General features: G+C 45.7%; 4 protein-coding genes across 8 annotated transcripts in view; 1 reads left to right on the top strand and 3 right to left on the bottom strand.

Moving 5' to 3' along the window:
• The window catches only part of NAA60 (N-alpha-acetyltransferase 60, NatF catalytic subunit), a 15,742-nt gene extending 3,984 nt beyond the window's left edge, over positions 1–11,758 (bottom strand). The window contains exons 1-8 of one of the 4 annotated variants that reach the window (XM_040441871.1): positions 11,604–11,750; positions 5,970–6,053; positions 4,606–4,816; positions 4,389–4,504; positions 4,153–4,282; positions 3,973–4,069; positions 3,571–3,805; positions 1,398–1,560 (exon numbers count right to left, since the gene is read on the bottom strand). In XM_040441871.1, coding sequence (XP_040297805.1) covers positions 1,404–1,560; positions 3,571–3,805; positions 3,973–4,069; positions 4,153–4,282; positions 4,389–4,498 — 729 coding nt within the window. In that variant the 5' untranslated portion in view covers positions 4,499–4,504; positions 4,606–4,816; positions 5,970–6,053; positions 11,604–11,750 and the 3' untranslated portion in view covers positions 1,398–1,403. The other 3 variants (XM_040441870.1, XM_040441872.1, XM_040441873.1) reach the window with 3 other exon arrangements.
• A 3,540-nt stretch (positions 11,759–15,298) lies between these two features.
• Positions 15,299–24,986, bottom strand: C7H7orf26 (chromosome 7 C7orf26 homolog). The gene is given in 8 exon segments (XM_040440012.1): positions 15,299–16,147; positions 17,094–17,133; positions 19,122–19,414; positions 19,416–19,608; positions 19,693–19,858; positions 21,117–21,338; positions 24,395–24,592; positions 24,927–24,986. Coding segments are annotated over 7 exon segments (1,452 nt in total). The 5' UTR covers positions 24,587–24,592; positions 24,927–24,986; the 3' UTR covers positions 15,299–15,801.
• A 10,862-nt stretch (positions 24,987–35,848) lies between these two features.
• Positions 35,849–62,727, top strand: LOC121008216 (deoxyribonuclease-1-like). 2 transcript variants are annotated; one of them, XM_040440637.1, is made up of 9 exons: positions 35,849–35,908; positions 46,179–46,312; positions 47,935–48,023; positions 48,503–48,589; positions 55,844–55,959; positions 56,102–56,214; positions 57,419–57,573; positions 61,024–61,120; positions 61,273–62,727. In XM_040440637.1, exons 2-9 carry the CDS (start codon positions 46,181–46,183, stop codon positions 61,324–61,326), a joined length of 843 nt encoding a protein of 280 aa, XP_040296571.1. In that variant the 5' UTR covers positions 35,849–35,908; positions 46,179–46,180; the 3' UTR covers positions 61,327–62,727. The 2 variants fall into 2 exon arrangements, with proteins under 2 accessions (XP_040296571.1, XP_040296572.1); XM_040440638.1 differs by lacking the exon at positions 35,849–35,908 and adding an exon at positions 39,820–39,843.
• Positions 62,728–71,559: 8,832 nt separating this feature from the next.
• The window catches only part of ECI1 (enoyl-CoA delta isomerase 1), a 10,802-nt gene continuing 10,546 nt past the window's right edge, over positions 71,560–71,815 (bottom strand). The window contains exon 7 of the mRNA XM_040440781.1: positions 71,560–71,815. This exon is cut by the window's right edge and continues 18 nt beyond it. Coding sequence (XP_040296715.1) covers positions 71,670–71,815 — 146 coding nt within the window. The 3' untranslated portion in view covers positions 71,560–71,669.

Raw genomic sequence — 71,815 nt, 5'->3', positions numbered from 1 at the left:
CAAAGGCAATTGGAGGCACAGTATATGACCAGGGTGCTGTATTACCGATCCAAATCTATTCTAAGAAGGATAGGTCCCTTGTTTCAATGGAGAGAGAGCGCAATCTATGGGGTTATGTCAACCTAGGAGGGAGTCCAGCTTGTCACTCCTGATTAATGGGCCTCTATCAGATCAGATTTGCACCTATGAAGTTGGCTGACCTGTTACATGTGCACTTGGCAGCTGAAGGCATCTGTGTTGGTCCCATGTTCATATGTGTCCGCATTGCTGAGAAAAAGGATGTTTTAATATATGCAAATGAGCCTTGAGGAGCAACGGGGGCGTTACCATTACACCTAGAGGCTCTGCTCTCTCTGCAACCGCCGCGCCCTCTGCACTTTGATAGGGCCAGGCAGCGTAAACATCATCCCACCTGGTCCTGTCAAAGTGGAGGGGGCTCGGCAGATGTAGCGAGAGCAGAGCCTCTAGGAGTAACGGCAACGCCCTCATTGCTCCAGAGGCTCATTTGCATATAATAAAAACATTTTTCTCAGCAGTGCGGGCACATAGGAACATGGGACCAACACAGATGCCTTCAGCTGTCAAGCGCACATGTAACAGGTCAGCCAGTGTCATAGGTACAAAACTGCTGACAGATTCCCTTTAAAGGGGTTTTTCCACGACATTAATAGGCCTCCTTTAGGATCGACCACCAATGTCAGACCAGTGTGAGCCGATTCCCAGCAACCCCAACAATCAGCTGACCAATGGGGCTGTGACACGTCCGTGAGCGCCATCATCCTTTAGGCCTCCTGCACACGACCGTATGGCTTTTTCAGTATTTTGCGGTCTGTTTTTCCGTTTCCTTAGTGTTTCCGATTCCGTTGCATGTTTGAACGGAACGGAAACGGAAGGCACATGGAGTACCTTCCGTTTTTTTGCAAATCCATTGAAATGAATGGTTCTGTATACAGTCCGTATATGGAAAGCAAAAAACGGAACGAAAAATAAATAAAAACGTTTGTGTGCAGGAGGCCTTATTGTTTACTAAGCACAGCGCCATAGATGTAGCAGTGAACCGGCCAGGTATTGCTCAGTCCTCATCATTTGAATGGGTCTGAGCAGCAATGAGCTGTAACCCCAGGCACAGCCGCTGCTAAATGTACGGAGCCTGGTGAACGCTGAACTCCTTCGCTTCACTGATTGGTGGGGGGTATCCCGGATAACCCTTGTAACAGGTCGGCATGGCCAGGTCTACGACAGTCACACACCCACAGAGAAGCGCTATGTCAACTCCTATCTTGCACTGTCAATATTGATCCATCCCAGAAAATGGCTGCCACCTCCTCTTCAAGCACGCGACGAGAAATCTAACTGCTATGTAAATGGCAGCACTCGCCACCGTCGGTGTGACATACCTGTTGTCACATGGTGCGACTGTATTCAATGCCACTCTTGGCCGAGATGCCAGACCAGGGGAGTAAACTACGCAGCAGAGTGTGAGCCTGGCGGTAGATCCTCTGCGGGAGCGAGCACGGGCTGAGACCGGCCAGAGCAGAACCCAGGTGCTGCAGATAGTCAGTGAAGAAACGTTAAGGAAAGTGGAAGAAAATATGGCTGATAGGTGACAGCATGAGACTGATGGATACTGCCCCTCCTCCCCGCCAGGCAGTCGACAGGATCCTCCAACTATTATCCAACTTTACGTCTTACTCTACAGCTGGTCATACACATTAGGCCGACAGCTCTCTCTCCTGACCCTGCCATACACATACATACTCAGCATGGCCGAGCGTGCATGGGTTTTCAATAGGGAGAGGGGAATAAGCTGCTGCCAGACACAAGAACGAAGGATCATGTTGGAATCCAACATACCCAACAGCTGCCATCGAGGGAGAATTGGGACGCCCCCACAAACATAGATAGTCCAGCTGAAATCAACGGGTTCGGCTTACATTCTTCTAATGTGTATGGCCACCCTTATGGAAATTAAGAAAATACCATGACATTAAAGAAGTTTTCTGGCTTCAGGAAGAAAACAAGGAACCTCCGGGATCCACCTGAGGTAAGTACTTAATTGACAGATCTCACATTGCCGCTGTTCTCCTGGCCGCAGCAGTAACATCAAGTCGATAACATGGGACTGCTGCAGCCAGCACCTGGGTTCATCAGAGGCCAGCGAGTGGCTGCAGCTGCCATGTGTTGTCGATGTGACATTATCACTGCAGCTGGATAGACATCGCTTATCTGGACTTTGGTAAGGCTTTTGATACTGTCCCCCATAGAAGGCTTATCAATAAATTGCAGTCTTTGGGCTTGGACTCCCATATTGTTGAATGGATTAGGCAGTGGCTGAGGGACAGACAACAGAGGGTTGTAGTCAATGGGGTATATTCAGACCATGGTCTTGTTACCAGTGGGGTACCTCAGGGATCTGTTCTGGGACCCATATTGTTTAATATCTTTATCAGCGAAATTGCAGAAGGCCTCGATGGTAAGGTGGGTCTTTTTGCTGATGACACAAAGATTTGTAACAGGGTTGATGTTCCTGGAGGGATACACCAAATGGAAAAAGATTTAGGAAAACTAGAGAAATGGTAAAAAATCTGGCAACTAAAATTTAAATGTTGATAAGTGCAAGATAATGCACCTGGGGCGTAAAAACCCAAGAGCAGAATATACAATCAGTGATACAGTCCTAACCTCAGTATCTGAGGAAAGGGATTTAGGGGTCATTATTTCAGAAGACTTAAAGGTAGGCAGACCATGTCATAGAGCAGCAGGAGATGCTAGCAGAATGCTTGGGTGTATAGGGAGAGGCATTACCAGTAGACAGAGGGGGGCGCTCATGCCGCTCTACAGAGCACTAGTGAGACCTCATGTGGAGTATTGTGCGCAGTACTGGAGACCATATCTCCAGAAGGATATCGATACTTTGGAGAGAGTTCAGAGAAGAGCTACTAAACTAGTACATGGATTGCAGGATAAAACTTACCAGGAAAGATTACAGGACCTTAACATGTACAGCTTGGGAGAAAGAAGAGACAGAGGGGATATGAGAGAAACTGCTAAATACATAAAGGGAATCAACTCGGTAAAAGAGGAGAGAATATTTAAAAGAAGAAAAACTGCTACAAGAGGACATAGATTTAAATTAGAGGGGAAAAGGTTTAAAAGTAATATCAGGAAGTATTACTTTACTGAGAGAGTAGTGGATGCAGGGAATAGCCTTCCTGCAGAAGTGGTAGCTGCAAATACAGTGAAGGAGTTTAAGCATGCATGGGATAGGCATAAGGCCATCCTTCATATAAGATAAGGGCCAGGGGCTATCCATAGTACTCAGTATATTGGGCAGACTAGATGGGTCAAATGGTTCTTATCTGCCGACACTTTCTATGTTTCTACAAACACAGCCTGGGCTAGAGAACCGGAGCAGCCCCTGAGATCTGTCAAGTAACTACTTACCTGCTCCTTATTTCAGGCAGATCCTTTAAAAGATCTGTTTTGTGCCCTGGCCATAAGTCCCCATGGCATGAAAACCCCCTGGATAATCTGAGAAGACAGCCGCGAGGGGTGCCCTTTGAAGGATATATCACAGTCCAGGGTGGGTGCCCTCCGTTGAGATATAGCACGTATGTGTAGGCATCTTGCAGCACCCCACGGATGGAGTAGTAGTACGGCAGATAGTGATGCTGATGGAAGTGTCGGTTCTCGTAAAAGCAGATGGCGTTGCTGTTGGTGGTCAGCACATGCAGGTACAGAGCTTTGCACAGGTCTTGGGCTGTGCTGGAGATGTGGCTCTTCAAGCTTTCCAGCAGCAGGGAACCTGATAAAAAAAAAAAAAAAGTCTGTTAACTAGCGAGTAACCAGAAGTCAAGACAACGACACCTTCCCCTTCTGCAGTGCTTTATATTTAGGCAGATTGGCCTAAAAAAAAAAAGACGGGTGACCGCCCCCTTCCCCGTGAATCTCAGACCACGCAAGACGTCTCACCAATTCCCTGTTTCCTGAAATCCTTCACCACGCCCAGACTCAGTATGTACGCCACTTGTGTGTCGCTGGAGAAGCTGGACGCCAAGATGTCCCCATCCTAGAAGCACAGAAGTCAAGGGTTACGCTACAGGATAACACCAAGAGGGGTAAGATAAAATGGCGGCGATCCATCAAACCCACCTCTTTGTGCACTTTGGTCCTGCTCTTTATTTCCGCTACAATCATGCCCACTATATGCCCATTGCAGGTGGCTGCCAGGGAGAAGAATTTCTTGTTTGATGTGATGTCTCTGTACCAGGAATCCGGGTACCTGTGGGTGAACACGGAAAGGTAAGACTTCAATATGGTTTCGAGTTTGGCATGTCGTATCGTTACCCCCCATTCCCCACCCCCCCCCTTACAAGGAACATACTTACTCGATGGGGAACCAGTCGGCACATAGTTCCTTCACTGAGTCTATGTCATCATGGCACAGGAAGCGCAGGACCGTGTCAGCGAGAGCAGCGGGGGAGCCCTCCTCGCTCATTCACACCTGGCAAAGAGGGCAGAAAAGATCCCATTGAAAGAGCAGCTCTGACCCAAATTTCACAACTTCGAGGCCATCTTTAGCTTACACATTGATCGGGCACATACCTCCACTGCACATGGACATCCACCACCCGGGCAGGCGGCGCTGCCTGGCAGTGAGACAAGCGAATACTTTAACCTGCCCTTGCGCATCACCTGGACTTCCAGGAAACCAGCGCGTGCGCTGTGCGTTTCAATGGAAGCTGCTGATGGTTGCACTGTGTCACATGACCCTCAGCGGTCTGCCATTTTCACGTGGGAGCGGGAGGAGACGAGGCTGCACGGTGCAATAAACAGACGCCTATTAGTAAGTCGGCCAACCCCTTAAGACCACACTCTCACAACCATATGGCTACCGTGCCCAGGTTGCGGACAGCAAACAGGAAGTCTGCAAAACATGGGCACCGGCCGTGTAAAGTCCCTAACTCCCTATCGTGGGGCAGACCCATTGACTTGAATGGGTCAGCGATCTGCAACATATGGCAAAAGAAAGGAGGCACGGATCGGAAGACCACGGAAAAACAAGGAAGCCCTTCCGTGGGATTCCGATTCGTGCCTCCGCCGCACCGCAAGATACTCAATGGGTCTGCACTGGGATACGGAGTTCACACGGCTGGTGCCCCTGTTTGCAGTCTGCAACACAGGCACGGTGGCCATAGAGTCGTGTGAACGGGGCCTTATGGCCGTGTGCCAGACAACTGATTGAGCTTAAATGCGACAACCACTTTTCTGGACCAGAAATGCGCTCAATGCAGTTGTCGCTGCCTTTACCCACTCCTATCGGCATGCGTTTACAAAGTACAATGAACAGCAGGGGGCGACAGCCTAAAGAATCGGTGCTGTATCCTGAGGCATGATGGGAATGCTGCTCCAGAAGAAGAATCTACTCCTCTGTATTAACTCATACAACGCCAACTGCCCCCAGTGCACCGTATCCTGCGCCCTAATATATTAGTCAGACCTGCAAAACCTTATGAGTCTTCCTCGGGTGCATTAAAATACATGAAAAATCTAAAAGGAAGTGAAATAGAGAGGAACGCTCCCGTACCCATCCCCCAAGCAGACGCTGCCATCTCCGGCCCGCCGCTGAGACACGCTGACTGGGTTATGCTTCCCGATATATCCTTTATCAGACCATTGTAACCCAAGAGCAGCCTCCTGTATCAGGTACCCAAACACTGCCAGTCACTGCAATCGCCCGCACGCCGTGCCAACGAGAGACGGCCGCCTTTGTCTACCCAGACACTAAATCTTTGAAGGGTGTACCCAGATACTGTGTGGACAGCTGTGATTGCCGAAGCTTGTGCCCTGGCACGTATGTGGCACAGCTAAGGTTACAAATACGCCCCCCGCCAGAAAGAGGACGGACTATCGTACCCACAGCGCAGACATGGCGGATTAGAGGTTGGCAGGAAAGCAAACAGCCTCACCTTGTTTCTGGAGCAGCGTGGCCTCAGATCGGCGTCTCCCGTCTGAGCCCTGAGCTCCTCCGCTAATTACAGAGACTCCATGATCTAAAAGGTGGAAAGGAGACAACAGTGCAGGATTATATTCAGAGGTCGCCAACCTGGATACCCACACCCGGTGTTGTAGCTTTTCTCAGAGTGCTCCTTTAAAAGGGGTTAAGTACTCAGGATAGATCACCGATATGAGATCGGTGGGGATCCGACTCCCAGATCAGCTGCCTGAATCGGTATATCATTGTATATCGAGGACAGCGCCATGCATGGTGCAGTGGCGGTGCTTGGTATTGCAGCTCAATCCCATTCATCTGAACTGGGTTGCAAAAAAGCCATCTGACCGATAAAGCATGAGGAGGAGAAGGCCGCAGCACTCAGCTGAGCACCACAGCCCCTTCCAACAGCTTCCTGGCACTCTCTCTACTCGCTGCAGAAGATGTAATCGAGAAAGACCCATAGACGTCCATCTCGGCTAGAAGGAGAGAGTGTGCCATATGTGGGCGCTTTTCTCTCCTTGTTCTAGTGATCAGTGGGGGTCTCAGCACAGAAAGCTAGAACGGGGAGAGAGAGAGAGAAGCACACTCATATGTCACTCTCCTCGCTGCAAGAGACAGACTCCTGTGAGCGTCGCGGCCTTCTCATTGCTCACCAATCACAGCGCCGTACATTGTACAGTGGCTGTGCTTGGTATCACAGCTCAGACCCATTTACTTAGGTCATGTGACCGATAAACGTGTGCCCGCTGCATTCTCAAACAGCTGATGTGTCGGACACCCCACCGATCAGATACTGAGGACCTATCCAGAGGAAAGGTCATCAGTAGTAAAATCTTAGAAAACCCCCTTTAAAGGGGTTTTCCCATTGAAAAAACACTCATCTCCTATTCACAGGATAAATGTCTGATCAGCGGGGGTCCAACCACTGGGGCCATCACCGATCACCATTATGGGGGTCTCCTAGTTCCCACATTTGAATGAAACGGACGTCACAAATGATCTCGCTTTCTCCGCTACTCCCAAAGAGTTTTGTGGAGCAACACAACTCCTATGGGACAACCTCTTTAACATAGTTTTTTTTTTTTTTTTTAATGTTTTAAAGGGGTCATCCCACACACACACACACACACACACACACACACACATATATATATATATTTATATATATTTTTTTTATTGTGGGGACTCGCTCTGGTAGACAGGATAAGCGGATGCCGTATAGAGGCAACAAGTTCTTTGGATCAAACAGTTCAGTGTTTTATTCACAATTTAGGCAAGTGACAAAATCATAAGCAAAAAGTCACCTTGTGGTGATGGTGGTAATTCACACCATGCGGCAATTCTGCCTCAGAGTCCTTGCTGATAGCAGCACCAACCTGTTTTCACATCAAACAGGTAGCAAGCCTTCATCCAGACACAAGGCTCCCAGATCCCAACACAGAGACCTGGCTTCTGAGCCCAGCTGCCTATTTAAGGACAGCCAGGTGCTGCCAAAACCCGGACCGACATTAAAAATTTGGTCCGGTATTTGACCTCACCTGGCTGTAAATAAGCCCAGCAGCACATGCTGGGAGGAAAATACCTGTTTTTCCAGACCAAACCTCTCACTGTGTCACATACCCCCCACCTTTGTTCAACCCTGAGGGGGTGAACACACGCCAGACAGTGTACCCGGGACAGGGCATCTGCGTTTCCCTGTAACTGGCCTGCCCTGTGTTTCACCGAAAACTTAGTTTTGTAGCGAGAGAAACCATCGGATGACCCGGGCATTTCTGTCCTTGGCCTGGCTCATCCACTTGAGAGGGGAGTGGTCGGTCACCAGGCGGAATTTTCTCCCCAATAAATAATAGCGGATAGATTCTAGTGCCCACTTGATAGCCAGGTACTCTCTCTCCACTATACTATACCGGGTCTCGGCTGTGGCGAGCTTACGGCTGAGGAAAACAATGGGATGTTCCTCCCGATGACTTCCTGAGACAGTACAGCACCCAGGCCTACTTTGGAGGCTTCGGTCTGTACTATAAACTCCCTTCCGCCCGATCATCCCAGCGAACCATCACGGACTTGTGTCCCTTCAAGAGTCCTGTCAAGGGCACGGCTAGAGTAGCAAAGTGGGGAACAAACCTCATGTAATAGCCCACCATTCCCAGGAATGACTTTATTTGCCTAGTGGTGACCGGTTGGGGCCAATTCCGTATCGTCTCTATTTTGTTCACTTGGGGTTTGATGACTCAATGACATACCCCAGGTACTTAGTCTCTTCTAACCCTATCGCACATTTTTTGGGGTTAGCGGTTAGGCCAGCTTTCCGAAGGGAGTCCACTACAGCCTGCACTCTGGGTAGGTGACTTTCCCAGTGGTACTGTGGATGAGATTATCGTCCAGGTAAGCCGAAGCGTACCGACGATGTGGACGAAGCACAATGTCCATTAGTCACTGAAAAGTGGTGGCGGCGCCATGCAGACCAAAGGGTAAGACCTTATATTGATAGAGCCCCTCCCTCAGGTGTGATGAAGGCAGTTTTCTCTTTGTCAGCCTCTGTTAAGGGCACCTGCCAGTACCCTTTTGTGAGGTCCAAAACAGAAAAATACCGGGCTTGTCCTAACCTCTCGATACGCACGCATTGAATTTGGAACCCTCGTTAAGTTTTCGAAAATCGTTACAAAACTGCAACGTCTCGTCCGGATTGAGTATCAATACTATAGGACTGGCTCACTCACTTTTGGACTCCTCAATGACGTCTAGCTGCAACATTAGCTGCACCTCCTCCGATATGGCTTGTCGCCGAGCCTCGGGTACCCGGTATGGTTTTAACCAGACTTTTGCCTGAGGCCCAGTGACAATGTCATGCTGGATTATGGAAGTGCGTCCAGGGAGGTCCGAGAACACATCCGTGTTCTGACTAATGAACTCCCTGGCCTCCTGAGTCTGTTTAGAGGAGAGGCTGTCAGCAACTTTTACAGCGGCAACCGCTTCCCTTGCATCAGACAGAAGGGCCGGTACCTCTTCCCCTAGAAAACCGGGACGCGGGCTGTCTTCCGTAGAGGTCTCCCTATCCTTCCATGGCTTAAGTAAATTAACATGGTAGATCTGTTCCGGCTTTCGCCGCCCTGGCTGGTGTACATTGTAGTTCACATCTCCAACTTTCTCGAGTACCTCGTAGGGCCCCTGCCATCTAGCCAGGAACTTACTGTCCATGGTCGGTACCAAAACCAAAACCCGATCACCCGGGTTAAAGATCCGGACCCGAGCCTGCCGATTATAGACCCGACTCTGCTCCCTAACAAGAGGCAACACTGTCTCCATCCGATCTTGCATCTGGGTAACGTACTCAATGACACTTTTATGTGGAGTGGGTTGTTGTTCCCACGCCTCTTTGGCCACATCCAAGAGACCTCGAGGGTGTCTGCCATATAGCAGTTCGAAGGGCGAGAACCCAGTAGAGGCCTGGAGCACCTCTCGCACTGCGAACACGAGATAGGGCAGAACGAGGTCCCAGTTCTATAGACACTACCTTTATCAACATATTTTTTAATGTTTGGTTAAACCGTTCTACCAGACCGTCTGTTTGCGGATGGTAAACGGACGTCCGTAACTGTTTTATGTAAACATCTCCATTAACTCCTTAGCTATGAGTTTGGCCGAGGTATGTCGCAGTGGCACCGCCTCCGGGTACCGAGTGGCGTGGTCTAGAATGACTAAGATGTGTTGATGCCCTCTGGCGGACTTCGGTACTGGGCCTAGGAGGTCCATAGCTATTCGGTCAAACGGTACTTCGATAATTGGGAGAGGTACTAGGGGACTACGGAAATGTGGCCAGGGAAACACTGACTGCCCCAGGTTGTTGTGGTTCATCATCTACTATTAACACATTTTCTCAGGCGCAGGATAGGGTTGGGTCCCGACGTTGGGCGGTACCAAAATTATCCCCGGAGACATTGAGTTCTGCCAATTCAGGAGCCTACGGTAAGTCCCCCACCACCTAGCGGGGTTGTCCCAGTGGCCTCACCCCTACAGCTGGCCCTTCGTTCTTAAGTTTCCAGGGTTCTGGTCTCCCCCCTGAGCCGGGCCACTCTGCTAGGGTTACTCCTGTCTCATGGGTATCTGTCACTCTCATAGCAGGCCACAGTGCCGGGAAGTCTCTCCCTATTATGAGTTCATAATGTAGATTTGTGGTGACAGCCACCTCGAGGGTCCATCTACCGGCCACCGTGGTTAGAGACACCAGCGCGGTGGGGTAGTCTTTTAAGTCTCCATGGATGCACATCACCCCGACTTTCCGGCCAGTATATTCAGTAGACCGCACCAGGTTAGCCCTTACTAGGGTCACCAGACTCCCTGAGTCCAGCCTCCACCGGAGTGTCTCCCACTTCCACCTGGCACAAGTGATCTAGAGACTCTGGGGTACCTGTTGCACAAAGCCACCTGGCATATAGCGACTGACAGTAGCCATAGTTAGTGTCCATGGGCTACCCGATAGGGACAGTCAGCCCTTATATGGCCAGGCTCCTGACACCACCAGCAGACTATTGGAGCCAGGTCCGCCGTGGGAACATCCCGGGCGGGTTTTATCGGCTCAAACCTCTGAGCCTGGGGTGGAGATTTCCGGGGTTGCTCCTGCTGTCTGCAAAGCCATCGCGTGCTGTAGCAGCAACTGGTTAGTCTCCTGCTGCTTATTAGCCTCGCGTTGCTGCAGGTTTGTCTCTAGCTGCTGCAGATTAGCCTCCATGAGGGCCTTCACAACAGCCTCCATTTTGTTGTGGGGCACTGGTTGTAATACAGCTGGTTTAATGTAAGACATATAACCGTGCCTGAAAAATGCAGAAACCTAAAATATCAGCGTTCACGCCAGCCTCACTGCTCTTGCCCGCATCCTCCACCAATTGTGGGGACTCGCTCTGGTAGACAGGATTAGCGGACGCAGTATAGAGGCAACAACAAGTTCTTTGGATCAAACAGTTCAGTGTTTTATTCACACTTTAGGCAAGTGACAAAACAAGCAAAAAGTCACCTTGCGGTGTTGGTGGTAAATCACACCATGCGGCAATTCTGCCCCAAAGAGTCCTTGACCATAGCAGCACCAACCTGTTTTCACGCCAAACAGGTAGCAAGCCTTCATCCAGACACACAGACTCCCAGATCCCAACACAGAGACCTGGCTTCTGAGCCCAGCTGCCTATTTAAGGACAGCCAGGTGCTGCCAAAATCCGGTCCGGTATTTGACCTCACCTGGCTGTAAATCAGCCCAGCAGGACATGCTGGGAGGAAAATACCTGTTTTCCCAGACCAAACCTCTCACTGTGTCACTATATATATATATATATCTACACACACACACACAATCCCTTTAAAGGGATATCCTGATGCAGGGGTCTCTAGTATTACTTAGATTTAGTCCAGAGCTCTATAAAGGCACAGTACAGACAATCTATGGGAACCGACCTGTAGCTATGTCTGCTAGTGATCCCTTTAATTTAGGAGTAGCCCTTTAAATAAGGCTGAGCTATGACTCATGATATAGCAGGTAATGGAGCAGATTATATAATGCAGGACTACTCTGCAGTCCGGGGCCCCTCACGTCCCGTGCCCTCCATATCAGCGTCTGTACCCGTGTACGCTCCTCGTCGTGCCGTCTCCGCCGCCCTGGGCTCCCCTTCCTCCCGGTACTTCCGGCGCCGCTTCTCCTCCAGTTGTTTTTTTTTTTTTTTTTTGCTGTCACCAGTACAGGAACAGGAAGGCGATTTCCTTGTCGCGGGCGCGAGCGTTCCAACTCCTGGGCGCGTCCACGCCGCGATCTCCATAGCAACAACGGCCTGTGCGCGGCTCCTCCGCGCATGCGCGACTGTGTCACCGTGCGCCGCTCTCTAGCCCGCCAGCTCTGAGCGTGTGTCACGTACGAATAGACACGGCCTGTTTTTTTTTTATTTTTTGCTTCTTTCGAATTCACACCCCAACCAAATGATGTGGAATCTGTACGTGTGTTCAAATCACATGTAAACTCCACTTCGGAAAATGTTGTATCAGATAAAGAGGCCTATACTAGGACCTCACCACCTCGGGGTACACAGCTAACTATAACTGAGGATTACAGGCATCATACAAGAAAATCAGGGCTGCCAGCGCCACACCTGTCTACAGGTGGTGTGTGGAATTACAGCTCAGCCTCATTTACTTCAGTGGGGTGCAGTTGCAATACCTGCCACAACCTGTTGACAGGTGTGGCGCCATTTCTGGAAGTAAGCAGCTGTGTTTTGCTAACTCTAATGAGCGTATGTTGTGTGCGCTCACGTCCAGCACCCACGGTCAGGGCAGGAGGGAGTTCTTAAACCCCCCCCCCCCCCCCAATAAAAGGCTGAAAACCTCTTAGGCCTCACGCACACGTCCATATGTAATTTGCAGATACCATCCATGTTGCAGCTCTCATTTTTGCACACCCACTGAGTTCAATGGGTCCGCACAGACATATGGATGCGGATCATCAGTGTGCTTTCCGCATCCGTTATGCAAAAGGATAGAACATGTCTGCAAAAAATAAATAAATGCAGACGGCACACGGACCGCACGGGTCTGTGCATGAGGCCTAAGGCTGGTACTTGGTAGCACAGCCGTACAACAACTGAACTTGGATCACAATTGGGAAGGAGAGCAGAATACAGATGTTAAAGGGTATCTATCATTTTAAATTGGTGGTGGTTCAGGGGCAGAGACCCCCCCCCCCCTACCCTCTCCCTCCTATCACTAAAAAGAAGGGGCAGAAGCAGTCATCTGAGGGCTGTGCCCTTCCGTTTTTTGGTCAGGGCCAGTGTGCAGATTATAAGAAGGCGCGCTTGGATTTCTGAGTACAGCTGAGCAGGGGACAAGGGGAACCGCACTCATAGACTCCGCTCCTGGGGGGGGATCTCAGTGACAAGTCAGATGCTAGTATATATGATAGACACCCACTGCGCACAGCATCCGTGTTATGGTTGCAAGTTCCGGCTTGACCGTGGCTCTAATTACCCCCGACCATTAAGTCCCATTAGTTTGGGTAATAAAACACATGATGGAGGTGGTAGTCGTAATGTGTAGACCTTGCACTGTAGATGGATAACAGCCCGATCAGAAAGAGCCATGGCAGCAGCCAGGGAGGTCCTGTTCTGGGACACCTGATAAGTATAATTTTATTGCTTTACTAAAAAAAAAAACAAATGAACAGAAACTGTATCTTAAAGAACATCATTTATCCCAGCGACCACTTCATGGCTATGCTTTTTCCTAGGTCGGCTCCAACATAACTACCGAAAGCTGGATACAGAGGAAGATAACTCAAAAGTCCGATCCCATACGATGTTAAAAAAAAAAAAGTGGCTGCACCCAGACCGGGTACCGCTATAAGGGCTCATGCACACTAACATTTTCTTTCTGTGTCTGTTCCGTTTTTTTTTTTGTGGTCCTTATGCAGAACCATTCACTTCAACGGGTTGGCAAAGAAAAAAAGAAAAAGCAGAAATTAGTCCGTGTGCCTTGTTTCTGTATGTCCATTCCGCAAAAAAAAACTTTAAAACATGTCCTACTCTTGTCCATTTTGCAGACAAGAATAGGCATGGTTACAAAGGATCCACAAAAAAACCAAAAACAAATGCATGCGTACGTCATTCGTATTTTTTGGGGCGGATCCGTGTTTTGCAGATCGCAAAATGCATACGTTCATGTGCATGAGTCCTAAGGCTGGATTCAAACATAGGATTTCATGGCTTTTTTAAGCTCTTTTGCATTTTTAGTGGCATTTTTTTTGTGGTCGTTTTTGCCCAAAAAAACAAAACAGCTCCAGATATTAGCTGGAAGTCTATGTCACGGAAGATCAACCGGCAGCCCTCCAGCTGTTGTAAAACTACAACTCCCAGCATGCCTGGAAAACCTACAGCTATTAGGGAAGGCATCCTCAAACTGCGGCTCTCCAGGTGTTGTAAAACTACAACTCCCACAATGCCCTGCTGTAGGCTGATACCTGTAGGCTGTTCGGGCATGCTGGGAGTTGTAGTTTTGCAACAGCTGGAGGGCCGCAGTTTGAGGATGCCTGCATTAGGGCATGCTGGGAGTTTAGTTTTGCAACAGCTGGAGGGCCGCAGGTTGGGCATCCCTGGTCTATGGGAATTAGGAAATGCAAGACGTGCAAGTAATTTTTTGGGCTGGCGGCTTTTCTGGCATTTTTTGCACACAGCGGGGAGACATTTATTAAAGCTTTTACACCACTACTGTGGCGTTGTCACACTTTTGCCAATATTTGCGACTTTTTCAGCTTCCTGCGACTTTTCTGCACAGCCGAGAAAGGGTTAGGGCCTAGAAAGAGGGGGCACGGCTTCCCACCTCCAGCCTACCAGTAAATTAGGCGCATCTTACTCCAGTGCAGGGAGGAGGGGGGGGGGGGGGGGGGGTTCAACACTGGCGTATGGGAACACCAGTATGTCTTAGGCCTCATGCACACGACCGTGCCATTTTTTGCAGTCCGCAAAAAACTGAAGCCGCCCGTGTGCCTTCCGCAATTTGCGGAACGGGCGGCCCATTGTAGAAATGCCTATTCTTGTCCGCAAAACAGACAAGAATAGGACATGCTATATTTTTTGTCGGGGCCATGGAACGGAGCAAAGGATGCGGACAGCACACGGAGTACTGTCCTTGCAGCCCCATTGAAGTGAATGGCTCCGCCACCGAGCCGCAAAAATTGCGGCTCGGATGCGGACCCAAAAAGCAGTCGTGTGCATGAGGCCTTACCGCTACTTTTTCCTCATGGCATTTTTTTCCCCTATAGAGAAGGTGACTTGAAAACAAACTGCGTTAATGAAAAGAAGTAAAAAAGACGAGAAAAAAAAAAGACCACTTTTAAAATTAAAAAGCTTGTGCGTCCACAGGAAAAAAGCGTGAAGATAAAGCTAGTGGTAAGTCACACTGTGTAGAAAAAACGCCAGAATAACCACTAGCCAAAAACAAAACAAAAAAAAAAAAAACAGTCCAGCACTTCCTAATTCCCATAGGCCAGGGAGGGTCAACCTGTGGCTCTCCAGCTGTTGCAAAACTACAACTCCCAGCATGCCCAGACACCCTACAGCAGAGCATGGTGGGAATTGTAGTTTTACAACAGCTGCAGAGCCGCAGGTTGGCCAGCCTTGACATAGGCCAGGACTGGCCAACCTGCGGCTCTCCAGCTGTTGTAAAACTACAATTCCCACAATGCCCTGCTGTAGGCTGATAGCTGTAGACTGTCCGGGCATGATGGGAGTTGTAGTTTTGCAACATGTGGAGAGCCGCAGGTTGGCCATCCCTGCCATAGGCCTTCAGCCACTATCTGGAACTTGTGTTTTTACAGCAAAAAACAAAACAAAAAAAAGCCAGAAAAACACCAGCAAAAGCCTGTGTGTGAAAGCAGACTAACGTTATATTCTGGCGGTGTCTGTGTAAAGACGTGGCTGATGAAATAGCTGATGGAACAAATGCTTCTTTGAGAAACTGATTAGCAACCTGTGGCTCCACAGCAGTTGTAAAACTACAACTCTCAGCATGCCCTGGAAGGAGAGCTACCACTACTCTCCTCCTTTTCCCCTTGTATACAAAAATAAGAATATTGGCCCTGCCATTACAGTCCATACAGTGAGGATGTGAGCTATGCAGCGGTATCACGTCTGTCCCCGGCCTGATGTCACCAGGCAGCCGGGAGGTCCTCTGTGTGTGATGCTATCGTCCTGGAACATCTAAAAGGTTGCCTCATCCCTGAAGCATCGCCACGCGGGCCTGTGCTCTGTGAGTCCGTCTCCGGAATAGTGCAGAGGTAATCAACGCATTGGTCGAAAAGGAAAGGTCATGCCGGGCATGAATGTCTGCACAGGATGCCCTGGTAGTGCGGGGTGTGCTGGCAGGGCTGCGTGGGTGGGGAGCGCAGGGAGTGCTGTGTGAGCGGGCAACGCTGCATGAGCGGGTAGAGTAGTATGAGCAGGAAGGGCCGTGTGTGCGGGGAGAGCAGCATGAGCGGGCAATGCGGTGTGTGCTGGTAATGCTGCATGGGCGGGGAGCGTGGGGTAACCCAGAGGTGGTGTATGAATGTGAGGGTAGTAGGTAGGAGTCCGAGTCGGATGAGCAGGCTGCGGCTGCACTGGACCGGACACCACCAACTGCATTAAGCTGGAAAGGAAAGAAAAAAATTAAAAAGGTTAGATTACCGTTATACCGTTCCCTTAAAATACAGAATGAATATGAATATATATATATATAATTAGTAGGAACATATACAAATACGAGTGTGAGCCAGCTCCCTCCCTGCAGTACAAGGGTTATGGGTCCATTCTGACAGGCAGAATGGAACAGATCTGTATCAGAAATGGGCCTAATGATACACCGTATTTTTCGCTACATAAGACGCAAAATGTGTGTGTGTGGGGGGGGGGGGGGGATGTCAGTGCATTTTATAAAGCAAATACTAATGAGCACTTCCATTTTGGAAGCGCGAGCAGCTGCTAGTGTAGTGCTGGCTGTACTCGCCGCTCCCTGGTCTTCCTCCGGGCGCCGCACAGTTTTCTGACTGGATACAGCATCAGGACGTAGTGCAAATAGACACGTGCTATGACCTGACGCTGTGCTAAGTCAGGTCACTGTGCAGCGCTGAATCTGCGGCAGGAGAGGTAAGTTGTTGTTTTTTTTATTTACTTTGTTGTCCGATCTGGGGGCTGATGAAAGTCTGGGAAAGTCGGGTGACAGGCCATTATTGGTGGTCCCCCACCTTTCCCAGGGACAGATTGTCACTCTTATATTCACGTCTGAGAGTCTGATCTAAGGTGTGATGAAAAAAATATTTTTTTTTTTTTAATTAATTTTCCAAGGTGTGTCTTATAGAGCGAAAAATATGTTAATACCATATTCAATAGCCAACCTGACACTTTCATTAGTCACCCTACAGGAAACTGTCCATTTTAGTCTAAAACAACCCAACCTGTGGCTCTCCAGCTGTTGCAAAACTACAACCCCCAATGTGCCCTGCTGGCAGCAGCCTGAGATGGCATGCTGGACGTTGTAGTTTGGAGAGCCACAGGTTGGGATTGCTAGTCAACAAAGGACGCCCTGAAGTACTCACTTGTTATGGGGAAGTCTTGCGCAGAGGGTTCTCAGGTCATCTGCAAGGAAAAAGTAAAGTTAAGAACCAAGGTCGTATGTATAATCCTGTAGTCCCCTGTGCATACACTGGGTCACATCATATATTTCAAGTGTCTTATAACTTCCAGTGAGCAGGAAGGTCATGTTAAGCTCATACACCTAATAGAATTTGGCTGCTTGCCCCGATGGCGGAGTTTGGTAAAAGAGGAGCTGTCCCCTCTCCTGACATGTCTGGTTTAGTAACCAATTGCATTCTCTGTGTAATAACAATTCTGAAGCATCTATGCTTATGACTACCTTGTGCCTTTCCTCTATTATTCCTACTAGAAGTTTATGTATGAATTACCAGCAGTCTGCAATAAAGGTCCATTTGGATGTTACCAGCTGGGAGATGTCTCTGCACGGCCTGGCAGTGAGACAAGTCACCCCCAGGGCCGGTTCTAGGTGAAATGGGGCCCTGGGGCGGAAAACAATAAGGCCCCCCCCCCCCACAGGACACTTGCTGACTTTAACGTCCCGTATTGTAAACAAATGCGGGCTAGTACACTGGCACTGGGACGGGTGAGATGGTGCCTTGGATGGATCCGATTCAGTTTAATCAACCAACCTACCAGTAACTGGCCCCCTCTTCCCCCCCAAATGTACATTTCTCCAGTCCAACTGTCCAAACAGAACCAGGGCGGGCTAGTACACTGGCAAGGGTGAGATGGTGCCTGGGATGGACCCCGATCCAGTTTAATCAACCAACCAGTTACTGGTAGGTTGGTTGATTAAACTGGGTCGGATCCATCCCAGGCACCATCTCACCCGTCCCAGTGCCAGTATACTAGCCCGCCCTGGTTCTGTTTGGACAGTTGGACTGGAGAAATGTGCATTGGGGGGGGCAGTTACTGTTAGTACCAGTAACTGCCCCCCCCCCCCCCCCCCCCCGCCCCCCAAATGCACATTTCTCCAGTCCAACTGACTCCAAACACAAACAGAACCAGGGCCGCAGCCCGCAGGGCGGGCTAGTAGTACACTGGGACGGCCCGGACGGGTGAGATGGTGCCGGACTAAGTAAGTCATTGAGTGGGAAACACTGGGAATGGTATGGATGGATCATGGATCCGATCCAGTTTAATTAACAACAATACAATATAACCAATGAATTATGACCCTACCAGACAGTCAGTGGAAGTTTGGAACTTGGCTGTGGGCTGGCTGCCTTCTGTCTGTGGGCGGCGGGCCTTCCCTGGCGCTGCTGGCAGAGTCAGACTGGGCTCTGGGCTGTGGCTGTCTGGATGTGCCAAATGCCAATGGCGCTTGCTTGCTTAATTGCTGCTTGCTCCTTGCCTCAAATTTGCCTCCTTAAGTTCAATCCAGGGCGGGGGGGGGGGGGGCGGAGCCTGTGACAACGTACGTCAGCCAGACGCTAGACGTGCCTGCCTGTGTCGTGCATGCCGCTGCTCCAGTCTCGAATCTCTTAAAGAGACAAGCAGCGGCAGCGCAGCGCAGGCACAGTCAGGTGAGTCAGCGGCCGCCGGCGCCCGGCGGAGGGGCCCCTCCATTTGACTCCAGTCCAGACTCCGGACCAGCCCAGTTAGTTTTAATTTATTAATTACATTACTGCGGCGGCGCGGTGTCTCTCCAGACACAGGCACACAAATTCACTATAGAATTATTCAATTAGTAGTTGCGGCCGGGCCGGCGCTGGGGGCCCCTAAGGAGTCGGGGGCCCGGGGGCAATTGCCCCCCTTGCCTCTATGGTAGCGCCGGCCCTGGTCACCCCTTAGAACAAGGGCAGCTACAAACTGGTACTGAGCTAAGATTTCCTTTACAGAACCAGAGACCGCGTGGCTCGGCATTACTATCCGGCAGACCGCTGCAGCTTAGCACAAGATTCTATCGTTTTGGATGTGAATGCCACCTGGGCAGCTACATGGTGCCACCACTGCAGGGTCAGTTCCAACATTCCCTACCATGCAGTTCATGTCTCATTGGGCTCAGATATAGCTGTTCCAGAACGTACCCCGGGTGCAAAGTAGCGCTCCTGTCGCCACGGAGACTTGTAACGCTTGTGCCAGCCGATCCAACGCCAGTTCCATCTCTTGCTCCGCGTTCAGTGGGTTAAGCTCCTCGCAGAGTTGCCCCAGCTCCTCCACCAGAGGCACAAGCTGCTCAAACAGGATAAGCGCTAAGCGCCCATACAGACTCTTCTCCGTCAGGTGCGTCTGAAGGACCATGAGGCCTTGCAGCACACTCAAATGTAACTTGGAGTAAAGGTTCTGGTCTTCCACAATAGGCCCACCACCCGCCGCCTTTTTTTTTGCGTCTGTAGGCCAGAGGGGCTATCACACACCACCGCACCAAACCCATCAAGGGGGAGAATTCCAAGAATCCGATAGGCAGGTTGGCCGAAATAGGGGTGTTGAGGAAAGTGATCAGAATGAGACGAGGGTCCTCGAAAATCCAAGATACAATCATTTCCAGGAGGTCGTGAGGGGGGATGAGCTCCTCTGCAAAGACAATGGGGGGAGCAAGGTCTTAGTCATCGTTTTGGGTGAACTGTACACTCGCCCGCGTGGGATGCGTCCTCTTACCTGTGGACATATCATACAGGGCGGCAACTGCCGTGATGAACTGGCAACAGAAGCGCGGGCTGACGTTAAAGATCTGCTTAAGGGTCTGGATGGAGCCTGGAACTAGACCACAGTAGTCGCCCACCAGAGCCTTGGCCAGGCGTACGCAATACACGGCAGGGGTGCGCTGCGTTGGAAAGAAAAAACAGAACAGAATTGTAAGCTAAGGCAACTTTCTCTTCTCGCTGTTCCCATTCACTGCCAGCAAGCAGAGATATGGAAAACTAGGAGCTTTAGGCCTCTTTCACACGGGCGTTGCGGGAAAATATGCGGGTGCGTTGCGGGAACACCCGCGATTTTTCCGCACGAGTGCAAAACATTGTAATGCGTTTTGCACTCGCATGAGAAAAATCGCGCGTGTTTGGTACCCAAACCCGAACTTCTTCACAGAAGTTCGGGCTTTGGATCGGTGTTCTGTAGATTGTATTATTTTCACTTATAACATGGTTATAAGGGAAAATAATAGCATTCTGAATACAGAATACAGGATGCATAGTAAAACATCGCTGGAGGGGTTAAAAAAAAATTAAAAATAATTTAACTCCCCTTAGTCCACTTGATCGCGATGCCGGCATCTCCTTCTGGCTTCATCTGATCTCTGTGCAGCAACAGGACCTTTGGTGACGTCATTCCGGTCATCACATGATCCATCACCATGGTAAAAGATCATGTGATGATCGGAGTGACGTCACCAAAGGTCCTGTTCCTGTAATGAATGCTCACCACAGGTCCTGTTCAGCAAAGGAGACAGAAGGAGATGCCGAGCCGCGATCAAGTGGACTAAGGGGAGTTAAAACATTTTTTTATTTATTTTTAACCCCTCCAGCGATGTTTTACTATGCATTCTGTATTCAGAATGCTATTATTTTCCCTTTATAACCATGTTATAAGGGAAAATAATAATGATCGGGTCTCCATCCCGATCGTCTCCTAGCAACCGTGCGTGAAAATCGCACCGCATCCGCACTTGCTTGCGGATGCTTGCGATTTTCACGCAACCCCATTCATTTCTATGGGGCCTGCGTTACGTGAAAAACGCACAAAGAGGAGCATGCTGCGATTTTCACGCAACGCACAAGTGATGCGTGAAAATCACCGCTCAAGTGAACAGCCCCATAGAAATGAATGGGTCGGTATTCAGTGCGGGTGCAATGCGTTCACCTCCCGCATCACATCCGCGCGGAAAACTCGCTCGTGTGAAAGGGGCCTAAGACCTGGATGACCGCAAGTTTCTGCAATAGTTTTAAAGGCGTGTAACTTATTATACCCATTGTCACCGGAGAGAATATACTGCCTCTCTACAAAGACTATATGTTAAAGGGGAACTCTAGGCTAATAAGCTTTTCATTTATTTTTCACAAATAAAGCAAGTAGCTGATTTGTACCTGGAGCCACGAGGCAGCACATTCCAGCACTGGCACCCTGCATACTGCCACGGCCATGGAAGTCAGCTTCCCCAGGAGAGCCATACGCTGCTCGTCCGCTTTGTTACCCTGCGGGCTGAACAGCGAGGAGAAGATGACCTGGCGTACCGCCTCCTTGGTTTGGTCTTGGAAGTAGTTGCAAAGAATCTCCAGCAGCTGCAATTCTTGCATGGCAGTGAGACGCTGAGGAGAGGAAAAGCAGGGGGTCAAAGTCATTCATCCTATACGTTTTTGTTTTTTTTAATAGGTAGGTCATATGTATGCAGAATTGTAACATGTGATCTAGGGGGGACACAGGAGAGGCCCCCTATTTATACACAGATTACCCCAGGGCTGGAAAATTTTGTTTCTGACATCTAGCTTTTTAAAGGAGTTTCCGAACAGCTGATTGGTGGAGGTGCCAGCAATTTAACCTGAATACTGAGGGGGTGTGGCTTAACAGAGGCCCCAGTAAAATCAATGCTGCCTTTGGCGCCCCCTAGTATTTGCAAGGCCCCCCCATTAGTGGCCCCCAGTATTTGCAAGGCTCCCCCATTAGTGGCCCCCAGTATTTGCAAGGCTCCCCCATTAGTGGCCCCCAGTATTTGCAAGGCCCCCCATTAGTGGCCCCCAGTATTTGCAAGGCCCCCCCATTAGTGGCCCCCAGTATTTGCAAGGCCCCCCATTAGTGGCCCCCAGTATTTGCAAGGCCCCCCATTAGTGGCCCCCAGTATTTGCAAGGCCCCCCATTAGTGGCCCCCAGTATTTGCAAGGCCCCCCATTAGTGGCCCCCAGTATTTGCAAGGCCCCCATTATTAATGATGCAACATTAATGTCCCCCAGTATTAATAATGTCCCATTAGTGGCCCCCAGTAAAATTAATGCCCCCCATTAGTGCCCCCCTAGTAGTATTTTTCCTCCATTAGTGGCTCTCGGTATTAATAATGCAATATCCATTGGATTGCGCTGTGGGGGAACACTCGCTGCTCACTGGATGCGCAGGACAGCACCTGCGCCCCAGCGTGATGACGTTTCGCAGGTCCTGCTGCTTCCAGTCAAGCTGCAAAACGTTATCACTCTGGAGCGCAGGTCCTGTCCTATGCATCCAGTGAGCAGCGAGTGTTCCCCACGGTGCGATCAAATGAATAAGGTTTTTTTAAGGCTACTTTCACACTAGCGTTATTACTGGATCCGGCAGGGTTTAGCAAAAACGCTTCCGTTACTGATAATACAACCATCTGCGCATCAGTCTTGCTCCACATCCCAGGACTGAAAGAAAACCACAGCTTGCTGAGGTTTGCTCTCTGGTATGAGAACACAACCAAACGGAACATAATGCTTTTTGGAGCACTCCATTCTGTTCAGTTACTTTTTGTCCCCATTGACAATGAATGGGGACAAAACGGAAGCGTTTTTCTCCAGTATTGAGATCCTACCGTATGACGGATCTCAATAGCGGAAAATAGAAACACTAGTGTGAAGGTAGCCTTACACAAGCAGAAGAAAGAAGGGGCAAAGAGCTTCAGAATGGTAATTAGTAATAGTGCACAGGTGGCAACCCTATGCACGGCCCACACAGAGCTGTGTGCCCCCTCCGGCATGCGTGCCACAGGTACGCAAGCCATCACTTGTGAGGGAACGAACAAACTCTTAAAATCCCATTTGAATTGTTTTCTACAGAAGCTTCTTATTACCTGTCCACTAAGGGTAAAGCCTTACTAGCGTCTAATATGGGGCCAAAGACTGTGCCACACACTGATTGGGTCAGTTTTTAATTAAAGAGGTAAGACTGCTCTTCATCTGCCAAAAAAATAAAAATTAATAAAGCAGCCATTCTATTCATTTATGGCTGATGGTTGGCACAAAATCTGCCAGCATTGGGCAGCTCTGTGCCGATATTCCCTAAAAGGAGATAGCAGGGAGGAGGATGGGAGGGACTGTGGCCACTGCGCCACCAGCGATACTAATACTGGGGGGTGGGGGGCGCACTGCGCAACCAATGAATGTAATTAACACATTAATTTAAGTACAGGCAGTGGGTGCCGGAGGCGGTATCACAGACCCGGCCTCAATAACCGGGCACATCGATCCCGTGGTCTGTGATACCGCCGCCGGCACCCACTGCCTATACTTAAATTAATTACATTCATTGGTGGTGCAGTGCGCCCCCCACCCCCCAGTATTAGTATCGATGGTGGCGCAGTGGCACAGGCGCGCACACCCCATAATTTTTATATTTATTGGTGGGTCCTCTCCCCTCCTCTTCATTGGGGGCAGTTCCGATCAGAGCAGCAGCAGTGTAATAGCGGGCCTCCAATCGGTTACCATGGCAGCCAGGACGCTACTGAAGCCTTGGCTGCCATTGTAAGCTCCTTGCTGCTGTGTGTACTATGCACAGGGCAGCAGGGAGTGTGTGAAGTCCTACTCACTCTAATAGATCTTTATTAGGCCGTGTGCTGCCTGTGGGCCAGCCACATGCAGATCGCAACCCCATTTACTTGAATGGGGTCCGCGATCTGTCCGTTCTGCAAAAAGATAGGACAAGTTCATGGAACACCACAGAAGCACTCCGTAGTGCTTCCGTTCCATACCACATCCCCGGATTTGCAGAACCATTGAAGTGAACAGGTCCGCAACCGTGATGCGGAATGCACACGGCCGGTGTCCCGTGTATTGCGGATCCGTCGTACGGTCGTGTGCAAGAGGCCTTCGGGTGACTAGGACATAATAAAATAATAAAAGAAATACAAAATAATAATAAACAAATTAAAAAATAAAAAAAACACCAAAATACTAAAAGTTTAAATCGTCCCCTTTCCCAATTTTACATATAAAATTTACAAACAATAAAAAATAAACATATTACCACACCAGAAAGTGTGAACTATTAAAATATTTCCTATGCGGTGAACGCCGTAACAGAAAAAACAAAAAAAACACGCGATTTGCCATTTTTTGTCACCTTGTCCCGCCAAAACAGGATAGGACTGTTCTATTATGGGCCGGATGTTACATAAAATATGGAACACACGTCTTTTTCGGTGCTTTATTTTTTTCACGTAGTATCGAATATTGCAATACTTTTTTATGGTATAGAAATTGAATCTAAATTTTGGTATCGTGACACTAAGGGGGCAGCACTACAAGGACATAACTATGCTGCTGCTGCTATTGTCTCTCCTTGAGCCTTTCACAAATTGGGGGGTATGTTGTTGATAGATTGTGACCAACAGAACTAACAGAAACAAAGTTGCAGTCACCTTGTTGTGGGATCCTCGATCCTTGGGAACTTGGAAGATAAACTCTTCGAGTAACTCGATGGGCCCCTTCTCCACCATTGGCACGGGGGCACTCTGCAGCTGGCTGCTAAAATAGATATCTAGGTGGTAGAGCACCTCCTTGGCTGCACTCAGGGCATCGCGCCGCAGGAGAGAATGGCGTATGTCACTCATCGCGCCCTGCGGAGGAAAAAAAATAGACTTTCCCTTTAATAACTGCTTAGCAACAAGCCATGAGCTATTGTACTACAAGTCTCAACATACACTGCCAGGCAGCCTGATAGGCCTTGTAGTCCACAGCTGCTAATGTGTCCCAGGCTGCTCCCTCCCATATAATATGAAACATATGACACTATTTATCAGTGCAGACATATTATTACTACAGGCTTGCTCCTGGTCCTGACATGGCAACCACCTTGGAGTTAGGTTACCCACCCTCTGCACTCCGGTATATCTTTATATACGTCTCTTCAGTGACCCGCCCTGAAGCCTTTGCTAACCTCCCGCCGCTCACCACGCTCTGCTTTTTACCGTTTCCCTTACAGGAACCAAACGCGGATTGCAACGGGGGCCGCAAAGGCCCAAACCATAGCCTTCTCGGCTACCGTAGCTGAGCTGGGCGTGGCTAGAACCAAGCCTCGATTCAGCAGAGCCACCGAACAGCGTGTTTTTTTTCCTGATTCAATACAACGATAACTTTATTGAAACGTACACTTTGCTAAGCAGTGTGTCGTCGAGTGAATATTTAGATACGGTTTTCATCTGAATTAAATTCAAATGACACATTTTACAGCGGATTTCAGAGAATTCACCAATAAAATAAATATAGTCCAAGCTGTGCCATCCTTTATCCATTATTGTATGTGTTTCTGGGAAAGCTGGGTGGTTGTGCAGTATGAACACCTTGCTCCCCCAGGACAGGTCTCTTATATTTGGTTTCTCATATTTCTCATATATTTAGCAATTTGGTTAGAAATGCCATGCTGTATGCTTCCATAAGGCTTTGTTCATAGGTCCCTGTCCATGAATACATCCGTGACAAGATATCTGAGAAGGATCCGTGGTTTTCAGGGACGCAGTCTATAATGGGCCTGAGGGATCCGTAATCATGGACTAAGGGCTCATGTACACCAGCTTAATGGCGCACGGGCACTGGCTGTATGCACTCCATGATGCGGATCGGTTGACTTGAATGGGTCTGTGATCCGCAACATACGGGCAAAGATAGAACATGTTCTATCTTTTTGCGGTGCGGAGGCACGGACCCGAAATCCCACAGATGCGCTTTCCCGCCAAAGATAAGTGAAGTCCTATCTTCGGTCATATGTTGCAGATCGTGGACTTATTTAAGTCAATGGGTCGTTTACATTTACGGTCCGCAATACGGGAACTTAGCCCTTACATTCGTGGGTATGAGCCCTAAGGCCTCGTTCACATTTCCGTTTTTTACTGATGTGTGCTGTCCACATTTTCCACTGACAGCAAATGTACCCGTTTATCTCAATGTGTCACACATCAGTATTTTTTACTGACCGTGGATCAGTGAAAAAAATCACAGAGACATGCACAACTTTGGTCCGTATGCGGACCAGACACGTCCATTGAAGTCTATGGGTCTGTGAAAATCACAGACACAACACAGGGCAAATTTTTGGATGCCCACCACCACCATCATTATCACCGGGCAACGTCCCCACAACCACCCACGCTGACCATACAACCCCTACTACTGCGGGCACCAGAGCAGCCATTACAGCTAGGTAATTCCACCCCTGCACAGTGCTGTCTCCAGCAGTCCCAGCATAGAGATGAATGTGTCCATGCTTGACCATCTACAGGGGCATAGCTATAGGGGAAGTGGCTGCTTTGGGGCCCAAACTCAGAAGAGGCTAGGGTGGCCAGACGTCCGGTTTTAGGCCAGACAGTCCGGTTTTTAGACTCCTGGTCCTCCATCCAGCGACAGAAGTCCTCCTTTTTAAGGAGGCAGGGCCCGGCAGCATGTTTGGATCTGCGCGCTTACGTGATGGCCAGCGCGCGCTGCCTGGAGCTGCATTGGCCAATTCTGGTTTGTGCACTGTGGAGGCAGGAACTGGAACTTAAGTTGGGAACAGAGGAGCGGGACGGGACCCACGGGTCTGCTGCGGTCCTGCGGCGGTGCCAGTCACAGCAGCACTACTAGTCTGCCACTGCCCAATGCCCAGCTCTATACAGTGCCACTCTCAGGCTCACCCCATCGCCCTGCCTGAGTGCCAGTCACCTCGCTCTCTCTCTTCCAGCCAAGCCACTGAAGCCAATCACTAGCGCACCGCCCACAGCCAGTGAGCCCAGCCAGCCTCAGTCAGCGTTCAGGACAGGTTGTGTGCCAGACTGTGCCACACTGGCCCACACTGCCTTGCCAAGTCGATTCAGCAGCAGCAATCTCAGCCTGAGCCAGCCAGCGAGACAAGCCCACTAGGCCCAGGTACTAGTAGTTAACATCTGGCCTTAGAAACATTATTATATATGAGCTGGCCTGGTATAAGTTATACATCTTATTAAGATGTACAACTTATACCAGCTGTACATATATAATCATATAAGGAGATACCCAGGTTATAGTATGGCCCATATCACTATATACAGAAGATGTATAACTTACCAGCTGTACATTTATATATGTACATCTGGTCGAAGTTATATATCTTCTTGTATATAGTGTTATGGACCATGCCGATATAACCTAGGCATCTCCTGTATATAATTATATATGTACATCTGGTCGAAGTTATATATCTTCTTGTGTATAGTGATATGGAGCATGCTGGTATAACCTGGGCGTCTCCTGTATATAATTCTATATGTACATATTGTACATATATGGTATAAGTTATACATCTTCTGGTATATTATATACCAGCATGGTCCATCTCACTATATACAAGAAGATGTATAACATATACCAGCTGTACATATATAGTTATATACAGCCTCAGCTCCTCTCTCTCTCTCTCTCACATTGCAGCCACAGAGATGTCGCAGAAGGCCCTACATTCTAGTTGGCCAATCACAGAGCCGAGATCCTGCTTGTCCTCTCTTAATTCACAAACATATCCCCTGCTCCTCAGCTACTTGGTGTATCACAGGACAGCCATTGCTAAGGATACAACAAGTTTTGTGGACAAGAATAGGCATCTCTATAATGGGCCTCCTGTTCTGTTCCGCAAATTGCGGAAGGCACACGGGCGGCATCCGTTTTTTGCGGATACGCAAAAAAAGGCACGGTCGTGTGCATGAGCCCTTAGTCTGAGGTGCCCCTCATAAGTCTGAAGGTTGTCAGTGCTTATGTATTCTCCATCCCATGCAGAGCGTGTGTTTTCTATGATGTCTTCAGCGTGGAGAAATGAGAGAACCCGTCTGGAGGTGGACAGCGTAAAGGCAGAGCTTCAGATGTGTGTGAACCTTGTAGAAGAATGTACAGAAATGTATAGGAAATTCCTGGCCAATGGCAAACTCTTGGAGGCAGTGAGGAAAGGAGTGAAATATCGAAAGTAGAAGCTAGGTTTGGTGAGTACAACATTTCTTACTGATTTCTTGTTTTATTTAGCTGACACTGTAATATAGATTAATGTTTACACTCTGTTCATAGTAGTATCTGTATAATGTAGTATCTTGCATGGTGTAGTATTGAACTACTGTGCGTCACTGTCCCCGGTACGATGTCCTCCTTTTTGGGGTTCTGCAAGTGGCCACCCTAGAAGGGGCCAACCCAGGAGGCGAAATTAAAGATTGTATTGTCAGTATTGTACAGTGACATTATATACAGTGACATTATATACAGTGACATTATATACAGTGACATGACACAGGGATGCTCAACCTGCGGCCCTCCAGCTGTTGTAAAGCTACAACTTGTACCATGCCCTGCTGTAGGCTGATAGCTCTAGGTTGTCCGGGCATGCTGGGAGTTGTAGTTTTGCAACAGCTGGAAAGCCACAGGTTGGGCATCCCTGACGTAGAGTATATACCAGTAGGATACGGACAGGGCGGCTGCTGGGCCTCATCTGAGAGCGCGATCTTGACTAGCCACAGGAGTGGGTGTTTAAAAATTTGCTGTGGGGCCCAGTCATTTTTAGTTACACCACTGACCATCACGCTATTCATGTTTGGTGGAGGTCTTAGCAGTCGCAAACCTATAATAGGAAGGTGTCAGATCACACAGACCATCGCTATAGACTGGTTATAGCGTCCATGCTGATCCGTGTCCACCGCCAGATGCACCTACAACGAACGAACACATGAGCATCAGAACTGGACCACGAAGCAATGGAAGAAGGTGGCCATGAATCACACCCTATTTTACATAATGTGGATGGCCAGGTGCATACGGTAAGTGACACATATGGCACCAGGACTCAGAAGGTATGCCAGTGGAGGCATGATGTTCTGAGCAATGTTCTGCTGGCATCTTGTGAATGTGACACTTATCACCTTCTTAAATACAGTACAGACAAGTATGCTCTTGATGGCAGTGGTGCCCCCTAATGGCAGTGGCCTCTTTCGGCAGCATAATGCCCCAACGACTCTACAAGCTTTGTCCAGGAGTGGTCTGAGCCACATGACAAAGAGTTCAAGGTACACGTAGACCCACACGGGGTCAGACTACAGTACAGCCTGAAGAAGGGCACCCAAAAAGGGGCCGAAACATTGCACTAATGTACTAATCATATACCACTGGTGTTGAAATACAATGAATTAATAAAATAAGCATTTCCGAAAAACGTCGTTGGCGTGCTGTCTCAAATACTCCAGTAAAGAGTTTAAGGTAATCACTTATCTTCCAATTCACCAGATCCCAGTCTGATTGTCATCTGTGTCAGATCCACGGAGGCTGTACCGAGCCACTTACACCACAGGACACTTCAGAGGTCTCGTGGAGTCCATGGCCCAGATTTATCATAGCCTGGTGGTAAATGCCGGACTATGATAACCAGGCGCGCCTCATGAGGCATACGCCTCGTCATAAATGAAACGCAGCATCTGGCTGTCCTTGCGCCTGAACTGAAATCGACTCTGGCCCCAGTCTTCTTCTTTATGGCAAAAAACTGTTGTAGAAGATAAATAATGCGGCCCCTTCCTTTGCCATGACCCCTATTAGGAAAGTGGCGTGGTCGGCGGACTAACCGCACTTGCGCAACAATTTTTAAATTCGGCCCTTTGAGTTGATGGGTCAGAGCCGTTTCGGGAGCACGAGGGCGACCTACACACTATTAGGCGGGTGTTTTTTATGTGATATGTTATACAATATTATATTAACTATAGAAATCTACCAGATTCCTGAGCAGTCCCCTTTATCGATTCCACTTCTGTTGACATAGTGTGGAATTCATGTGACGTCAGTACCTGGAAAGTGTCTTCCCTGGAAAGCAAAATGCCGGTGAAAGGAGTGATCACCTACCCGTACATTCAGCGCTCTGATGGGTGAGTACCATGAAAAATGGATTTATGTCATATATCATAATATGCCCTTACAATACCACATCTTCAGCTATGTGTTTTTGTACAGGTTTTACAGATGGACCTTTCCCATCAGCCCAACTAGACTCTGCTGCCCATAGGCTCAAATATTCATACCTGTCACTTAGGAAAAATTAAAAACCCAGTATCCTGCGTCTCCTTCTCACACCAGGGGTCACAGCCTGAGGTCCACCCCGCTAAGTTCTTTATACGTGTTTTACATTGTTCAAAAAATAAAGACAAGTTCTACAGGGGAAACTCTGAAAAATTAGAATATCGTACAAAAGTCCATTTATTTCAGTAATGCAAACTAAAATGAAATTGCATTAAAGCAGCTTCAAATTAGAATTTTGTGAAAAGGTTGAATATTCTAGGCTCAAAGTGTCGCACTCTAGACAGCTAACTAATCCATACCCCCTGAGCAAAGGGGACCTCAAAATTGTGACTTTGGGGTTTCCTAAGCTGTAAGCCATAATCATCCAAATTATAACAAATAAAGGCTTGAAATATCTCACTTTGCCCGTAATGAGTCTCATGTGTTAGTTTCACCTTTTATGTTGCATTACTCAAATAAATTAACTTTGCACGATATTCAAATTTTTCGAGTTTCACCTGTATTCAAGTTGATTAGATTAACCTACCAGTGAATAATATACCTAGGTATCAGTTTTATCCAATGGCAGGGTGTTACACGAATTCCCTATATCTAAGGGTTGTATTACACCAACAGATTATCTGACAGATTTCTGACCAATCGCTGGTCAGATGGCCTATTACACACACAGATCTTTTGTTATACACATCAACTATTGGTCTGATTGGACAGATATTGGTCAGATAATCTGTTGGCGTGATACAGCCCTAAAGGGTTATTAGACAACCCGATCACACAGACCATTGTCTGCTTCCCTCCCGGCAATCGTCTTCTCACTTACTGGAGAGACTGCTGCTATTATATGCGGTGATCTCCTCAGCAACATGGGGATGGGGGAGGGATACAGTAGGTGAGGTTACTTTATTGTCAAAACCAGGGACAAGACCTAGATGACGTTTGCATGGATGTCCTCTAAAAATAAGAAAGGGGATTATTAGAGTGATGGATTGCTGTCTTCCCCCCTCCCTAGTCTCTGATGACTAAGCAGTGGAGGGGCGATGCTACCCGGATTCCTGACGTCATTAGGGCCGTGACAGCATAGAAACACATGTCACTTGTCACACTAGTCATATCTGTTTGTCTGTAGGTGCATTGTCCCATACAGGTGTGCCCCGAACCACCGAGCTGTCTGGGGTTGTGTATGGGGACAATGATTAATAGCTTAGGACTTTTGTTGTGATCTAATGCTGATTATCTCACCCTGTTATGTGCAGAGATAAGATCTGCCATGTGTGTATAGGTATGATAAGTGCCAGGAAGTCATTTCCGTAATAATAGGGTAGTAGCTCTCTAGGATATTTATATGGATATTTTGATGCATGCATATGAATATCATGGGCACACTATGGCTTCTGCTCTAGACTATTATTATTATTAACCTGTTTGTGACAGCACAATACTCGGTTAGGAATGTCAGATGGGTTTGGGTCCCAGAAGTGCACCTATCTCTAGAATGGAGCCCCCAAAGGGAACAAAGATGCGTCCAGCAAGCGAGGCCACCCTCCATTCACTTCTATGGGAGTGCTGAAAAGAACCGAGCACCTGCTTGGCTATTTCTGGAACAGCCATGGAGGTGAATGGAGAGGTAACCGCACTTGCATTCTCCTTCACTTTAGGGGCCCCGTTCCAGAAGTGGGACCCGCACCCTAGTGGTATATCCTAGCGATGGGCCAACCTTTTCTGGATAAGAAAAAAATTAGTGGGGGTATTCTCTCAGGACCGTCATTGATTAGCCAGATGGAGGAGCATCTCTTGCTTTGGGGGACCCCGCACATCCTGGCCTTACACAGACAACCCATTATTATCAATGGAAAATGTGTAATGCTTCATTTCTCAGTTTATGACGTAGCACGCCATGTGATCAGATTATTGTCTGGGCAGCGTACTGACAAAGGGAATGGGCAACCCCTTTTGAAGATACATATTTTATGGAGGACACTCACTATAGATTCAGAATGCCCTAATCATATAATTTTTTTTGAAATAATCCCTTTTTTAATACTCCACAATCCAGATTATATGCAAAGCAGTGTACCCTCTTGACAGAGTGTTCGAGAGGGTGCTCGGATTCTTCTTGACCAGTTCACCTAGAAACTTTCCTCTATGCATAGAGTATGCACCACTGTCTGGACCCCTAACTGTCTGGACCCCTAATCAAGACTCTGGAGGAGCGGGTATCCAGTGGGTGCTATCCGGGGTAGACTGGGAGCTTAAAGTGGCCCTGGAAAAAATATAAAAAATGGCCCCCTTTTGTAGTTGGGTCCAAATTGAGGGAAGGCATGATCAGCAATACCATATTGTGGCACATTATACCACCTCAACAAAGCCAAATACCACAGTCCATCACAAAATACATCCCAAAAACTTCCACTGGCCACCCCCCTGGGCATCGGCCTACCGGGAAATTTCCCTGTAAGGTCTATAGCCAATCCGCCTCTGGGTACTATGTTTTGAGCACCTAACAGAGGCTTTTATTTAAAGTGGTCCATCTTAAAGGGAACCTGTCACCAGGATTATGTGTATAGAGCTGAGGACATGGGTTGCTAGATGGCCGCTAGCACATCCGCAATACCCAGTCCCCATAGCTCTGTGTGCTTTTATTGTGTAAAAAAAACGATTTGATACATATGCAAATTAACCTGAGATAAATCCTGTCCCTGACTGATCTCCCCTACAGGACTCATCTCAGGGTAATTTGCATATGTATCGAATCGTTTTTTTTTACCCAATAAAAGCACACAGAGCTATGGGGCCTGGGTATTGCGCATGTGCTAGCGGCCATCTAGCAACCCATGTCCTCAGCTCTATACACAAAATCCTGGTGACAGGTTCCCTTTAATGGCAGGTCCTCTTTAAAAGATTCCACTATTGCCTAATGAAGAGCTATTCAGTTTTCTTCCCATGATTTCCCCAAACGTTCTCCTTCCTCCACACCTTGCTTAGGATTGGCAATGTCATCTGCTGACATACAGATGTTTATGTGTTCTTCTGGTTTTCATACAACTCGTATATTTTACAAGAGTTAATTATCCTTTCATCATCCCCTTCTTTACGAACCTTGTATATTGGTATGTTTTTATACTGAGTGATGAAAGCAAAGGTTCATTCTAGGATTTCCTGACATTCCAAATTCTATTAGTTGATCCTCACTTGCTCCTTTTAGACTTCCACTTCCCTTTTATTTCTGGCAGTTTGTAGTTGCTAAGGAGCAATTGATGGTTGACTGACAGAATTTGAAATGTCGTGCAGACAGAGCCTACTCTTCATATTACTTAAAGGGATTTTCCAGAACCCAGGGGGTCCTACAAACCCACCTTAATTACACAGAACATGCCTGTAGGAGAAAGTTTGTATTATACTTACCGTTTCAAAGTTGCATGGATCAGCCTATCAGGAACCCAGTCATGTATTGCTCCTCTTCTGAAAATCCAGATTCTGCCGACGTCACGTCTATTACCAGGTTTCCAGCCTGGGCTATGGACGAGAAATCACTTCCTCTGTGGATGAGACCTGACCTAATCCTCTACCTGGCGCATGCGCAGATGCATTCAGGAGTTTGCACATGCACCAGGGAGAAGAAAAGTGCTCACCCCTTCCACACTTGAAGTGATGTCCCATCCAGTGCCCAGGCCGGACGTGACGTAGGCAGATGCTACTTTTTCAGAAGAGGAGCGTTACATGACTGGGTTCCTGAGAGGCTGATTCTTCCAACTTCGGAACGGTAAGTATACTACAACGCTTTTTCTACAGACGAGTTTCCTGTAATTAGTCCTGGAAACCCCTTTAAATTAAATAAAGTTTTAATTACTCTAATTTACTCTTCTGGTATTTCCCCCCCAACATCCCTAATATTTCTTACACTGAGAGTTTACTACAATTGTATCTACTTTAGTCTATCCTCTGCAGGCAAAACAGTCTGCACTCCGGGCTGAAGCATTGTAGCAAACCATCAGGGACAGAAGGGGCCACTTACGAACAGATATACGCCACTTTTGTAGCGTCTATCTGGCGCAGATCCTGTCACATGCCATATTGCGGCAGAATCTACGCGCCAATTCTAAAACAGGGAGTGTGGCGTGGGTGGGGAAGGGGATGGGGCGGCAGCCTGGTTTAGGTGTAGAAAATGGTCAAAATGTAAGACAGCTAGGAAGCTGTCTTATATTTAGAATCGGTGGTTGATATGCCGAAGTTATGTATAGGCCGGTGCATCTACATAACTTCGGCGATCTTCTGCCAGTGCAGGGCCTGAAGTGCCAGTCTTGATAAATGTTTTAGCTCAGAAGATTGTGTAGGCTTGATACATTGTAGCAAACCCAAACTCTCAGCTATGAGTAGAAGGTCTGTGATTAATGTATCAATGCACAATCTAGTCCAAAACCTTTAAAGGGAACCTGTCACCGGGATTTTGGGTAAAGAGCTGAGGACATGGGTTGCTAGATGGCCGCTAGCACATCCGCAATACCCAGTCCCCATAGCTATGTGTGCTTTTATTGTGTAAAAAAAACTATTTGATACATATGCAAATTAACCTGAGATGAGTCCTGTATGTGAGGTTAATTTGCATCATCTCAGGTTAATTTGCATATGGATCAAATCGGGTTTTTTTACACAATAAAAGCACACAGAGCTATGGGGACTGGATATTGCGGATGTGCTAGCGGCCCATCTAGCAACCCATGTCCTCAGCTCTATACACAAAATCTCGGTGACAGGTTCCCTTTAAATTATTATAATGAATGGGTATTAGAATAATTATATCAGCTTTTAAAGGTATCAAAACGGTGTCTCACTATGAATTTTGAAAGGCCAGACAGCTGATCATCTTCTTTCATGTCGGGACCTGCTAGAACTCCAGGCCAACTGTGTAGGGATTGCCATTGCCGATGACCTTTTTGTGCCCTACTCCTACAGGGAGCCATCAAGTCAGGTCAAGAATCAGGATGTATGTGACCAACTAAATCCCTATAAAGTGGTCCCACAATGACTTTTAAGTCATTTTGCATTATCAAGTAAGTATTGCCCCCAAAATAAATATCCCATATTTTATGTTTGAGATGTAAACTAATGGCTATTCCTTATCTAAGGGGTTCTGCGAGACCAGGAACCCCTTTTCATGTGACCAAGCAGACTGACCTGTCAATGGCACCCCAGTTTCAACACCGAGCTCCTTTCTCATCCTCTTCTGGTCACCGTTGGCCTCACCTCTAAGAGCATTTCCATTTATTGCCCGATCTTGGTGATGTGCGTGTAGATAGTCGATCCAGCAGAAACTGGAAGCGGAAGAAAGGGAAGCCTTATGCTGGAACTGGAGCACCCTCAAGCTCCCTCTCTCTTGCCATCTGCAGTATGGTAGGCTGTACTAATTCCTAGATCAGGGATCAGTAACCTTCGGCACTCCAGCTGTTGTGAAACTACAACTCCCAGCATGCACACTTACTTAGCTGTTCTTGTAACTCCCATAGAAGTGAAAGGAGGATTCTGTGAGTTGTAGTTTCAGAACAGCTGGAGTTTGCTGATCCCTGCAAGAGATTATCATGGTGGAGTCCACACTATGGTAATAAATCCTGGTATTATATGATGTGAATGGTGTCCCCATTTACCACATGGTCTTATCTCTGTGAACCTTGAGCTTATGGAGTGCACCTGCATACAGTCATAATCACTGCCTTTACTACCAGGACAAGCTAAATTTGGGAGGAGCTGCATTGCTCGCTGGGTCACCTGTCAATGTGGGAGGATAAATTCTATATAACCTGATGTCTAATAACAACAATAATTAGAGAGCCTACTATCATCTGGCAGAATCAGGCAGACAGACCAGGTTTACCAGACTTGCCAGGCACTTTCCAGTGAGTATGCTGTTCTTATTCTCTATCTAACCCCTGCCCCATTTCTTACATTGACCTTGGGTACCAGCACTCCCATCCTCCTGCACTTTAAACACTAAGACTCCTCTATCTTCTATAGGAAATGTCATTGTCTACTCCAACACTTTATGGAGAATTCTACTTTGATTTGATCACTGCTCTCCATTTCTAGTACTGCTGTGCGTTATATCTCTACTTCTTCCATCGGCCTTATAGCCCAGACTGGGCTTTGTCTTCCTTCTACTCTCGATTTCCTTCTAAACCCAACAAGGGTTCTCAGTGAAGGTTTTCCTCCCCTTTTGACTTCCCCTTAGCTCAATACATGGTACGGTCACCGTCCTCCATTCTTAGGCCCATCTTGACTCACCGGTGGATTTTTACCATCTTTTGATCTATATTGTCATAGGTTTCTCATTTGCTGCTTCTATTTCTGAACGCATCTCAGTATACGTTCCATAGGATCACCAGAGATGTAAGTGGTAATGCTGATCCTCTAGCTCTCCTGTACTTTATATTACAGCTGTTCTTCATCCTCTATTAATTACTAATTTGTCTATGTCTGGTGATCATTCTCTTCTAATACTCTTACTATTGTTCAGATCAGGCTCCTCTAGTACACCTAGCTATAAATTACTAAATTACGCTCTCAGGCCCCGCCACATAAGAAGATGCCACTATTGTAGAAAGCACATGTTTGGTGGGGGGCCCTGTTAAGGATTTTGCACTGGGGTCTGGGATCTACAAGAAACGCCTCTGACTCTTCCTCTTATAAGGTCCCTAATTTATCTACCCCTGGTGCTCCTCTATAACCTAATGCCTATATCTCTAGTACTCCTACTTCTAAGTATTCCCAATTTGTAGGTCACTGGCACTCTTCCTCTGAGGGTACGGCCACACGTTCAGGTTTTATTATGCAGTTTATGAAGCCAAAAGCAGAAGTGAATTAAAAAAAAGAAAAGAAAAGGGATATCTTCCCATATAATTTCTCTGCTTTTATGATCCACTTCTCATTTTGGCTTCAAAGACAAAGATGGCATCCGAAAACCTGAATGTGCGGCCGTACCCATTAGGCTGGGTTCACATGTGATTGGTTAGCTGAGGATTAGCTGTCGCAGATTTTTGTGTCAACTCTCTTTTTATAAATTTTTTGGCATAGTAAAGAAATGTATATAACATTTAACTGGGGGTTGACATATCAAATGAAGTTTGCTGTTAACAATATTCGCAAATGTGGTTTACTGGATACCCATTGCAGCCTCACTGCTGAGGTATGGGCTTCAGTTTATTCACCTAACTATCATCAATGATGGTCTTCTCGACTTGCCCAGGGGTTCGTATATATCTTGTGCGAGGCTGGTATGGTTCAGCTAACAATGTGAATAAAACCATTAAAACGAATCTTGACATTCATCTTTCGCATAACCAAGAGAAAATTAGCGGGGTGGAATGTGCAAGGACAAAGTACATATAGTCCCCATTCTGCGTGTTTAGAAGTTTTGCATGTGTGGACTCATTCTCTAGCCCATATTTTCTATATATGGACGAATATCTGGACTCTGTGTGAAGGACCTCCAGGGAGCCCAGGTAAGCTTGTATTTGTTGTGTTGTCCATTCGCATAATTCCTCTAACCTCGCGATTTGGCCAATCTGGTTGATCCAGTGAGATATCGGGGGTGCGGTTGGTTGTTTCCACTATAATGGGATCATGGCTTTGGCTAATAGTACTAGTTGGGACCAAAGTGTTTTTTATTATAGTTTTGGGTTGAGGGTGGTATGAGGTTGAGAAACACTACCTCGGGGGTCAGAGGAGGGGAGTTCGAACAGATTTTGGAAATAACTTCCTCAACTCCAGTCCAGAAGTATTTGAGTACATGGCACTCCCACCATAGGTGGATGTACGTCCCGGCATTTTTAGTGCATCTCCAGCAATTGGCTGGGATTGTAGGGTTCATGCGGTTCAGTCCTGTACCACCTACTTACTAGTTTGTATGTAGATTCTTGTAACAGAACGCAATTAGATGGTCCTGTGCAGAATCTGTATATCTGTTGGATATCTGCCTCTGTGAGATCGAGAGACAATTCTTTCTCCCACGCTGAAATGTATGGCAGTACATAGTCTCCTGAGGAGTCCGAGCGCAGGCCTGCATTGACTTTCGTCACAACTCTCCGTAGCCATGGGCGAGGCGCCGCTAGTTTCTCTAGCCATGTTAATTCTCTAGTGACATCTCCCAGTTTGATCAGCTTTTTAAAGTTTAGGTATAGATGGTTGTATGTGATATAATCTATTATGGATCCCCCGACAGCTAGCTGAAGAGTGGTCCGGTCTGGGAATGCACCTTCTTGTAGAATGTCACCTATTAGATGGCACCTCAGTTTCTTTTGTAGCAGGAGCCAGTGTGAGGAGTATGGATCTTGAAGACCTAGCAGATCTCCCAGGCGGGAAGGGGGTGGACCAAAAAGTTTGATTCTTAGATAGCTTTTTCCAAAGGTGCAGAGGGGCTTTTGTTAGTAAGTTATGTTTTAGGATAGGGCACGTCTGAGTCGCAATAAATATTAGTGCTTGGGTTAGGGAAAAGTTGTTTGCTTCTTCTTCAATGGGGAAATATAGTTTTTGGCTAGGTCTTTTGTGCCAATCGAGAATTCTCATGATCTGTATGGATTCATATATTGCATGCATTTCTGGGAATCCAATCCCTCCCTCCTTATTTCTCTTGATCAGGGTGCTATAAGCTACTCTGTGATGGGATGAGTCCCAGACGTATTTCAGAAATAATCTGCGAAGTTTAGGGAAGAAGGAGGGAGGAAGATAGATAGGCAGTGTCTGCATCAGGTATGATATTTTGGGGGTAATTATCATTTTAAGCAAGTTGGAGTGTCCCATCCATGAGATGATAGAGTGGATTCTATCGTCTGCAATAAGGGTGTATAGTTTAGTGAGTACCATTTTTCAGGTAATGGGGATATCTGTAGACCTAGATACTTGATGGATGAGGAGGACCATGGGAAGGATGTGACCTTTTTGGCCGCTGAGATTGTGGAGGGTGGGCAAGTGATGTTCAATGCCTCAGATTTTGATGAATTTATTTTAAAGTTGGACAGGAGGTGGAATTGGTCGAAAAGACGGGACAAGGCGGGGAAGGAGGATTCTGGGTTAGAGGTGATAACCAGTAAGTCATCCGTGTAAGCTGTAGTGGAATGCTCAGTGCCTCCTGCTTTGAACCCCTTTATCTCCGGAAGTTGTCTAATTGCTTGGATGAGGGTTTCCCTTGTGAGCACAAAAAGGAGTGGGGAGAGGGGGCAACCCTGTCTTGTTCCGTTAGATATTTGAAAAGAAAGGGACAAAGTGCCATTAACTCTTATCATTGCTGAAGGGCAAGAGTACAGCGATGAGATGAAGCCGAGGAAGGTCTTGGGTAGGCCAAATTTGCGTAATACCGCTTGCATATAGATCCAGTCGACCCGGTCGAATGCTTTTTCGGCATCAGTAGATAAGAATGTTAAAGGTAACTTTTTCTTGGCTTGGCCAGCTGGATCAAATGTCTTTGCCTTCCCTAGTCTTTACGAAACCCACCTGTTCAGCGTTAATTAGTGAGGGGAGATATTGATTAAGGCGATTTGATAGGACTTTAGCAAATATTTTGACGTCTGCATCTTTCCCTTCTTTAGGTAGAATCGTGATATTTGCTTCTAGCGTTTGCGGGTTGAAGGTGGAGAGCATATGGGGGAGAAGAATATCTTGGAATGATTTATAATACATGGCTGTTACTCCATCCTGACCTGGGCTTTTACCGGAGGGTGTTTCCTTTAATGCTGATTTTAGGGAGGGTTATAGGTGTAGCTAATTGGGCGCATTGTGACTCATCTAAGGAGGGCAGAGATAAGCTACATAGGAAGTTGTTTATATCTTGTCGTCTAAGGTGAGATTCTTCCTTAGATTCTCCAATTCTCAGATTTTATAGGGCTTTATAGAATTGTCTAAAGTGTTCCGCTATGTCTTTTGTGTTGGTGGTCTGTTGTCCGTTAGTGGCCCTAATGGATTTAATAAAGGTCTGTTCCCTAGCTCTTTTGGCCATCAGAGCCATAAGTCTGGAACCCTTATTGCCATGTATATACATTTTATGTTTGAGATGCTTTTAAGTTGAGGAGCTGCATCATTTTCTCTCTCTGGACAGCAAATTCTGCTTTTGTGGCGGTGGCCAACGTTCTTTTAAGCAGTTTTTCTACAGTTTCAATTTTTTTAAGGGTAGTTTCCATTTCTTTATTCTTGCATTTTTTGAGGTAGGAGCATAGTGAAATCAGATCTCCTCGCACTACTGTTTTATGGGCTTTTCATATCATAGGTTGAGGTGTAGTCATGAGTGTGTTTTGCTTGAAATAGTTGTTTAGTAAGGTCTTGATGCGGGCTTTGTGTGACGGGTCTTGGAGAATCGTCTCATTGAGTCGCCATGTAAAAGAGCGGGTGGGAAGGGATTCTATAACTATGGACAGTGAGACCGGGGCATGGTCTGAGATGGCAATGTTGTGTATTGAGGATTTCACCATTTTCGTTAGGTGCGTAGAGGTGAGGAGGATGTAGTCTAATCTTTGATAGGAGTTGTGAGATTCCGAGTGATATGTGTAATCCCTGCCATGCGGGTTATTTGTTCTCCAGGTGTCTATAAGTCTGCAGGATGACAGAGCTGTTTTTAACACCTTAAGTTTCCTATAAGAGATATGGAGATTCAGGTTGGAAGAAGTGTCACAGATTTTTGTACGGCATCTCTGCAGCACTGTACAGTGCCAGACGAGTGAATGAGTTGAAAACCAATTCTCATCCACACAAAAATCTGCAGCAGAAAATGACCCGTGGTGCGGATTTTAAATCAATTTATACAGATTTCATTGCGGATTTGGCCTTTTCCAATGCAAAGTATTCAATTTGCGTCTAATCTGCAGCATTTCAGCAAGAAAATCAGTGACAAAATTGTGCCATTTGGTGCAACTTTTTTCTGCTGCAGAGTACAAGTAGAAACGCTGCAGAAAATCCACAACTTATCAATCATGTGTGAACCCAGCCTCCCCTTACGTCCTAACCAGAAGCACAGTAATGCAGTATTTCTGCCCCTGTGTACTAGTAGGACAGATGGAATTTTTTATTTATTTAAATTAATAATAACTAATTAGAGACCTCTGAGCCCCTATAAGGATCTCTATCCCCTCCTAACCTGTGTTTTTTAACACTGCCTAATTCCGTTACAGCCCCTTTTGCTAGAGCAATGTCCACCTGCTGGGCTGATGAAGTCTGATCCTGCTGGATCTGATCTGGCTTGCAGCATGGAGCTTGCACTGTATGTTGAATTTCTGGTTCTCAGAACAGGCTGTTGTCTGGCAGTCGATTTTGAGTTTCACCACACAAGAGGGCCCTCCCTATGGTGATACTTCTTGTTGATTCCTCATTATTGTGCTGTGGTTAAAACATATGGGAAGTGTTCATTTCGAACGTTAATCCCTTAGTCCTAACAGCAGTGGAAGCTTCCCCCGTTACATCTTTATAATGAACACAGCGTCTGAGGGGGAAGATATCCTTATAGAGGCTCAAGGGTCTCTAATTAAATAGCGATTCTTTTTTTTTTTAGATTAACAATTTCTATCTGTACTACAAGTACAAAGGGGCAGAAATACCCCATTATTGTGCTGTTGTTAGGACTAAAGGAGAACAGATTACCTTTAGTAATCAACTCTTCTCCCAAATTGTAATTTGCTCATTATTACGTACTGGTTTGCAATCTTATACAGTATTGTTTGACATCTCCAAAATCCTGAACATAAATAGTTAATACAATGTTCTATTTGCAAAGCATTTGCAACATACCGTGTACCTTTTATACTATGTATAGCTCTGCATAACCAGATTTTAGTTTTATGGGCCTTTTGCCAATGCAACCTGCTGAGTGGGTATGATAATTGCAGTGCACGAGCATAGTCATTATGTAAATACCCGTGTGACTGTGATATGAATCAGTAGGCCGAAACATTATTAACCTGTATAAAAAATGTACATCTGACAACGAGCATTACCTGAAATGTAATGCATACATAGAGTAATAATGTCGGCTAGTATGGTCATTAATAGTTTTAATAGTTCTCAGTATTTCCTGCATGAATGCAATTTTTTTAAATTAATTGTGTTAATTACTCCTCAGCCCGTGTGCAAATTCCCAGCAGGAGAAATGAAGCATTACACAGTTCCCATTGATGGCAATGAGCTGTCAATGTAATGCACAGATAGGCTGGATCCTCCAGAGTGAGGGATGCTGTTTGTAGCTGCTCAGTTTCATATGAATTCAGCCTAAGGGCTCATGTACACGAGCATGTGTGCCCTGTGATGCGGACCAAAAATAGCGGTCCACAGTGCACGGGCACCGTTCATGTGCATGCTGTTTGCAGACCGAAACCCCACGGAAGCGCTTCGTAGTGCCTCTGATCCGTGCCTTGACTCCGTATCTTGAGGATTGCGGACGCATTCCAGTCAATGAGTGCCGGTGCCTGTATATTGCGGACCCGCTGTTTGCGGTCTGCAATACAGGCACAGGGCACACGCACTCATGTGCATGAGCCCTAAAGGGGTTGTGTCACATTGGTGCCATATTGCTAGGATACGCTACCAATGTCATAAAGGTGCGGGTCCCACCTGTCTCTTGAATGAGGCCCCAAAAGTGCGGCGTGCTCTCAACTCTCATATCTACTATGGGAGTTCCGAAAATAGATGAGCGAGTGAGCGAACTCGGCTATTTTTGTAATCCCATAAAAATTCATGGAGATCTCACTGCGCAAGTGTGGCCACTGCTCCATTCACTTCTATAGGACTGCTGAAAATAGCCGTACTCCCATAGAAATTAATGTAGGGAGTTGCGCTCTCATTCACTTTGGGGGCCTGTTCTGAGTGATATGCCACCAATGTCTGAGGTGAGACAACCCTTTTTAAATGAGTGGTTATCAGTAGTGTTGAGTGAACTTGTGTTTTAAGTTCGGCGTCTAAAGTTCGGGTTATCGAAGAATCCTGTTATGGATTCCGCTACCACAGACCATAACGGAATTTAGAATCCATAACGCGATTCTTCGATAACCCGAACTTTAGACGCCGAACTTAAAACATAAGTTTGCTCAACACTAGTTATCAGCGCTCAGGAGTGCAAGGATAAGGGTTACCCCGAGCCATCAGACAGCTCCTCTGCAGATTTCAGAGCACCTGCAGAGGACAAATGGTTGGAAATTTTTAATGAACACCAATTAGAATTTTTTTTTTCTGAAACCCAGAATAATGTAATGCAATAGCAATTGAAAAAAAATGCATTGATGTAAATACATTGAAGCCCAAGTGGCAGCAATCTGCATGGCGTGTGAGTTTTTGATATACAGTCTGTCCCGATGGTGTTTCCTCACCCCACTCACAGGGCTTGTGGGGAAAGATAGGCAACAGTAGAGTTGTAGAAAAGCAAGTCATACACAAAGAATGGGGAAGTGTTGCTCAAAAAAACAATCTCATCATATTTCGTATTCAGTTCTGCATTAGCAAGAAATCAAAGCAGAATTGATTGGTTCCCACTTGTAATACTTGTTTGCACTAGTTATTATACATAAGTGTGGCAATCAAGGTTATGGTGGCTTTCCTTCCCGCTATTAACAATCTCCATGACCTTTTGGAAACAGGGGTATGTCTTGTCCTATACGGCCTCTCTACAGTTCTGCACTGTCTTTTAGCTGTAGGTCCCCATGGAGCTCCCTGGGAACTCCACCTGCTGATTGCCTCCTTTCCACTCCACTGCTTCTCTCTAGCACAACTCAAACCACTCAATCGCTAACAGGTCTATGCCCTCTCCTGTTGGTTGGAAGAGAAGCCCCCTTTAAAGACTAATTGCTCCACCCATCTGAGCAAGGTGGCGTTTCTGCACTCTCACACTTCCCAGTCACCATCTTGAACCAGGCTTAGGCTAATAAATACTTGTAACAAGAACAAGGAGAGCCACCAGAACTCACTGAAGGGTGAAGGTAGTAACACACCTCAGGACAATACAAGATGTAAATAATATATTAAGATCACAGCAGTCACTAGACTTTCTGTGGAAAGCTGTAAAACAAGTTAGCGAGAGCATCTGTCACCATGATCAACCCTATTAAACCAGGCATACTGCCCTGTAGGGTTTGATCATGGCGAGTTAGATGACCTCTTTCTTACTGCAATTAGATGTTCCATTGCATAAAAATTATTACTTTTATCATTATGCAAATGAGGTGCTTGGAGCATCGAGGAGCTGGCCTAGCCCCTAACAGTACCGCTTCTACTCCTCTCTCCCGTTGCCACTCCCTTTCCCCCTTGGAGCACCAATTCTCCTCCTCGGTCCTGTCACCACTGCCTTTCCCCCTCATAGCACCTCTTCTCCTCCTCCTCCTACTGCCAATGACTTTCCTCTTTAGAGCACTGCTTCTCCTCCTCTCTTCCACTGACACTGCTATTCCCCCTCAAAGCATCGCTTATCTTCCTCTCTCCTGTTGACACTCCAGTTCCCCCCTCGGAGCACCTCTTCTTCTCCTTTCTCATGTTGCAACTCCATTTTGCCCTCTAAGCACCGCTTCTTCACCTCCTCCCCTCTCCCTTTGCCACTCACTTTCCCCCTGAGAGTACACCCTCTTCTCCTCCTCATCTCTCCCGTTGCCACTACCTTTACCCCTCGGAGCACTTCTTCTCCTCCTCATCTCTCCTGTTGCCACTACCTTTACTCCTAGGAGCACTGCTTCTTCTCCTCCTCCTCCTCTCTCCCGTTGCCACTTCCTTTATCACTAGGAGCACTGCTTCTTCTCCTCCTCCTCTCTCCCGCTGCCAATCCCTTTCCACCTCAGAACATCCCTACTTCTCCTACTCCTCTCTCCCATTGCCACCCCCTTTCCTCTTCGGAACATCGCTTCTCCTCCTCCTTTCTTTTCCTCTACCTCTCTCTCCCCCTTGGAGCGCCGCTTTTCCTCCTTCTTTCTCCTGTGGCCACCCCCTTTCCCCTTTGGAACATCGCTTCTCCTCCTCCTCTCTCTCCCTCTACCACTCCCTACTCCCCTTGGAGCACCGCTTCTTCTCTTCCTCTCTCCCTTTGCTACTCACTTTCCACTTGGAGCACCACTTTTCCCTCCTCCTCTCTCCCGTTGCCACTCCCTTTCCCCCTTGGAGCACCACTTCTCCTCCTCTCTCTCCCTCTACCACTCCCTACCCCCCTTGGAGCACCGCTTCTTCTCTTCCTCTCTCCCTTTGCTACTCACTTTCCACTTGGAGCACCACTTTTCCCTCCTCCTCTCTCCTGTTGCCACTCCCTTTCCCCCTTGGAGCACCACTTCTCCTCCTTCTCTCTCTCCTTCTACCACTCTCTATCCCCCTTGGAGCACGTCTTTTCCTCTTCTAGCCTATACATGCATGAGATTTCATGGCGATGCATTGAAGCAGTGAGGGTTCTTGACCCTGTCAATCAATGGGGGAGAGGGCAAGGTGAAGCTGTGCTCCAAGGGGCTCAGCTAGTAAGAATTTCTCTGTAACAGAACATCTGATTGCAGAAAGAAAGGGGTCATTTAACTTGCCATGATCAACCCTACCGGCAGTATGCCTGGTTTAATAGGGTTGATCATGGTGACAGATCTTAAAACATGGCAATAATCCCTAATGTGCCTGGAGGTGGTTACTCCACCACCTTGCCAGAGCCACAAAAACTGTTCCTAAGCTGTACAACAATTCCTCATAGTGTTAAAGGGGTTTTGTTTTGATTAATGTAGAAAATGAAAATCAGACATCATATAGTACGTGACAATCTCTTTCTAACAAAGCTAGAACCAGCCCTGTACCTCACATCGGTCCAGAGATCTCCCCATTCATTGCTCTGCTAGATTTATATCAAGCTGACCGCTCAAGAGGAGTGTCTTTTCTGCTGCAGCTCAGGGGGCGTGCCCATGCTCTGTCCTATCACAGCTCAGGGGGCATGCCCATGCTCTGTCCCTATCAGCTCAGGAGGCAGTAGAAGGATAGAACTGAGCATGTGCGGCCTTCTCAGTGAGCAGGACAAAGAAATACAGATACATTTTATTGAATAACTGAGTGGCTATGCAAAATTTTTAATTACATACAGTTACAAAAGTGTTTGGATTCAGGTGCAGATTTGAGAACTGTAAAATATTTTTCGTGGGGCAACCCCTTTAATTTAATTTTGATTTATTGCTTTCTATGTTTTGATCTCATCAGAGATGCTACGTCTGGTGATCGTACTCGCGCTCGCTGCATGCACCGTCTCAGCATTAAAAATTGGAGCATTTAACATTCAGGCTTTTGGAGACTCTAAAATGGCAAAGCCTGAAGTGTGCACAGTTATACTGAAGGTAAAGTGCCCTTTATAGAAAATCAAAGTCATATAATGTCATTGTATATTGTAATATGATTCTGTACATGGGCACCATATGGCAGAAGAAGAGCCTAATATTAATAGAGCTTTCTGTGACCACTGCAATATACTGTACAGTGCTGCCCATAATTATTCATACCCCTGGTAAATTTTTACTTAGTTACTTTTATTCAACCAGCAAGTAATTTTTTGACGGGAAATGACATAGGTGTCTCCCAAAAGATAATAAGACGATGTACAAGAGGCATTATTGTGGAAAAAAATACATTTCTCAGCTTTTATTTAAATTTGAGCAAAAAATACAAGATGTTCCGCACTGTGGAAAATCTCAGAGGACGTGGTCGGAAGCCAAAAGTGACACCTGTGCTGGCCAGGAGGATAGTTAGAGAGGTGAAAAAGAATCCAAGGATCACCTCCAAGGCCATCCTGGTGAATCTGGGCTCTGCTGGTGGCAATGTCTCAAGGCAGACAATCCAACGGACACTGCACAATGCAGACCAAGGAGGACGCCACTTCTCCAGATAAGGCACACAAAAGCTCGCTTGGCCTTTGCAAAAGCTCACCTGGACAAAGAAGAAGACTTCTGGTCTTCTGTGTTATGGTCAGATGAAATAAAAATTGAATTGTTTGGTCACAATGATGTTTCCTTCATTTGGCGTAAAAAAGGAGAAGCCTTCAACCCAAAGAACACCATCCAAACTGTCAAACATGGTGGTGGGAACCTAATGCTTTGGGGGTGTTTTTCAGCCAATGGACCAGGGAACCTGATCACAGTAAACGGCACCATGAAAAAAGAGCAATACATGAGGATTCTCAACGACAACATCAGGCAGTCTGTAGAGAAACTTGGCCTAGGGCAGTGGACATTTCAGCATGACAATGACCCAACAGAAATGGTTAGCAGACAACAACATTGACGTTTTGGAGTGGCCCAGCCAGAGTCCAGACTTGAATCCAATTGAGAATCTGTGGAGGGAGCTAAAGATCAGGGTGATGGCAAGAAGACCCTCCAACCTGAAAGATTTGGAGCTCATTGCTAAAGATGAATGGGCAAAAATACCTGTGGAGACCTGCAGAAAGCTGGTCTGCAATTCTAGGAAGAATAGCCAATAAAGGCTTTTCTATTGATTATTGAGAAGGGTATGAATAATTTTGGACTGGACACTTTTTGCTCAAATTTAAATAAAAGCTGAGAAATGTTTTTTTTCCACAATAATGCCTCTTGTACATAGTCTTATTATCTTTTGGGAGACACCTATGTCATTTCCCGTCAAAAAATTACTTGCTGGTTGAATAAAAGTAACTTTAAGTCAAAATTTGCCAAGGGTATGAATAATTATGGGCAGCACTTTACGTAACTAGTTGTAGACAAATGGTGGTCACCAGAGAGAAAGTCAGTTGGTTTATAGGTTACACTTCAAAAAAAGGTAGATACAAGTATGATACAAGATCATTAGTACTAATTACGCTATGTGCATAGAGATAGACAGGAACAGAGTATAATGTAGCAGTCGATTAAGGCAATTGCTTACATGTGGTTGGCTGGTTCTGTGTCTGTGCTTGTTAGTTATTCCCAGTATCTTTTATGCCCACTTTCAGATACTGCAGCGGTATGATATAGTCCTAATACAGGAAGTCCGTGATACCGACCTCAGTGCAGTCGAAACGTTGATGACAGAACTGAACAGGTTAGATCTTTCTTGCTATTTTTTAGGCATCCGTGACCCAAAAAGTCACAAAAAAATCCAGGATTTTTGCTTGTCGTGGGTGAAGTTACTGTGTAGCCCCAGCCTTACTCCTGTTTATTGTCACATATGGACCGGCCTCCTGTCCTAAAAGGACAAACATTTCTCATTTTAAAGGGTTTTACTCTACACATTCAATTTATCTCAATGTACAGCTATCTCCGTCCCCTAGACTTTGATTGTAGTGGCAACGCACATGCTTGACCACTGCTTCATTCAAACAGGGGACATGAGACTCCTGTTCCCGAGACTGGTGGGGGTCCCAGTGGATAGTGTTCATTTTGGGAAAACCCCTTTAAAATAAAGATCCTCACATAGCAGAAGGCCAGTTCACTATTTTCTGTAATGATAAGGTGTTGCAAACAGTGCACACTAGGCTATATAATTACGGTACTAATTGCAAACCTGTTATTCATTTTCAGCCAGAGTTCAGGACCAGTTTATTCCTACGTGGTCAGCGACACTCTCGGAAGAGACAGTTATAAAGAGCGTTACCTGTTTGTTTACAGGTGAGATTCCTCATATGTAAAATTGTTCAAATAGATAGCATACATAGACATTTTCTGCAATTTTTTTTCCCCTCAATACATTGCTTAAGGCTACTTTCACACTTGCGTTGCTGGATTCCGGCAATCTGTATGCAAATGGAAACATTTGTAGACGGATCCAGATGCGGATCCGTCTCTCCGGTGTCATCTGGAAAAAAGGATCCAGTATTTATTTATTTTTTAACATTTTTAAAGGTCTGTGCATGGGCAGAGCGGAAGACCGGATCCGTCAACACAGATCCGGCACTAATATATTCCAATGGAAAAAAATTCCGGATCCGGCATTCCGATAAGTGTTCAGGATTTTTGGCTGGAAAGAAAAATGCAGCATGCTGTGTTTTTTTTCTCCGTCCAAATACCGTAAAAGGACTGAACTGAGGACATCCTGATGCATCCTGAACGGATTGCTCTCCATTTAGAATGCATTAGGATAAAACTGTTTTATTTTTTTCCCGGTATTGAGCCCCTAGGATGGAACTCAAAACCAGAAAACTTTGATGCAAGTGTGAAAGTACCCTTAGGCTACTTTCACATTAGCGGCAGGACGGATCCGACAGGCTGTTCACCCTGTCAGATCCGTCCTGCCGCTATTTCGCCATGCTGCTGGACTGCAGCTCCGTCCTCATTGACTGTAATGGGGACGGGGGTGGAGCTCCGGCGCAGCACGGCGAAACGCCGCCAGACTAAAAGTACTGCATGTCCGACTTTTTAGTCCGGAGGCCTCTCACCGCGAACTGCCGTGCTGCGCCGGAGCTCCGCCCCCGTCCCTATTACAATCAATGAGGACGGAGCAGCAGTCCGGCGGCACGGCGAAATAGCGGCAGGACGGATCCGACAGGTTGAACAGCCTGTTGGATCCGTCCTGCCGCTAGTGTGAAAGTAGCCTAACATGAATAAATTTTCCCTATTCTTAAAAAAACAAAACCTTTTTCTTGCTATTGTGATGCTTATGGATCTGTCTGTGCCGGAGCTACGCCTCTGGCCTGTGGATATGGATGATTGTCATCATTTGACATGCCTATCACATAAACTGTTTGGACAATACTCATCAGAAAGTTAATAATTACCAAGTTATTTCTTAACACATGGAACAAGAATACACAATCTTACTTCCAATTGGGAGAGATTTCTGATCAGGGGAATTTTTTATTTCGAAAATTATTTATAGGGGTTATACATTATTAGAATAAATGACTTTATGATATAATCATAATATGTAATACAATATAACAATGGAAAAGAAATCAGGAAAGGGAAATTAGAAATATCAAGTAACATTTCAAAAAAGGTGCAAATATGTGTACATAGAAATGTAATGGGGGTCTACATTCAAGCAGGTCATCAATCATATTCCTTGTAGGTGTACAGTAGAATGGCATTTTAACAGTGGGGGGTATGTTATAAAGTATTGCAATAGCGGAGATCAGTAGAATGGGAAGAGGACAGCAAGGGCTCCCAGAGCTTCTCAAAGGTCGCGTAAGTGACAGTGCGTATGGCATTAAGCCGTTCTAATAAGAGTATCTTATTGATCCTGTCCAATACCGCCTGAAAACTAAGTGAATCCGAGTGCCATTTAAAGGCTATATGGATTCTGGCTGCTAAAAGAATGAATTGTGACATTTAAAATTTGGCATACGTTAAATACAGGGTAAAGGCAACCCAATATAGTTGACACAAGGGTACAAATTCTTCTCCAGAAGCTCTTCACAAGTGGACAGGTCCACCATACATGTAACATTGTGCCCTCATCAGTGCAACCACGGAAGCACCTGGGAGAGACCTCAGGGTATATGCGATGTGATCTAGCTGGAACCATGTAGGTCCTATGTAGTATTTTTATTGATGTTTCTGCTAAGGTAGTTTGCCAAGAACCCTTAGTGAGAGTCTGGTAGCGCTGGAACCATCTAGAAGTCGAGTATTTCACCTACAAGACCTCCACCCATGCTTTCATATATGGCAACTTAGATCCCTCAGCCATATCATTAAGTGTTCCATATATCCTTGACAGTAAACCTCGCTTGTGTAGAGAGTAGGCAATAGAGCGTTCAAAGGGAGTATAATCAAAGATTCCAGTAGATGCCTGGATGGAATGTAGGAATGAGAAGATCTGGTTGGCATTATATAGTTCCCTCACTGGGGGGAATCATACCTTTCCCTGAAGTCCGCCAGGGGAATACGTTTGCCTCTAGTCAAGGAACTTGTGCAGGGAGCAAAGGTTATTGCATTTTCACCAATCAAATGCGTGAGCTTGAAGCCCAGGCAGAAACGCAGGATTTCCCAAAATATATTCTAGTGGTGAGCTAGTGGACTGTAGGGATGACTTAAACCTAACTGACCTCCAGAGCAGCAGAGAGTAGTGGGATAGTAGAGAGTTAGTTCGAAGAATAGTCAGCAATGGGAGGCTAGACCAGATCAGGGCCCTCCAAGAATACGGGGCAAGCAGGGTCTGTTCCAACAGAATCCACAACGGTTGTTCTTTAGGGTTGAGATGTGTCAGGAACAGTGGTGCTAGTCTAGCAGCCTTATAATATTTATGAAGGTCAGGAACTGAAAGGCCCCCTTGGGATTTATGGTGATACATTGTACGCTTAGCTATACGAAGACATTTGTCTGCCCATAAAAATTTTAGAATGTCTGTTTGCAGCCATTTTAGATCTGAAGTGGGCACCGGTACAGGAAGAGTTCTAAATAAGTATAGCAGTCTGGGGAGGACCACCATCCTGATTATATGAATTCTACCCACCCAAGAGACTGGAAGGGACCGCCGGCCTCTAAGGTCCTCTCTAATTTTACTATATAGGAGGAGGATAATTAGTTGTATAGACCAGTGTTTCCCAACCAGTGTGCCTCCAGCTGTTGCAAAACTACAACTCCCAGCATGCCCGGACAGCCTTTGGCTGTGCGGGCATGCTGGGAGTTGTAGTTTTGCAACAGCTGGAGGCACACTGGTTGGGAAACACTGGTATAGACCCTATCCACCCTATTAGGCAGGGATATTCCCAGATACGGGATAAAGTTATGTCTAATTTGAAATGGGAATTTTTGTGATAAGAGGGACTGGGTCTGAGGTGTCATGTTACAAGGGAGAAGCTAGGATTTTGAGTGGTTAATGGAGAGCCCTGAGGCCGTGGAGAAGGAGCCCAACACCTTTAACACGGACGGGAAGGAAGTGATGGGATTGCTAATGGAGAGGATGAGGTCATCTGCAAATAAGCTTAGTTTATGCTCAAGGCCACCTATAGGGAGTCCTGAAATATCGGGATGAGATCTGATGTGGAGAGCTAGGGGTTCCATAGCAAGAGCGAATAGAGCCGGTGTCAAGGGACATCCCTGACGTGAGCCCCTCTGAATCCGGATCGGTGAAAAATGGGACGCAGGAAGTTTTAGATAGGCTTCAGGGGTAGAATATAAGGAACGAATGGCTCGCAGAAAGGGGCCCCCAATGCCCATGGCAGTCATGACTCTGGAGAGGTAATCACAATCCAGAGTATCAAAAGCTTTTTCTATATCCAGAGCTAAAATAGCTAAAGGGGTATGAGTCCTGTTGGCCTCGTGGATTATATTCAGAATTTTTCAGATATTATCAGGAGCCTCCCTGCCCGGGATAAATCCCACCTGGTCTCTATGAACGATGTCTGGTAATAATCTGTTAAGGAGACGAGCTAGAATAGAAGTAAAAATCTTATTGTCTAGGTTGAAAAGGGAGATTGGCCTGTAATTAGAGCGCAATAAAGGGTCTTTATTCGGTTTGGGTATGACAGTAATCCTAGCAGAGAGGAATTCTGAAGGTGGCGTGGCACCTTGCAGCAGATAGTTACAATATTGGGTGATACATGGGACCAACAGAGGGGCAAGTTTTTTTGTAATAAAGTGCTGATAACCCATCAGGCCCTGGAGCTTTACCTATCTTCAATGTTTTGATAATGTAATTCCACCACCTCTGGGGTGATGTCGCCACATAAGTCAGTCAATGCCTCCTTAGAAACCCGAGGGAGAGGGGTTGATGTTAGAAAGTCGTCCTCCGTGGCCCAAGGACCCGTTAGGGGTCTGGAGTATAGGTGCTGATAGTACGTCTGGAAGGTATCATAAATGGTATCAGGATTGGAAGTGGTATAACCATTTCGGGTGCGGATTTGGTATACCCGATTAAACTTCTGCCTGGTTTTCAGTTGACGGGCCAGCATCTTATCGGGTTTGTTAGCATATTTATAGTAGCAGGAGGCAGTCCAGCGGAGAGCCTTCTCTGTGTTGTTGGATAGTAGCATATTCAGTTGTAGCTTAGTATCTTTTACTGCTGTGAGCAGATATAGAGAGGGATTACGTTGATGAGCTCTTGATAATCTACTTCTCTTGTCTCTAGTGCAATTTGTGTGGAGTCCCTTTCTTTTTTTTCAATCGAGAGGCTACTCCCACTAGCTTGCCCCTAATGAAAGCTTTGTGAGTAAGCCATAGTAACACAGGCTTGGTCTCCGGAGTAGGAGACCAAGCATAGAAATTCTGCAGGTCAGTGTGGAGCTGATCAAGAATGGCTGGGCGAGTTAAGAGCGATTCATTTAGTCTCCATGAGTAGGGAGCATAGCTGGGGCCTGTGAAAGCAAACTCTGCCATGGCCACATCATGATCAGACCATGGCGATACTATATGCCTGGAGTATAACAGGTAGGGCAGGACAGACGCAGAGGCAAGGATCATATCAATGCGAGTATACACATTTGATGTGCTGGAGAGTAGTAGGTATAGCTCCTCTGCGATCCATTGTGTTCCCTCCAAGTATCAGCTAGTGAAAGGGATTCCATCACCTGACATATTTGAGCCGAGAGAGCAGCTCCTTACATGCCGTGGGCACTATCGGCATACCTGCCATGCCATTAGGGCAGGAGCATGGCTCTCTGCTGCATGGAAGACCTGTGTAGCACTTAGACTATTTTGAAAGTTTTTGAAGCCAGAATTCTGAAGTACAGGTCATAACTTATGATATTGATGTGAATTAGTGATGAGCGAAGCAAGCTTCGGATGTTACATCCAAAGTCGCTTCATTCATAACTTCTGAATAATACTGTACAGAGATTTGTCAATGTATGGGCTCCGATGAGCCAAAGTTTTTTATTCGTGACTTCATTGAATAAATTCGGTCATACAGTATAAGGGTCCATTCACATGCCCGTAGTGTATTGCAGATCCACAATACACCCGGCCGCCACCCGCCATAGAACTGCCTATTCTTGTCCGCAATTGCGGACAAGAATAGGACATGTTCTATTTTTTGCGGAACCATGGCCCAGAAATGCAGACAGCACACTGTGTGCTGTCCGCATCTTTTCTGTCCCCATAGAGAATGAATGGGTCTGCACCCGTTTCGCAAAATTGCGGAGCGGATGCGGACCCAGTTGCGGACGTGTGAATGGACCCTTAATCCGAAGTTATGAACGAAGCAACTTTGGATGTAACATCCAAAGCTCGCTTTGCTCATCACTCGTGTGAATCAGTCATTAATGCTTTCTTCAAAAACATTTGACAAATTTACTAAAGTTTCTGACTCTCTAAAGCTTTATTTATTTTGTTTTTGTTTTACTTTTTTTATGACCATATGACTTAATATAAAGCTATAAAACAGTTTTTCAATAACATTAAAACAATACTGTTTTACTTATTTAAAGCATACAGTAGCGATTGTGTTGGCATATAGCCCAGAACACAAGGTACGATGACACAGACTGCTGAGTAATGGCTATGCTGTTTAAGGCCATTGCAGTGCCTTCTTGCTTTATGCACCGGTAAAGCTCCTGCCACATACATCAAACATTTTCATAGGCCCCAATCACTCAATTGTGGCCAAAAGAGTGCCCCCATAGGTATATACTACTGGTCAGAACTATTTCATACAGAGGCATCCAGTTAAAAAATAAAATCATACTACACATTATGTTTTTAACATGGGAGCCTATAGGGTATGTCTATACAGTGAAATCCTCTCAATGTATGCCCAATGCAGTGTGAAAAGAGCCAAGATGTCTGTACGGCCTACTGTAAATTTCTAGGCTTAGGACATTAATTGTAGAACTCAGAATAATGACATGCACCCATGAAGGTGTATGCTTCTTACAGGCTAAACCTGTCAGGCGAGACAAGGATAACAATAGGCATTGTGGGCTTTGGACAATCCCTGTTCGGTGGAAGGGTCACCTAATAGGGTGACAATGGCAAATATTTGTAATGCGTTTTTTCTCACAGGGATAGTTATGTTGCTGGGGGAACCCATTGGAAGTCAGTGGCAGCTGTATAGGCGCTTACAACCACCACACACTAGGGTCAATTTCGTAGGGAGCCAATTTAGCCTATTTTTTAAATTTTTTGGAGTGTGTGAGGCAATCCACGCAAACATGGCGCGAACGTACAAACTCCATGCAGATGTTGTCCCTGGTCAGATTCGAACCATGGACCCCAGAGCTGCAAGACAGCATGGGCCATGGACATAATGGGACCCCCAGAACGCTGTCAGTAGCTGGCTCTACACTCTTAGATGAGCACACTCCTTCTGGAATGGCTGAGAAAATGACAGCTCCATCTACGGTTTTCATGCTAGGCCGACATAAACATGTAAAGAGGGGAGCAGAGCACTGATCATATTATAATGTGAGAAGCCCTGACCAGCCACACTACTGGGATAACATCGCTCTAATTGATTCACCACTCCTCCTTGGTCTGACAGAGTGTTAAGTGAGACTCTTCGCCATAAGTATTGACACATAGGAAGTTATAACGAAACAGGACAGAAATTAGTAGAAGGCCTCATGCACACGGCAATTTGCTGTACCCAATGCACGGGCAACGTCTGTTCCGCGGCCGGGATGGATCCAGACCCATTCAACTTGAATGGGTCAGTGATCCGTCCGGAACGCAAAAAAATAGAACATGTTCTATTTTTTTGCGGTGCGGAGGCACGGGCAGAAACGCCACGGAAACACTCCGTAGTGCTTCCATTGGGTTCCGATCCGGGATTCCGTTCCGCATCTCAGTGATTTCGGCGGACCCATTCAAGTGACACGGCTGTGTGCATGAGCTCTCATGCAAAGACATCAGGAAATTATCTCTAGAAAACCATTCATCCTATTTTTTCTGTAAAAAAAAAAAATATACATTAAATATAGGTTGTTAATATATGAATAAAATATTTTGATGGACCAACAACTTGGATTGCAATCTGAATCCCCACAGGAACGACAAAGTGAATGTGCACGACAGCTACCATTACCACGATCACAGCATGTACAGTGGAGAAGACACCTTCAGCAGGGAACCCTTTGTGGTCTCATTCAATGCTCCCGAGACAGGTCAGAACAACAGGGCCATCAAGTGGATATTTTATGTTAGGGAATACGTCTCCATAATGAATACTGGTGGACTTTATATTTTTGATGGTTGCTACTAGTCGATGGATTATTCTATAGCATAACACTGATGATTTTGTCCCAGTCATTCAGGATTTTGTGCTGGTCCCATTGCACGCTGCCCCTAAAGACGCTGTTCGGGAGATAGATGCATTGTATGATGTCTACGAGGACGTATGTAAGAGATTCCAAACTGATGTAAGTATCGAGGGGGAAGGTGGATGTACTGTGAAGCTTCATGGATCTGTAGTATGGTACATGATGTTTTGCTCTTCTCAGTTTTGAAAGTGCAGCACAAGCCAAGATACCCATGTCCCTGCTGCAAAGATTTAGGACAGAATATGGATATTTGACTCCAGAAAGTATATAGAGTGAAGTGCATGCCATATAACAATAATGAAATATCTAAAAAGGAAGGTCAGCTCTTATCTTGTCCATGGATGATGTCTATTATTGCAGTACATAGCAATACATTGAATGGGGCTGAGTTGTAATGCCAGACAGAGCACGTGGTTAAGAAAAAGTCCCTAAACATGGATAATTCCTTTAAAAGGGTTGTCAGGGTTCAGAGCTGAACCCGGACATATCCCCCATTTTCGCCCCTCTAACATGAGCGTTGGAGCATTTCATGTTCCGATGCTCTCCCTGCACAGGGCAAGGGCTTGTTTGTTAATATTTTCACACTGCTAAGTGGAGGCTTCGGCCTAGCAGTGTTGCCGGTGACGTCATCGGCACTGATGGGCGGGCTTTAGCGCTGCCCTAGCTGTTTTACAGGCTAGGGCAGAGCTAAAACCTGCCCATCAGTGCCAGTGACGTCACCGCGCTCACTGCTAGGCGGAAGCCTCCACTTAGCTTACTCTATGGAGAGCCCGGTACGCCACCGGATCTCCATAAAAAAAGCCTTTTCCCTGCACGATTCAGCACAGGGCAAAGGAGAGCATTGCTGCATGAAATGCTCCGATGCTCATATCAGTGGGGCTGCCTGGGTGAAAATAGGGATATGTCCGGGTTCAGCTCTGAACCTGGACAACCCCTTTAAATAAGTTTTCCAGCCTCATTAAACAAATCAAAACTAGCGAACATATAAAATAAAAGCAGCAATACAGTATCAATGCGGATGCTTCCCTGGTTCCCACTGGTCTCTGTTTACAAGCCTCCAGTGATAGCCTGTTGACAGGTGACCACTAAAGCCAATTGCTCGCTGCAGTGGTCACATATCAGCACCACTGAGGCCAGTGATTGACTGCAGCGATCACGTCATATCGACACAACATTGCTAGTGACAGCTGAACAGAGATCGTTGGGGCACTTGGAAGCGTTAGCATTTTATTACCCGTTTCATGGGTTAGTAAAAAATGTTTTATAGGGTTGGAAAACCCCTTTAACTGTTTGTATTTTATAGAATATTATCTTCTTGGGAGATTTCAATGCTGACTGCAGCTATGTCACTAAATCCGACTGGGACAGCATTCGTATGTACACAAGTGAGGATTTCACATGGCTCATACCTCATGATGTCGATACCACTGTGGGAAAATCCGACTGTGCATATGACAGGTAACTGCAAGAATCCAAAGACACAGTGGATGAGAGTTATATACTGTTATAATAAGAAATGGAATAGAAAGAGGCAACAATTATTTGTAATTACCCCCACACTAGTCGTAGCTTGGCATTCCTTCACCTGGAGCAAACATTCAGATTTGCTACCCTAATCCTGTATCTACATACCCTGGACAAGGTAGAAAAGCTTGTTGGTGCCCCTGCTCATCTGACAGTCTTGATTTTACTTCATAGTATCTGCTATGACAAACTGGTGCTATTAAGGGAATGGATAGTGGTCACCTCGTGGACTATAACCTAATGAATAAGGGGTTGTCTGGCAAGCAAAAATTATGGCTAGTTGCCTGCAAAGCTGTGGCTAAAGCACAGCTTTACAGGAAGCCTATCAGAATCCTATAGACCAGGGATCAGCAACCTTAGGCACGCCAGCTGCTGTGAAACTACAACTCCCAGCATGCAAATATGCTTGGCTGTTCTTCTAACTCCCACAGAAGTGAATGAAGCATTCTGGGAGTTGTAGTTTCTGAACAGCTGGAGTGCGATAGACTGCAATAGTATTCTCTTGCAGTCTTTGGGACAAGCTATCAGAAAATTTCAAGGGGACTAAAAATGACAGTGTAAAAAGTAAAAAAAATAATAATAATGAATCGAAAATGTAAAAAAAATTATGACTCTTCAATGGGGGGAAACAAAAACGCAAAAATGAAAACTGGCCTGGTCCTTAATGGGTTAAAAACTATTGGAATGGCTTGAGATAATAAAAAGTTATACTCACCTGACCAATCTCCAGACACTCATGTTGTGATGCTTCCAGGGTCCCTCTCAACACATGAAACGTGACCATACAATCAATCACTAGCTGCCGCACTGATCAGCCTCCGCCAGCGATTGACTGAGCGGTTACTTTTCTACCTCGAGCGGGAACAGAAGGTAGAGGCCAGCAGAGAAACCCAACAGCGTCAGAACGGGGGCATTGTGGAATTGCTGAGGCAACTTTTTTTTATTTCGCTCTTACCCTTTTTAAAAACATTTTACCAGCTGGATGACCCCTTTAACCCCTTAACGACTTGGCCATTTTTTGCAAATCTGACCAGTGTCACTTTAAGTGGTGATAACTTTAAAACGCTTTGACTTATCCAGGCCATTCTGAGATATATATATATTTATAAAAAAATACCAAATTTACCAAAAATTTGTAAAAAATTGCAAATTTCCAAGTTTCAATTTCTCTACTTCTATATTACATAGTAATACCTCCAAAAATAGTTATTACTTTACATTCCCCATATGTCTACTTCATGTTTGGATCATTTTGGGAATGATATTTTATTTTTTGGGGATGTTACAAGGCTTAGAAGTTTAGAAGCAAATCTTGAAATTTTTAAGAAATTTTCAAAAACCCAATTTTTAGGGACCAGTTCAGGTCTGAAGTCACTTTGCGAGGCTTACATAATAGAAACCACCCAAAAGTGACCCCATTCTAGAAACTACATCCCTCAAGGTATTCAAAACTGATTTTACAAACGTCGTTAACCCTTTAGGTGTTCCACAAGAATTAATGGAAAATAGAGATACAATTTCAAAATTTCACTTTTTTGGCAGATTTTCTATTTTAATAATTTTTTTCCAGTTACAAAGCAAGGGTTAACAGCCAAACCAAACTCAATATTTATGGCCCCGATTCTGTAGTTTACAGAAACACCCCATATGTGGTCGTAAACCGCTGTACGGGCACACGGCAGGGCGCAGAAGGAAAGGAATGCCATACGGTTTTTAGAAGGCAGGTTTTGCTGGACTGTTTTTTTTGACACCATGTCCCATTTGAAGCCCCCCTGATGCACCCCTAGAGTAGAAACTCCAAAAAAGTGACCCCATTTTAGAAACTACGGGATAGGGTGGCAGTTTTATTGGTACTAGTTTAGGGTACATATGATTTTTGGTTGCTCTATATTACACTTTTTGTGTGAGGCAAGGTAACAAGAAATAGCTGTTTTGGCACCGTTTTTATTTTTTGTTATTTACAACATTCATCTGACAGGTTAGATCATGTGGTATTTTTATAGACCAGGTTGTCACGGAAGCAGCGATACCTAATATGTATACTTTTATTTTTATTTATGTAAGTTTTACACAATGATTTCTTTTTTAAACCAAAAAAATCATGTTTTAGTGTTTCCATAGTCTGGGAGCCATAATCTTTTCAGTTTTTGGGCGATTACCTTGGGTAGGGTATGATTTTTGCGGGATGAGATGACGGTTTTATTGGCACTATTTTGGGGTGCATATAACTTTTTGATTGCTTGCCATTACACTTTTTGTGATGTAAGGTGACAAAAAATGGTTTATTTAGCACAGTTTTTATTTTTTATGGTGTTCATCTGAGGGGTTAGGTCATGTGATATTTTTATAGAGCAAGTTATTACGGACGCTGCGATACCCAATATGTATACTTTTTTTTATTTATGCAAGTTTTACACAATAATATCATTTTTGAAACAAAAAAAAAAAAAATGATGTTTCAGTGTCTCCATATTCTGAGCCATAGTTTTTTTATTTTTTAGGCGATTGTCTCAGGTAGGGGCTCATTTTTTTGCGGGATGAGGTGACGGTTAGATTGGTACTATTTTGGTGGGCAAACGCCTTTTTGATCGCTTGCTGCTGTACTTTTTGTGATGTAAAGTGACAAAAAATATTTTATTTAGCACAGTTTTTATTTTTTATTTTTCACGGTGTTTATCTGAGGGGTTAGGTCATGTGATATGTTTATAGAGCCGGTCGATACGGACGCAGCGATACCTAAAATGTATACTTCCCCCCCCCCCCCCTATTTTTTCCCCTTTTTTAACTTTATTTGGGGAAAATTATGTTTTTTTTTATTTTTACTTGAAACTTTGAATTTTTTGGGGGGAAAACTTTAATTTTTCAACTTTTACTTTACTTTATTTTTTGTCCCACTTTGGGACTTCAGTTTTTGGGGGTCTAATCCCTTTTACAATGCATTCCAATACTGCTGTATGAGTAATACTGTGTGTATTACTCATACAGCTTCCGGCCTGTGAGATCCAGGGGGCTGGATCTCACAGGCTCGTCACCGGAAGGCATCGCGCTGCCTTCCATGCCATCGGGTCCCCCCTACAGCCGCATGTGGCAAGCAGCGTTTTTCTGTCCGCGATGTGGTACGGAGCAAGACTGATCCGTCGTGACACACAATGTAAGTCAATGGGGACGGATCCGTTTACTCTGACACAATAGAAAACGGATCCATCCCCCATAAACTTTCAATGGTATTCATGACGGATCCGTCATGGCTATATAAGACACAATAAACCGTTCAAGATGGATGCATGCGGTTGTATTGATGGATGCATGACGGTTCCGCAAAAAAGCCTAGTGTGAAAGTAGCCTAAAATGAAGCGGAATCTATTCACCTGTTTTCCTTTTCAGAATTGTCATCAGCGGTGAAGACCTGCACAACGCCATAGTGCCCGACTCCGCTAAAATTTACAACTTTCACAAAAAATACAAACTGACACCAGAGCAGGTAATAATCACAAATCTGAAAAGAAAGGTAACGAAAGGTGCCCAGAGACAAATACTACTGTTGTCTGGCTCTGGCTTTGTGAATTAGTGGTTGTACTATACAGTTTTTATTTTTAACTATAGTTTTTATCATTTATCTATACCTTTTTGCAGGCTTTAGAAGTGAGTGACCACTACCCCGTGGAACTGGAACTTATGTCAGCATAAGCCAACCCTGGAGCATGAAAGTGCCATTAGAGTGAAACCAAACCAGAAAAGTCAACTGAATGATGCTTTTTTTTTTTTCTCTGTGCATAGAAAAACCTTATGCCACAACTACATTGACAATTCACAGACCATGCCCTTTTGTACAGTTATCTAATTACTTTAATGGGGTTTTCTCACTTTAGCAAATGGCATTGATCATGTAGAGATAGTTAATACGAGGCACTTACTAATGTATTGTGATTGTCCATATTGTCTTCTTTGCTGGCTAGATTCTTTTTTCCATTCCATTACACACCGCTTGTATCCAGTGGTTACGACCACCCTGCAATCCAGCAGCGGTGGTTGTGCTTGCACAATATAGGAGAAAGCGCCGGCCTCTCTGGAGGCCGGGACTGTGGGAGCACGCATAGACACAGCAGCTCTCGTCCTGGCCATCTCGTATCTGCGCTTTGGCGGTGACCGCAGCCCCTGGAAACAAGCCGTGTATAATGCGATGGAAAAATAATCCAGCCAAGCAAAGGAGGCAATATGGTCAATCCCAATACATTAGTAAGTGCCTTGTGTTAACTTTCTCTACATGATAAATGCCATTTGCTGAAGTCAGACAATCCCTTTCGTGGAGCCACCTACTACACAGGTCAGTATTTGCCTAAATACAGTATCTTGAGGCAATGTATTATAGATGTGTATTCAACATTTCACATAACCGAAGTGTGACTTCACATCTAAAGGTCTGTCCTGTATTACTTTTAAAGGGAAACTGTAATCAAAACTAAAGTTTCCCATGTGTTCCAATATATATATATATTTTGCTGCTTTTATCTTTATGTTTTCAGTGCCACATTTTTTATTTTATTGAGCCTTTATGTATCTGTGTGTCACTTATACCGGTACCAGAATTTCCTATAAGATAAATCTGCATGGAGAAGTACTCCATATCTCCCAGTTATACTGGTGAAGATGACAAGTCAGCCTCCCTGACTGTATACTTCTCCTAGCTTATTTTGGAGAAAATGGAGGAAAGAATAATCACACCATCCTGCCCGCAGACAGATATGGTACTGGCTTTGGCTGCCAAAGTGATGCTGTGCGGGGGCATCATGACATTGATAGCAGAGAGCAGGGATCAGCCACCTCCGGCACTCCAGTTGTTGTGAAACTACAACTCCCAGCATGGACATTTGTTCAGCTGTTCTTGGAACTTCCACAGAAGTGAATGGAGCACGCTAGGATTTGTAGTTTCACAACAGCTGGAGTGGCAGAGCTTGCCGATCGCTGGCATAGAGGGTCAGAAAGCAAGGTGGAATATACAGGGAAAGATGGCATCTGATGAGAAGCAGACAGGAGGCTGAACTACAGCGATGCGAGTACAATTTACATACAAGAAGTCCACAGTTCGATAGACCAGTGTTTCCCAACCAGTGTGCCTCCAGCTGTTGCAAAACTACAACTCCCAGCATACCCGGACAGCCTTTGGCTGTCGGAGCATGCTGGGAGTTGTAGTTTTGCAACAGCTGGAGGCACACTGGTTGGGAAACACTGCTATAGACTATCAGGGGTGTATGGACAGTTGTGCTTCTGCTGGACTGGTTTTTTAAACACATAATTCTATATAGGGCAGAATAAGCAGGATGGGCGCTCTATGCAACATATCAAAAAGTTAAAAACTGTGATTCTAGCGTCACCCCCATTTCCCTCTCTTGTGAGCAGGGCCCTCACTCCCAGTGTTCCATTTGTATATTAGCCTGTAATCCTGTGATGTCTGTTTTGATTTGTGCGTGCGCTTTTGTATCCTTTTTTTTCTAACGTATATGTCAAAACGGAGGGATAAAACGTGATGGGAACCCAGCCTAAAGGAAAATTCCAGATATTACATAATTGTACAAGAATGAAGCCCCTATAGGACATCAGGAAAACAGCTGTACAAAAAAAACCAACTTAAATCTATATTATATATTAAAACTATAATGTCAAACTTCTAAGATGTCATAGATAAGTGTCAGAAGTGTGATTGGGGGAAGGGGAGATATCAGGGAATACGGCTCGTTGTCAGAACTTCATGTGTAGCTAAGGAAGGCAAATGGGATCCAATAAGGGGACAACTTATCACATCACACATCAGACGTTCGTCCAATGATAATATCTAATGTATAACTCTGTATAGAATAATGTACAACCTGTAACTAGTGCCTGTATTTCATATTACGCTTATCTATTGTAATATTTTTTATAAAAATCTATCTATTCTAATGAACAGTTTCATCATTTCTGCTTCCTATCATATACCTCGTAGTATTTGCCACTATTACTGCACACACAGTGTATACTAAAGTATCCCATGCACGTGGACACATCTGCAGCAGTATATTGATAAGCCTTGTTGATGGATATTTCAAAATCCAGAGCATATAGCAAAGCTGCTCCAGACATAAGCAGTATTTTCTGTCTGATTTGCAAAAAAAAACAAATAAAAACTGCCATCTGAAATAGGATTAGCACATTCAATGGCTGATACATTAAAGGGGTTGTCTCGAACCCCACTCCCTCACTGGCAGAGGAACTTAGACGTCTTAGACAGGATTTAAGAAGCTATATTCTTTTTTTTTTTTTTACGAAAAAATGTTGCGGAAATCTAAAGCTAGGTATTACTCCCAGGATAATAAAGCTGGAAAGCTTTTAGCCGCTAAATTTAAAGCCCGTCACATTAAAAGCCCCATTCCGCACCTTATACATCCTACCTCTCAGGAGAAGCTATATTCCCCTCTAGATATAGCAAATGGGTTCCAAACGTACTATTATGACCTATATAATTAAAAAAATTCCCATCCTACTCTGACAGAACTGGGAGACATGGTTGATTCCTATCTGAACTCCCTACATCTGCCTAAGCTAAATAGCACCCAGCTTCAAACTCTCAACTCTTCTATTTCAACGGAGGAAGTAGAGGCGGTGATTGCGTCTCTTCCCAGCGACAAGGCCCTTGGACCGGATGGGTTTGCGAATCATTATTATAAACATTTTAAGACCTTGTTAAGCCCGTACCTGAAAAACTTTTGCCAGGTAGCTATGGATTCTGGGGACTTACCGTCCGAGAATCTACAAGCCCTTATTATCACGCTTCCTAAGCCCGGAAAAACTCCTGACAGACCCCAGAACTTCAGGCCCATTTCCCTCCTAAATCAGGATGTAAAAGTCTACGCTAAATTATTAGCTATTAGAGTAGCAAAAATCCTCCCTTCTATAATACATGTAGATCAGGCTGGCTTTGTCCCGTCTCGGCAGACATATAGACGTCTGTTGGGGGTGTTACATCACGTGAAGGCCTGCGGGACTCCCATGCTGGCTTTGGACGCCGAGAAGGTGTTTGACAGGCTGCGCTGGTCGTTCGCCTTCTCGGTGCTCCGGAAGATGAGATTTCATGGTCCTATTCTTACTGCTATTGGGGCCTTATACAGCAATCCAACTGCTAGGACTTTTGTTAAAGGGGCCCTGTCGGACTCGTTTGCCCTTACAAACGGAACCAGGCAAGGTTGCCCCTTGTGCCCCTTATATTTATTATAGCTATGGAACCATTGGCTCAAGCGATTAGACAGGACACAGCTATTTCTGGGGTAGTGATAGGAGGGCGGTCACATACAATCTCTTTATACGCAGACGATGTATTTCTATCTCTTACAAACCCAGAACAATCCTTAGCGGCCCAAATTTTCCGCTATGGGGAACTTTCATATTACCATCTGAACTCTGCTAAAACGCAAGCACTACAGATTAATATCCCAGAGAATGTGGTGGCGAACTTTTAAAGGGATCGGCTGTTCGACTGGCAGCCTCACAGTATCAAATACCTAGGTACAAATATGACCGCATCCATGTCTCACCTCTATACCTTAAATTACGAATCGCTCCTTCAATCCACAGAAAAGGAACTTGCGGAATACGCTAAATACGACGCCTCATGGCTTGGCAGGATAGCTTCATTTAAAATGTTCACCCTCCTAAAGTTTCTTTACTTATATCGCACCCTGCCCATATGCCTTCCGGAAAGATTCTCTTCCAGAGCGCATGCTTTACTCTCTAAGTACACCTGGGGAAATAGGCGCCCGAGGCTTGCCCGCGCTATCATTACCAGAGAGCGACTTCAGGGCGGTTTAGCCTTGCCGGATCTGAAATTATATTTTATAGCGACGTTGGTTTCTATGTTGAGGGGTTGGGTTAGGCCATCGTTGGACATACCATGGGTACATTTAGAGGAACATTCAACCAATGGATACTCCTTATCAGAGTTATTGCACCTTACTTTTTGGAACGTCCCTTTGCCACGAGGTCTTAGCCCAACTGTCCAAGCATCTCTTGCCGCTTGGTCTAAGTATCGTGAGTTGGCGGACGCAGATGAATACCCCACTCTTGCATCTATCCCCTTCTCACTGATCCAGTCTCTCTTGCCTCACTCTGACCTGTCGTCCTGGCGATCGAGCCCCATTCACTGTGTAGGGGATCTAATGGAGCAAGGAACACCGCAAACGTTTCACTCTCTGTGTGAGAAATTCTCTCAGCGAGGGACTTTTATAAATACCTCCAGATCAGGCACCTAATCCAGGGTCTACGCCCCACAGGGGTTAAAATGGATAAGCTAGCGAGAGTGTATATCACAGGTAATTCAAAGGGACTAAAACCTTTGTACAATGCAATCTTACACCCGTCCCAGTTTAAGCGCTCCCACCCAATGATGGCTTGGGAGACAGACCTGGGTCAACCGTTTTCAGACGCAGAATGGACACGCGCTATCAGCATGATACACAAACATTTGACGTGCATATCGCATGTCGAGTCGGCGCTGACGGTTCTCAGATGGTACTACACCCCTGACAGGTTGGCACGTATGTATGCATCGGCCTCCAACTGTTGTTGGAGTGGGTGCGGTTGCAGGGGAACATTATACCATGTGTTATGGCAATGTCCTATTATACAACGTTACTGGTCAGCTTGTCGCGACTTGCTGACCCAAACACTCCCCATCAAGATTAATTGGAATCCACAACTGGTATTGTTATTTATAGGAGTCGATCTCCTGCCATCCTCTTACAGGCAGTTTCTCTGTATATTTTGTATCACAGCAAAACTGGTGTTGCTGAGGAGATGGAAAACTCCAGATGTACCACCTCTTAGTGACTTAATCACCGCTCTCAATAATACATATACATATGAGAAGATTATCTCGTTGGGGAACGGTGGCTTTACCAAATTTCAGTTGCACTGGGCCTCCTGGGCGCAGTCCCCCTTGTGCGTCTCCCCGTAACATACCCTGTCCCACTGATTAAACGGCATAGGTCATACCGTGGATGTAGGATGCTAGGTAGTCCCCTATTTTAGGATCCGTTCTAGAACTGGCACAGGCAGACACCTCTTTGATTTATAACACAGCTATTTATCAGGCAATAGTTTTATGTAATTGCTTCTATGTTTCCCCGAAGCACTGTTTGTAATATGTCTTAAACGATGTAAAAGCTTCGGGTAACCCCCGGAATCTGTTCTTATTTGTTTATTGAAAATGGAAATAAAAACCTATTGAAACGAAAAGGGTTGTCTCACTTCAGCATATGGCATTTACCATGTAGAGAAAGTTAAAACAAGCCACTTACTAATGTATTGGGATTGTCCATATTGCCTCCTTTGCTGGCTGGATTCATTTTTCCATCACATTACACACTGTTTGTTTCCAGGGGTTACGACCACCATGCAATCCAGCAGCGGTGGCCGTGCTTGCACACTTCAGGAAAAGGTACCAGCCTATGCGCACTCCCATTGTCCCGGCCACCAGACAGGTCTGTCCTTTTTCCTATATTGTGCAAGCATGACCACCACTGCTGGATTGCATGGTGGTCGTAACCCCTGGAAACGAGTAGTGTATAATGTGTGCACAAGCAGCCATTCACACATAATCGAGCAGCGGAACAGCTTGAAAAAGCGCACCCACTAAAAAGAGCCCGAAACGTGGCACTGATGTATATTATGTACTACTGGTGTTGAAATTAATTAATAAAAGAAACAATTTTCTAAATTACTTCATCGGTGTGCTGTCTTCAACCATAAAATACTAGGAAAAATGGATCCAGCCAGCAAAGGAGACAATATGGACAATCACAATACATTAGTAAGTGCCTGGTATTAACTTTCTCTACATGATAAATGCCATTTGCTAAAGTGAGAAATTTAAAATTAGAGATGTCCACTTCACCTTGTACATGTGCTGTCTGCATTACAGACTCGTGAAGAAAAAAATAAAAATACGGTAAGTCGGTTTGCCTCAAAATACCCCTTTCTATAGGCTTGTGAATTACTACTGCTTTCAATAATCAATATACACATTGTAATGTAAATTTTTGAAGCTCGTAACATAACCGCACTGAATTGCTCTGCTCCACAAAATTACCCAGGATACACTTGCAAGGGCAATTAAATTGGAAAGAATACTGAATCAGACGTGCCAGTAATCCCATGGGATGAATCTCTTGCTTAGTACTTGAAATACAAGCGGCAGCGAGAATTAAAGTCATCTAAGGACAAGCCGGCTGCTCTGCAGTAATTGGGATGTAAGCATGTGGGACACTCACGCCGCTGCACGTAGTTTTCTGTAGCGGGCGGCTGGGGGGAGGACAGCATTTTCTAAACCTGTGGATGAATAATTCTTCCATTATTTTAGCCATCACAAAAACTAGATTCTTTTCTACTTACTGTAAAATCTCTCTTCTGTTCATTGCGGGACACAGGCAAGACCATGCCATGGGGAATAGCTGCTGCCACTGGGAGGCGGACACTAGGCAAAAAGTGTGAGCTCCTCGCACCCGCCATACCCTTCCTACAGGGACTAATCTAAGACAGTAAGTACCGAAGCAGTAAGAGAAATAGAAAAAATAACTATGTAAGAAACCAGAAACCGAACAATCCCTGAAACTGGGGCAACAAAAACAACAAAATAAAGGGTCGGAGCTGTCTCCCCAATGAACGGAAGAAAAAAAGATTTTACGCTAAGTATAAAAAATATAGTTTTATCATCTGTGTCATTGGGGGACACAGGCAAACCATGGGACGTTCTAAAATCAGTGCCATGGGTGGGCAAGGAAACACAGAAAACAGTACCGGACAGTAAACCACTGCCTACAGAATTCTGGTCCAAGTGACACGTCCACAAATGTAAAGATGTGCACCCTATAAAACCTGAGGAAGGTGTGTTAGGACAATTAGGTTACAGCCCTACACACTTTAAGGGCCAAATCCTGGTGACATACAGCCCAGAAGGCCCCTACCGCCCAAACAGAATGGGAAGTCATTCATAATGGAGGCTCACAGTTTTTGGTATGGTAAGCTTCCACAATTGCCAAGTGAACACATCGAGAAATGGTAGCTTTTGAGACTGCTAGTCCCTTTGTAGGACCATTCGGAATCACAAAGGGAGAATCCACTTTTCTGAAAGAAGACGTCTGGGACAGATGTATGCTAATAGCCCCAACCAGATCTATAGTGTGTAGAGAGCGCCCTTGTGGATGTGAAGGAGAGGGATAAAATGGGCAGGATGACATCATCGAAAACTGACCTTTAAGGGAATGGAGAGCAAGACCCAATCTGGATTGGAGAAAAGATAAAAAGTTTAGAAAGTGAGTAATGCATGGGGAGAGATGTTTGGGTCCACAGCAACAGAAAAAAGACTTCCCAGTCCTGGAGAGAAAGGTTTCCTGGCATGGATAATAATCTGAATTCTGGAAAACCCTGAGCTCTTAGAACAGTGGCTTCAACAGACATGCTGATACATGCAGCAACGGTAAATTTAGGGTGAAAAAGCTAGCCCTGGGAGACAAAAACCCTATTTTACAGAAGATGCCAAGGTTCGTCGGTGAGCAGGTAATTACAGAGATGTGCCATACTCGACAAGGCCAATTCGGAGACCCTCTAACATGATCTTCAAGAGAAAGCATACAGAAACATAAACTAACTCCATGGAATCATAAGTGTATCGAGAAGGATCTGGGAGAAGGACTTGAGTTTCCGATTAAAGTGGGAGGCCATGTCCAAGTCCGGCTGACCCCACCTGAAACACTTGAGAGTGAAGGGTCCACTTGCCTGGATTTATGCTTTCTTGGCTGAGGATCCAGTTGTCCACGCTGGGAACGTGAACAGCCGATAGTGCTGGAACATGTAGTTCTGGCCACTCGAAGGTGAGAGCCATCTCTGCCATGGCCGCCAGACTACAGGTGCTGCCTTGGTGGTTGAGGCAAAAACACATAATAGGTGCAAAGCTTTCCATTACACTTTATCTCTGGGTAGGCTACTGGTTTTGGCTCACAACAACTGATCAAATAATCGAAGTGTGAACTTGGCTTTAGTCATCAGCTCCATTCCATAGGAAGAGAGGAAAGAGTGTGCCTAATGTAGCGAGAGACACTGTCCTGATGAGAGAGTGGGCCAGGGGAGTTATGCAGGACATGGAGACCCAAAAGGAGACAGGACTCAAATTAACCTATCCCCTGGGCCGATATGTACACTATTGGAGGTGGGGAAGGGAAGTCTGGTAATATATTTATCTTTTAGATGGTTTCTCCCTACTCTAGTGCCAGCGGTGTCACTTTCGTCTGTGTGCTGCTCATTGGTGAGGGAAGCTACACTGGAATAAGGGGACACTGAACAAGAACTAGAGGACAGCGGCTGATTTGTGATCCACCATTCCTCCTTACCTTCCAGGAGTAGGGAACAAGCAGCAGGCTTGGCGACCCATTGGTCTCCCTTCTCATGTTTAGGGCGACAGGAAATTTGTGATCATCTGTAAGCTTAAAGTTTGCCTCCTACAGACAGCTAAAATTGTCAGCTTAGACCCTGCAGAAGGGGTACAGCTGGCGAGAGGAGCTCACACTTTTTGCATACTGTCCGCAGCTATACCCCGTGAACAACGACAAAGATGAGAAAATATACCTGTTAAGAATATAGGAACATTCTGATTTGATGTTTGCAAATTTACTTACATCTTTGTATGTTTTGACCGATTTACAAATATCACAGAACAGACGATGGTAATAGAAGATGTGCTGTAATGCACGTACACTGGTGACATCCTGGCCCACGCTAGGGGAAAAACAATGGAGCATATTTATCAGTGCAATGTTAGCAGTTTTGCGCCGTCATTGCATGAAAAGCAAGGCGGTCAAGCTGAACTTTATATTTATGACAAATCCTCCCAATTTTTCATACACATACAAACAAGCTTCTTAAAGGGGTTGTCTCACTTCAGTAAGTGGCATTTACCTTGCAGAGAAAGTTAATACAAGGCACTTACTAATGTATTGTTATTATCCATATTGCTTCCTTTGCTGGCTGGATTCATTTTTCTATCACATTATACACTGCTCGTTTCCATGGTAACGGCCACCCTGTAATCCATCAGTGGCGGCCGTGCTTGCCTATGTGCGCTACCATGGTGCCGGCCACCAGAAAGGCTGATGCTTTTTCCTATAGTGTGCAAGCACGACCACCACTGATTGATTGCAGGGTGGTTTGTAACCATGGAAACGAGCAGTGTATAATATGATGGAAAAATGAATCCAGCCAGCAAAGGAAGCAATATGGATAATACCAATACATTAGTAAGTGGCTTGTATTAACTTTCTCTACATGATAAATGCAACTTACTGAAGTGAGACAACCCCTTTAAGAAAAAAAGGGGTTAGCGATCAAGATCAGTTACAGTCTTGGAGAATATGGCAGCTTTATACAAACTGAATCGAGGCAGAAATTTACAATGGTTTATTACAGCTGATGCCGTTTTGCAGTGATTCAAATTTTTTTGTAAATAGATGAAACGTTTCTGAACTTGACTTCCCCATTTTGGTTTATTATTTTCATTAGTACAAAGGTCACACCCAGTACAGGCACTATAAATAAGCACATTTCTGCAGAATTATGTCAGTTTTCTTAGAACAGTGGCCGGTAAAGCAGGCGGTACAAAACCTCCTACACAGAATGTACACAAATGGCCTGGGGGTAAGGACACAAGGAGATTTAAAACCCTTTTTGCTACTCCCTAATATTTATACATTCTCCCATAATTTTTTGATGTCCTAGAACACTGTGCCCTGACCATCCCCCTGATGGTCAGGGCACAGTGTTCTAGGACATCCAAACACGGCTGGCACAAGCGGACTCCGTTAACAGAAGTATACCACTCTATACCTTCACAGACTTTAACCAATTAGACAAGTGAACGGAAACCTCCACCTTTTCATTGCTATATTTTTTTTTAATTATAATTTTTTTAATAATCATCTATGGCTTACAAATTCAATGATCAACCTTGCTTGCTACTTTTTCTGTTTTAGTCTGTCCATGTAGACCTGCAAAGACTTCTGGATGGAGTCTCTCGTGATAAAATTGACAAAATTGTTAATATCAGCTTCCTGCTGTTTAACTAGTCTGTCGATTGTGGGTTTACGCATCATGGATTTGG

Source organism: Bufo bufo, chromosome 7 (assembly GCF_905171765.1).
Source record: "Bufo bufo chromosome 7, aBufBuf1.1, whole genome shotgun sequence".
Taxonomy (NCBI): domain Eukaryota; kingdom Metazoa; phylum Chordata; class Amphibia; order Anura; family Bufonidae; genus Bufo; species Bufo bufo.
The sequence above is the reverse complement of the archived record's forward strand: the minus strand, read 5'-3'. Positions and strand labels throughout refer to the sequence as shown.

Bases quoted from the DNA above. Each gene is read 5' to 3' on its own strand.
- LOC121008216 (XM_040440637.1), top strand. From the start codon at position 46,181: ATGCTACGTCTGGTGATCGTACTCGCGCTCGCTGCATGCACCGTCTCA. The intron at 48,590-55,843 runs GTGAGATTCCTC...GAATCCCCACAG, and splicing joins CGTTACCTGTTTGTTTACAG to GAACGACAAAGTGAATGTGC. The intron at 56,215-57,418 runs GTAAGTATCGAG...TGTATTTTATAG, and splicing joins GTAAGAGATTCCAAACTGAT to AATATTATCTTCTTGGGAGA.